The 67,373-nt window shown below is 37.6% G+C and overlaps 14 protein-coding genes across 18 annotated transcripts in view; 5 read left to right on the forward strand and 9 right to left on the reverse strand.

The window, feature by feature from the left end:
* Positions 1-506: 506 nt before the first annotated feature.
* On the reverse strand, positions 507-2,643 carry LOC126784729 (small nuclear ribonucleoprotein SmD1b). Its single transcript, XM_050510221.1, has 4 exons — positions 2,507-2,643; positions 2,332-2,408; positions 981-1,172; positions 507-848 (listed from the first exon to the last, which is right to left on the reverse strand). The coding sequence occupies exons 1-4, from the start codon at positions 2,518-2,520 to the stop codon at positions 784-786; spliced, it is 348 nt and encodes a 115-aa protein (XP_050366178.1). The 5' UTR covers positions 2,521-2,643; the 3' UTR covers positions 507-783.
* Positions 2,644-5,244: 2,601 nt separating this feature from the next.
* Positions 5,245-10,538, forward strand: LOC126784719 (uncharacterized). Of its 3 annotated transcripts, none has more exons than XR_007670976.1 (18): positions 5,245-5,395; positions 5,473-5,575; positions 5,667-5,815; positions 5,901-5,984; positions 6,070-6,132; positions 6,215-6,346; positions 6,441-6,590; positions 7,102-7,221; positions 7,317-7,366; positions 7,477-7,639; positions 7,742-7,879; positions 8,484-8,606; positions 8,710-8,808; positions 8,989-9,078; positions 9,177-9,261; positions 9,584-9,714; positions 9,809-10,106; positions 10,484-10,538. XR_007670976.1 is itself a non-coding variant. In XM_050510209.1 (18 exons), exons 1-18 carry the CDS (start codon positions 5,393-5,395, stop codon positions 10,247-10,249), a joined length of 1,968 nt encoding a protein of 655 aa, XP_050366166.1. In that variant the 5' UTR covers positions 5,245-5,392; the 3' UTR covers positions 10,250-10,473. The 3 variants fall into 3 exon arrangements, 2 of the variants coding, with proteins under 2 accessions (XP_050366166.1, XP_050366167.1); XM_050510209.1 differs by lacking the exon at positions 10,484-10,538 and having other exon boundaries at positions 9,809-9,948; positions 10,105-10,473; XM_050510210.1 differs by lacking the exon at positions 10,484-10,538 and having other exon boundaries at positions 9,809-9,944; positions 10,105-10,473.
* Positions 10,539-13,961: 3,423 nt separating this feature from the next.
* Positions 13,962-15,420, reverse strand: LOC126784720 (probable aspartic proteinase GIP2). Its single transcript, XM_050510211.1, has one exon. It carries the CDS (start codon positions 15,409-15,411, stop codon positions 14,098-14,100), a length of 1,314 nt encoding a protein of 437 aa, XP_050366168.1. The 5' UTR covers positions 15,412-15,420; the 3' UTR covers positions 13,962-14,097.
* A 1,746-nt stretch (positions 15,421-17,166) lies between these two features.
* Positions 17,167-18,173, reverse strand: LOC126784146 (uncharacterized). The gene is given in 5 exon segments (XM_050509630.1): positions 17,167-17,358; positions 17,489-17,511; positions 17,514-17,689; positions 17,795-18,045; positions 18,141-18,173. Coding segments are annotated over 5 exon segments (675 nt in total).
* Positions 18,174-18,921: 748 nt separating this feature from the next.
* On the reverse strand, positions 18,922-21,226 carry LOC126784725 (uncharacterized). The gene is made up of 6 exons (XM_050510217.1): positions 21,070-21,226; positions 20,743-20,955; positions 19,795-20,106; positions 19,449-19,610; positions 19,234-19,317; positions 18,922-19,141 (listed from the first exon to the last, which is right to left on the reverse strand). The coding sequence occupies exons 1-6, from the start codon at positions 21,097-21,099 to the stop codon at positions 19,034-19,036; spliced, it is 909 nt and encodes a 302-aa protein (XP_050366174.1). The 5' UTR covers positions 21,100-21,226; the 3' UTR covers positions 18,922-19,033.
* Positions 21,227-21,694: 468 nt separating this feature from the next.
* LOC126784724 (uncharacterized) lies at positions 21,695-23,865 on the reverse strand. The gene is made up of 6 exons (XM_050510215.1): positions 23,720-23,865; positions 23,421-23,636; positions 22,800-23,114; positions 22,506-22,670; positions 22,150-22,233; positions 21,695-22,067 (listed from the first exon to the last, which is right to left on the reverse strand). Exons 1-6 carry the CDS (start codon positions 23,747-23,749, stop codon positions 21,960-21,962), a joined length of 918 nt encoding a protein of 305 aa, XP_050366172.1. The 5' UTR covers positions 23,750-23,865; the 3' UTR covers positions 21,695-21,959.
* A 203-nt stretch (positions 23,866-24,068) lies between these two features.
* LOC126784726 (uncharacterized) lies at positions 24,069-27,247 on the reverse strand. The gene is made up of 7 exons (XM_050510218.1): positions 26,854-27,247; positions 26,539-26,609; positions 25,738-25,846; positions 25,448-25,530; positions 25,004-25,162; positions 24,743-24,850; positions 24,069-24,495 (listed from the first exon to the last, which is right to left on the reverse strand). Exons 1-7 carry the CDS (start codon positions 26,924-26,926, stop codon positions 24,343-24,345), a joined length of 756 nt encoding a protein of 251 aa, XP_050366175.1. The 5' UTR covers positions 26,927-27,247; the 3' UTR covers positions 24,069-24,342.
* Positions 27,248-27,964: 717 nt separating this feature from the next.
* Positions 27,965-31,737, forward strand: LOC126784628 (transcription factor UNE12-like). 3 transcript variants are annotated; one of them, XM_050510102.1, is made up of 7 exons: positions 27,965-28,084; positions 28,829-29,268; positions 30,289-30,432; positions 30,578-30,646; positions 31,068-31,133; positions 31,224-31,283; positions 31,387-31,737. In XM_050510102.1, exons 2-7 carry the CDS (start codon positions 28,831-28,833, stop codon positions 31,543-31,545), a joined length of 936 nt encoding a protein of 311 aa, XP_050366059.1. In that variant the 5' UTR covers positions 27,965-28,084; positions 28,829-28,830; the 3' UTR covers positions 31,546-31,737. The 3 variants fall into 3 exon arrangements, with proteins under 3 accessions (XP_050366059.1, XP_050366060.1, XP_050366061.1); XM_050510103.1 differs by having other exon boundaries at positions 30,581-30,646; XM_050510104.1 differs by having other exon boundaries at positions 31,384-31,510.
* Positions 31,738-32,087: 350 nt separating this feature from the next.
* Positions 32,088-35,648, reverse strand: LOC126784147 (uncharacterized). Its single transcript, XM_050509632.1, has 10 exons — positions 35,480-35,648; positions 35,095-35,233; positions 34,901-34,942; positions 34,609-34,663; positions 34,243-34,329; positions 34,002-34,088; positions 33,257-33,373; positions 32,896-32,988; positions 32,688-32,718; positions 32,088-32,478 (listed from the first exon to the last, which is right to left on the reverse strand). The coding sequence occupies exons 1-10, from the start codon at positions 35,646-35,648 to the stop codon at positions 32,315-32,317; spliced, it is 984 nt and encodes a 327-aa protein (XP_050365589.1). The 3' UTR covers positions 32,088-32,314.
* Positions 35,649-40,639: 4,991 nt separating this feature from the next.
* LOC126783490 (adenylate isopentenyltransferase 3, chloroplastic) lies at positions 40,640-42,198 on the forward strand. The gene is made up of 2 exons (XM_050508966.1): positions 40,640-40,837; positions 40,926-42,198. Exon 2 carries the CDS (start codon positions 40,932-40,934, stop codon positions 41,928-41,930), a length of 999 nt encoding a protein of 332 aa, XP_050364923.1. The 5' UTR covers positions 40,640-40,837; positions 40,926-40,931; the 3' UTR covers positions 41,931-42,198.
* A 14,594-nt stretch (positions 42,199-56,792) lies between these two features.
* LOC126784148 (uncharacterized) lies at positions 56,793-57,431 on the reverse strand. The gene is made up of 2 exons (XM_050509633.1): positions 57,210-57,431; positions 56,793-57,116 (listed from the first exon to the last, which is right to left on the reverse strand). The coding sequence occupies exons 1-2, from the start codon at positions 57,429-57,431 to the stop codon at positions 56,793-56,795; spliced, it is 546 nt and encodes a 181-aa protein (XP_050365590.1).
* A 494-nt stretch (positions 57,432-57,925) lies between these two features.
* On the reverse strand, positions 57,926-61,333 carry LOC126783056 (protein WHAT'S THIS FACTOR 1 homolog, chloroplastic). Its single transcript, XM_050508438.1, has 3 exons — positions 60,039-61,333; positions 58,814-59,329; positions 57,926-58,335 (listed from the first exon to the last, which is right to left on the reverse strand). Exon 1 carries the CDS (start codon positions 61,276-61,278, stop codon positions 60,106-60,108), a length of 1,173 nt encoding a protein of 390 aa, XP_050364395.1. The 5' UTR covers positions 61,279-61,333; the 3' UTR covers positions 57,926-58,335; positions 58,814-59,329; positions 60,039-60,105.
* Positions 61,334-63,287: 1,954 nt separating this feature from the next.
* On the forward strand, positions 63,288-66,807 carry LOC126785474 (DUF21 domain-containing protein At4g14240-like). Its single transcript, XM_050511173.1, has 13 exons — positions 63,288-63,581; positions 63,660-63,736; positions 63,821-63,904; positions 63,997-64,110; positions 64,403-64,486; positions 64,681-64,752; positions 65,043-65,110; positions 65,282-65,369; positions 65,488-65,561; positions 65,636-65,957; positions 66,186-66,232; positions 66,315-66,393; positions 66,486-66,807. The coding sequence occupies exons 1-13, from the start codon at positions 63,362-63,364 to the stop codon at positions 66,594-66,596; spliced, it is 1,440 nt and encodes a 479-aa protein (XP_050367130.1). The 5' UTR covers positions 63,288-63,361; the 3' UTR covers positions 66,597-66,807.
* Positions 66,808-67,177: 370 nt separating this feature from the next.
* LOC126782551 (uncharacterized) overlaps positions 67,178-67,373 on the forward strand; it is a 3,989-nt gene continuing 3,793 nt past the window's right edge. Inside the window, exon 1 of the mRNA XM_050507812.1 lies at positions 67,178-67,283. The gene's annotated coding sequence lies outside the window, so the exon portion shown is untranslated. The remainder of the gene's footprint in view (positions 67,284-67,373) is intronic.

Raw genomic sequence — 67,373 nt, forward strand, 5'->3', positions numbered from 1 at the left:
TGGCAGAACAACCACTGTTTTAAACTTGTTATGATCTTTTTGAAGTGATGAAAAAAAATTCAAACGGTTGAGAATGACCACATTACTCGCATTCTAATGTAGCCAATTTACGAGCAACAAGCTATCTATTCCATGCATCTAAATGGGCAAAAATAGCACAGCAACCAACAAAACAGAAAACAAACGCAGTCTGAGGTCTAAGCTCAAATTGCACTAAAATGCAAAACTAAAAGAGAATACGCAACAAATCCATATGTGAGGGTGCCACGATAATAAGGCTGAGAAACGTAGAAAAGAAGCTGATGCGAAATTAAGCAGCGTCTCCCTATGGTAATCGAATGACACATTGACAAGGCAAAGCTGAGTAGCACCAATGCTGCACATGGTCATGGCCATTTATGCACACAACTGATGAAAATCAAGAAAAGCATCAACTGGCTCCAAAAGAAAAAAGAAAAAAGAAAAAAGAAAAAAGAAAAAAGAAAAAGAAGAAGAAAAGGAATGCAGATGTTGAACTGGCTTAAGAAGAAAGTAGATATGAGAAGTCAAAACCATATCAATCACCCACTTCATAATAGCATTTAAGAATTTAACTCGGAATAGACTCAAATAACAATGCAATGCCGCTCATTTCACGTCTCCAAGATCATAGATAAGTGCTTCCTACATAGGTTTTTACATAACCAGGAAAAGTGACGCTCATTTCATAAGTTCGTTCTACAGAGGTGTTTACAAACCAGGCAGGCCAAGTTCTTGTCACAAAAATTAACTAGTGCAGCGTATTTAACGACCACCACGGCCACGACCGCGTCCACGTCCACGGCCCCGGCCCCTTCCCACAGGCCTCCCTGAAATGTTGAAAAGGCAAAAAAAAATTAGAGGATTCATGACATTTAATCACAATATCAAAGATTGTAAATCGGTATAAATCAATGTGCTCAAAAGTAAAGGTGTCCAAGCCAAATAAAAGCTTATAGTACCAGCAGTTGGCTTCTTGGGCTTGACCCTAGGCGTCTCTTCAACCAGCAGAGTCTCAAGATTCAAGCTGTCAGGAAGGATGTAGTATCGAATATTGTTACCCCTCACACTGAGATGATCCAGAGTCACTGGATTCTTTCCCCTGAGTGTAAGTTTCACAGTCTTCAAATGTGTATTCATACTGATATCTACACCTGAACCAAGAAGTAAATTACAAGTCAGAACAGCTAATTTTGCCCCTTGTATTCAAATGTGTATTCATACAGCTACTGCGCATCAAATTAAGATTATAATGCATTTCGGCAGAATAAATCAATTCTTATAGAGCGATAAGAAGCTTGCTATGAACAGTTCAACATAAAATAATAATTTAGATTACAGATGTGAAACAGACTCATCTAACACATATTTTAAATGAGTGAACAAATTATTTCCTCACAACATTTCGCAATACCATTAACCAATTCAACTTAAAATAAGGACCCCAGAATTTAACTGAACTTAGTCACTTATGCTTAGGTAAGGAATTATCAAGTGACAAATGGAAGTGATGGCCGTGCTCGTGTTCTGAAATGGCATATATGGTTTGGAGGCAGATCAAAAGTTCAAAACTATATGCATATTAAAACCCCAGTGTAAGGACATTGACTAGTTATGACTCTGAGACTCTCCGACCTCCAGAATGAATAAATGGAAGCCATTTCGTAGCAGTAGCACAATACTTCAGAATCATTATGCTCATGCACTTTTGTTCTGATGTGGTGTCCTTGGCTTGAGGCCTGAGGGAACCAACACCCCACCTTGACATCCCACTGTTAGCAATTTCCACAAATTCCAGAAATTTTAAAACAGAGTAAGAAAGGGGAAATAACTGGAAGCACATAACTTAAAAACTCTTGAAATGTCATCCATGGTTTGGAGCCAGAGCAACTAGTCAAGGACAATCGCAAGATCTTACTTGGACTCCACAACTTCAAACAACAACAAAAACCAGAGGCAATTTTAGTAGCAACAGTCCCCTGGTACTGCTTCTACATGTTCAAACTCCACAAATTGCTAAACCCAGTAGTCGCCAACACCTAATTATCTAACTCCATAAAAAACAAAGCTCAGTTGATTTCACCGAATCAAGCAGTGAAGACGCAAAGAGAAACTAGCATCTTCTCAATTCTACGACACACCGCAGTAAACCTAGTCTGCTTATCAACTATTAGAATCTAAGTTTAAAGGCGTTTTAAGCTACCAAAACCTATCAATCGATTCAATTTCACATCGCCCAAATCCTAGGGTTTAATTAAACCCTAAAACATCGAAAATCGAAGAAAAGAGTAATAGAGGATGGCGAGGGAAAACCTGTGATGGTGCCATTGACAACGGTGCCGTTCTTGAGCTCGATCGACACAGTTTCGTTGTTCAACTTCATCAAGAACCTGACGATTAAGGCGTTTTAGTACAAAAGCCAACTTATCGATTCCAGCTAAGAACTGTGAAATTTTTACAGAGAGAGAGATAGAGAGAGAGGAGTGACCTGACGAGCTTCATGGTTGCGAGGAAGAAATTGGAGAGCTAGGGCTGGGAGGTTTTTCCAAAAACGAGGCGGGAGAGTGCGGATCTGTCTGTGCCGCCCTGATTTTAACTAGGGCGAGGCTAAGCATACGACATCAAATTTATACAGATGCCCTCGTATATATAATTATATATATATATATATATGGGAGTACTTTTACGACACCAAAATAGTTGTCGGTTTATCAATTGGACTAAGGCCCTTTAGCGGACCATAACTGACCATAATCCGGTGTGTAAATCTTGGGTCGAGCCACTCAACGGAAGATGAGCTTTATAGTTTATAGGAAGCAATTTGGCCACACCGAATATGACCCGACTGTGGCTCAATAGGGGCGGATACACGTTGCCGGTCTCTATGGGCAGCCTATAAGAGATTTTGGTTATTATAGAAACCGGTTACCTATCCTTATTATAGATGTCATTAGATCAGTTGGCAAACTGCTTTGCTATCTTTTGTTTCCCTATAGTCAAAGGTTCGAATGTTATCAAATCACTTTTTCAACATTTTTTCTATTTTATTATACTTTCTGCTTCTGATGCAATCGATCTTGAGACCTTGTGGTCTATGCAATTAAAGCAAAGCCAATAGACCACTAAGTGACCAACATTTTCTCTATTTTATTCTTCTACATCCTTCTCATTTTCTTTGGTTAAATTAAATCTAATTTTAATTTCATTCCTTTTTTTTCTAACTTTATTTTTCCTGAAATAATGAATATTCTACTTTTCTATTATAATTCTAGCATAACATGCGCATAAAATTAATCTTTAACATGTTTATTCATATTTCTACATTTCTATCAATATCTTTAGAAAACATTTCTCTAATAAGACTGAGCTTCGGTTCTAAACCTTTAACAAGAACAAAAAAACATCTTTCAATTAGCCTAGATGAAATTTTAATTCTAGATCCGCCACTGGTCATATACTCATGTAGTGTCGTTGTGTAGAGAGATATTTATATGTACTCAATTTCTGAAAAGTCAAAATTTTAAGAATAATACATGAAGTATTGCCACTGAGAATTAAGATTACTAACTTTCAATACTATCAAAATGGTACGCGAACTCACAATTCCTACTTAACTTAGATACATTGTCGTTAACTCTTGTTTACAGAGTGTGCCATATGAAGGGTAGAAACATATTTTCCGCACTCTTAACTCATCATTTCATCTCCTCCACCATCTACCGTCGTTGCTCGGATCGAGTTAAAGCCTCAAGCCCCCGACCATCTCCTCCGACACACGACCCAAGATCTCTTTGAAATTTTGGCCTCATCCATAGTTTCTACACCAACCACGTTTGTTCGATTCTTCTCTATCTTCATCACAAGGTCACTGTCTCTCTAACACTGACTCATTGACTCCCGTCGCCTCAGCCTCTCTAGTTTTCCTTCATGTCCTCATGGAGATCGAGTAGAATCTTGCTATATGTCTTCGATTTGGTTTGATGATCTTACTTTGTAATCTTTGATCTATCTCTTCACTTTATATTGTTGTGTTTTTTTGGTTTGTAGATTAGGGATGTGGAGTAGGATAGGAAGAGATACAAATATCGAGTAAAATTGGAAGTAGATAAGGATGTTGTCCATAATGATATACGAATTGGAATTGGATTATTGGGTAAGCTACTGATTGGTAGGAATGACTCGTATGGAGGTGCTTTGGAAGCTCTATGAATCACTTCAATATTGTACGTGGATAATAGACTTGTAGTGGTAGTAGTACATGTCTGTAATTCCTCCCCTCTTAATATTCTTCCATGCTTCTCAAGTCCATCGATGACATTTTCTTAGGATTGGATTACAACAACAGTTACCAAAATATGTGGAGCCTCCTTATCAGATGCTATTAAATTCCCAAGGATTGGAGTCTGTTTATACTCTCGCCAAGAATTGAATCGGTGATATTCCTTGATCTTCCAAACTAACCAAAACATAGAGACGATCTCATACCTTTTTTTATGCATTCATTAGTGAGGAAACGAGCTTGCCCTTTGACTTGATATATGCTATTTTGACTTGATGTATCTGGTTGACCGATATAATTGATTTATCGTATCGTTTTATAAAAATCAAAGATATATCGGGGATACATCTGTGATATAATTGACTGATCATGTTCTAATTGCATATAATAGAGTTTTTGAGCATATTATTATACAATATGGTTGTAGGTTGATGGACATATATAATATGAAATATATGTTGGTTTATTTTGTAATTGCGAACTTTAGATTGTTGTTAATAGTTGTGGTAAATGAAGAATACTTATTAATTTTATAATAAAATTATATGAATTTATTAACTTGGTTTAAAAAAATAGAAGTTGAAATTGGAGGAAAATGAAAAATGAAATCGAAAAAAATGAAGTGACAAAAATACCTTTAAAAATTAGTGGGAGATGTGCCACAAACGATGTTAATTGATAGAATAAACCAAAATTAAGTCGATTATAAACTTATGATACTAATGCGATAGTTTTCAAATATAAGATACTCAAAATTAGAATGACTGATAATTGAGATATCATTTCCTAAAAAACAACTATTTCAGCCGAACATGATGGTGTTAGGTACAAGATTTTGAAAAGCGTCAAACCGGAGGATCTTCCATAAACCAAAAGAGAAAATGGACGAACAATAATTACGAGTGTGGGTCTAGGTGAAAAAAAGAAAACACAGAGAATAAGAGATGGTTTATAAACGAAGCAAGTCTCTCTGAAACAGTTAATTTTGTTAAAACAATTAAAACTCTCTTCCTCCTGATCCATCATCCTAAACCCTAACCTCTTCTTCTCCCATGACTCTCCTCCTTTCTCCAAATTGAACACACCTCCAACTCCATGGTACTATTCACCTCTCTGAGATTTCGCAAGTTCAACTATTTCAATTCGCTAATTGTGCTGCGTTCACACTATTGTAGGATAGAGAAGACAGACGGCCTGGGTTCAAGAGGAAATTCCAGTATCAGGATCCAGGCAGGAACCACCAACAGCAGCCGTACGATCGATACGCGCTTCCTGAAGGTAGAGATTACGATTGCTACTACGAAAGATGAAAGATTCGTATCGGTTTTATGTAGCTAATGATTTGTTTATGGTTGGGGATTTGTTATAGGGTGGGTTGGATGTCCTGCTTTCGGAGACGAAATTTGTGGTATAATTCCCTCTAAAGTACCTCTGGGTGAGGCTTTTAGTGACCACATTCAAGGTGAAACCTACACCCCAAAGCAAGTCATTCATCAACAAAGACTTCTAGGAAGAGAGGTAAACTCCTTTCGATTCCGTATTCCACTGTATTCTTACTACTACCTTATCCTGTGTTAGCTGACCGATACATTTTTTTTTATAGCTTGGTTTAGTGATTGACCTAACAAACACTACGCGTTACTACCCTCTTTCGGATTGGGGAAGAGAACACATTCGTCATGTTAAAGTGAGTGTTTCGAGTGATCTGTTGTCAGTTGTTGTTGTTCTAGTTTTATCTGTTTATTTATGTTGGTTGATCTGTTTCGCACCAGATAAAATGCCAAGGAAGGGATTCAGTACCTGATAGTGATTCTGTAAATAGATTTATCGATGAGGTAAGCTGCTTCGGTGCTACTGTCTTCTTTATATCTATATGTCGGTGATTGACTCATTTGACTGATAACTTCTTTTTGATAGGTATCGAAATTTTTCTCCCATAGAACAGATCCAATGAAGTATATTCTCGTCCACTGTACACATGGGCATAACCGCACAGGTTTCATGATTGTGCATTACCTTATACATACCAAATCAATTACCGTCACTGAGGTAGATATTAAGTCATGCAGCTATTGTTTTAGTTACGATTACTCTGTCCCCGCGAATTTAGATTTTCTTCCATATTCAAATGTCCATTCTGCAGGCAATAAGTCAATTTGCCAGAGCTCGTCATCCTGGGATATATAAACAGGACTATATAGACGCGCTATACCTGTCTTATCATGAAACAAAACCTGATTCTTTTGTTTGCCCTCAAACTCCAGAGTGGAAAAGAAGTTTGGATCAGGACAATGTAGGTGTTTGATAATCATACTATATTATCTTGTTTGAAGTGTGTGTGCACGTCCCACCCCCTCCCCCTCTTCTGTTGGAACCTTTTCTCTCATTTTAGTTTACTCACTAGAATGGTTAAGGTGATGTCTGACAATATGCTTATTCACTAGATCATATGTACTTTAGGTATCGGTGTCTTAAATTGATGACTTGTTCGGAAGCAGTACATGATCGAATAATATATGAACTTTAGGCCTGCAACAGTTGGGATTTGTATGCTTGGCTTTGCATGCTTTAACTGTATTCTAGAACCACAAGAGTACTTTTGTGTCAGTGCCATGCCTGTTTATTCATGGTCCTTCTGAGTGCAGTTTAGAATAAATGCCAGATTGGAGGTATCAGAATGATTTGATTAAAGTCCCTCTATTGAATTCAAACCCTAGGGATAAGTTATACATGTGGCTCTGCCTATAGTTACTGAATTTGGATTGTTTTATTGTTGTTCCATACTTGACTTTTCCCCCCTTTAGGAGAACCATGTGAAAAATGGAGCAATGACGATTGATGATGTTTTGGGAGATACAATACCTTTTGACCAGCAAAAGATGTTGCAGGAAGCATGTTATCATGCACTCGACTTGGTTATAACGGTAGGCTATCAAGTGTGAATACCTGGACTTTGGCTCTTAAGCCTTTATACAAGATGCTGTTGTCAATATATAAATTTATTTCTGGCCCTCTTCAGGGTAGAGGGAAGTTGCCGTTTCCCGGGTCCCATCCTGTTTCTCTCAACAGGTTTGGTCTAATATCCGTCTTTCCAGTGATTTTGACCCAACTGCAATGTTATTTGTATCAAGTATTGGGTTTAGATGACGTTTACCTTCCATGACATACTTTGTCTTTAGAGAGAACCAACAATTACTAAGGCAGCGCTATTACTACGCCACATGGAAAGCTGATGGAACTCGCTATATGATGCTAATTACTTGGGATGGGTGTTACTTAATTGATAGAAGGTTTCATTTCCGAAGGGTCCAGATGCGCTTTCCTTGCAGATATTCAAATAAGGTCTGTTTTCATTTTCACATCTGCCACATAGAATGTGCTTTGCTCGATGTGAGTTGTTTCTGTAAATGACTCTAATCTCTTTGTATAATTATTCTTCCGAAGGTTTTACCTGAGAAGACTCATCATTTTACATTACTCGATGGAGAGATGATAATTGACACGGACCCAAATACTCAAAAACAAGAGAGAAGATATCTCATTTATGATGTCATGTCAATTAACCAAGCCTCAGTTGTAAAGGTTAGTTATATGATAAGTAATTGGAATCTGTTACACTGGCTCCCCCTTTTACTTTTGATTTGGGTAGTTCATTCTTAACTTCATGGTTGTGATCTCTATTTGCTGTTTGCAAGCAATATCTTTTATTCTTTTGTTTTCTCTGGCTGTTCAGAAAAAAAAAGGTAGTTTGCTTATGTACTGTTTTTATTCATAAGCATGGGCATATTTTTATGCCATTGTTTGTTCACTGGAAATTTTTCATCAGAAAGCACCTATTATTGGAACATTACTTCGCCTGTAAAATTTGAGAGATCGATGAGTCGATGACAAAATAAATTTAGAAGTGATTAGAATTCACTAGGTCCTTGGTTTCTCATTGCCTTTCTTGATACTATATCTTCCAAACAGTTGATTTGAGGTTTACTCATTTTCATACGGGCATTTTAAAGGGTAGAAAAACATTTAGAGGGAGCAACTTTTACCCTTTAATTGTCAGTCATGTGTAAATGTCCTCATGAATAGGTTTATGTTAAGGTGTATGCTTTTGATGCCAACTTTTTTGTTATGACTAGTAATTCCTGCTTTTATCAACTAACTAACAAGGTGATGTGTAAAAATCCTCCAGCTGCCATTCCATGAACGGTTTAAGATGCTGGAAAGAGAAGTGATCGAGCCTCGAAATATGGAACGTGATGCCCTTTCCAGGAGTGCCGAGCCATATTACCGATATGACTTGGAACCGTTCAGTGTACATATGCTCTTAAATCCTCTTTAAAATCCACTTATCAATTAATCTGAAATAGCATAATCCGTCAAGATTGGTAGTTTACATTGTTATAGATATTCACCAGGTGAGGAGGAAGGGATTTTGGATACTGTCTACTGTTACCAAGCTTTTGAGGAAATTCATTCCTGGGCTTTCACATGCATCAGACGGTCTGATATTCCAGGTTATTTGAAATCTTTCGAAAGCTGATTCATTTTGTGGATGATAGAGTAATGGAAAACCAATAATTTGGTAAAACCTGTAACATCTAAAGGTTACTGAGTTTCATACTTTAACAATTCATGAGTGATATCATTATATCCTATACACTCCCGAGCTATAGTTGATAATTTGTCTTTTTCAGGGCTGGGATGATCCATATGTACCCAGAACGCATGAAGGTCTTTTAAAGTGGAAATTTCCTGAAATGAATTCAGTTGATTTCCTCTTTGAGGTTGCATTCTGACTCTGAATTTAAGATCATGTTTATTACATGATTTATTTTATAAACTTATTGTAAGGGCATAATTAAAAAATAGTTTGTGTTGACAGTTGGCAGTTGATGGTCATCCGCTACTTTTCCTGAATGAGCGTGGAAAGAAGAAGCTGATGTCTGGCTTTAGGGTTGTTTTTAAAGGTTGACCTAAAATGCCCTCTACTTGGTTGATATTCACCTCATATCGTTTTAAGTTGATAAATTTGATGAAGTCTTGCCAAGCAGCCTTTTAATTTTATCCCCAATTGTCTGTTGTGTTGCGCTGGGATTCAAGATCTTGCATTTCACTGTGACAGGAACATAATTTCTTGAGATAAAGAGTCAAATTAATAATTTCTTTCTTTGGGACTTTGGGTCTTTTTGAGTTTTTCCCTGTATCAGTACTATTTCCTTAACCATATCCGTTGATCTTCGTAAACTGGGCTTGGAATCTAACACCTTGGTATTCATATTCCAATTGCAGATGATTTGGATCCTGCTTTTTGTTCGGGGAAAATCATAGAGTGCTCCTGGGACGCAGAGGAACACGTGTGGGTTTGTATGCGGCTTAGGCCAGACAAATCGACGCCAAATGAGTTCATGACGTATACAAAGGTATCTAGCCTGTCCTGTCCTTCTGTAATCTTGCTGCACCTTTGAAACACATGTCTGGACTGATGAAAATGCCATGGTCTCCCGAAATTGATAGGTAATGAAAAGCATCAAGGATAATATAACGGAGGAAGTTGTGCTGAAAGAGATTGATGAGATTGTCCGTCTACCTATGTATGCTGATCGAATACAGACTGATATTAGGGCACACGAGCATACTTCTTCCTCTCGGCGTAGGTAGCCAACAATTGCAGTCACTAGAAACAGGACATCAAATTCATCACAATACACACAATTGAGCTTAATTGTATTTTAGTTTTTTTTTCTTCACATTTTTTATTGGTCAAAATAGCTGAAAGAATAATTCTTGATTTGTAATGTCATCATAAGCAGAGGTCTGGTTGGCGCTGCTTCCTCTCCTCAGCTTTGGTTTTGGAGCTGCTGTGCTGCTTGTTGTTGTGTTAACCATCGGGTTTTTTCTTTTATCTCTGATATTGTACTAAGAGGTGACAGCCTAAGTTGGTTGATTGAGTTTTAGTTTTTGCCTTTTTCTTTGTTAGTTTTTGTATGCAGTGTAACGGTGGGGCAAAATATATTTTTAGTATGGCCGTGTCCGGCTCTCCTCATCGTCTATGTTGTATACTTGTGGGTTTGGGAGGATAGAAGCTTATTTACAGTTCGTGATTGACTTCTTGTAATTGATAGCTATCTTGTACCTAAGTCTGTTTTAATAAATTTGGTTTTTGTCTTCTAAAAAAAAATATAAGCCGAGGTTTTGTATCTGTAGTCTTTTTGTTCTGGATCTGTGTTGTACTCTAGCAATGAGTTGATCATTTAATTAATTGATTTATAGCTTATTAAATGATAGCTCGTTCTCGAGAAGTTTGATAATTCAAATTTCGAAATACAGGAATGTTTTTGGCTATATCACTGGCGCTGTCGATGAAACCAGTATGCACAAGTTCTTTGTTTTAATTCAAGGTGGTTATTAAGCCGGTATTTCCAATTTCCGAAAAGATCAAGGTCATACTGGGTTGTGGGTGCTGACCAATTGCCGGAGTTTCGATCAAACAATTGTGAACTTCACATCTTCTACTAAAAGCTTCAACAATAGTTTGATGATTATCTTTTAGTACGTTTAAGCCAGCTTGTCACTTCCTTAATCAACTAGTAAACCAAATCACTTATCCATGATTGAGTTGGAAATCCTATGCTGATAGGGAGACACCCCTTCTATGTATATGCCATGCCTATTCCCTTCCTTTCTATTTATTTCACGCCAATTTTGTTCTGGTGAGTTGTGACCTGTAACTTGTGAATGTCGAGAAGCTACCATCACCATGGAGAAGAAACAAAACACGGCCAAATTCGAAAAAAACTCAGATCCCAAAAATCTCTGGAAAAAGAGTGGTACGTCCGCTCTGAAGAAGAAAGCCAGCGAACGCGAGATTCTCAGCGGTGCGCAGGTCTGCTGGATTCTTGAGGGGCCAGCTGGGAATGTTGAGGTCTGGCCGGAAATCTTATAAGCCGATGCCATATCCATTATCACCAATTACAAACAATCCAAAAAGAAAACCAAGCCTTATAAGGAGATCAGACGATCCAAGAGTATGGGGCAGCTTGAGAAAAACAAGGGTTTAGCCATGAGTGATCATGTTGACAGTGATCAAACTAAGCCTTGCAGCCGATCCAAGAGTATGGGGAAGCTTGAAGTAAAAAAGGGTTCAGCAATGGGTCATGTTGACAGTGAGGGACTGTTAAATATGGCGGTGAACTTCAAGAAAAACTTGGGGTTTGATTTTGATCAAGTGCTGAATATCCTCATGGAGGATGATGATGACCTTGAAGATCAACACAAGTGTCTCGATATGCGTGATGATATCGATCAGTTCGTATGATTTCACTATGGAAATGTTGAACCAAACAAGGGTTTTGATATGGTTGGTGACAAGTTGGATATCCATGATATGGCTCAATGTCTGAATTCTAAAATAAACAATGATTTTGATCAGAATAGTTTTGATTTTGGCAATGTGGGATTAGATAACTTGTCCGGGGAATCATTGAAGCATACGTCAGATTTCTTGGGTTCAAACATAAAGAGAATCAGAATATATAGATCAGGGAAATGCTTCAGTCGAGGGTGTGAACATGATCAACAAATCGCATACCATGGGCTGAATAATAGCTCTGATTCTCTGCAGTTTGAGGATAATAATGTTCTTATCGATCGATTTTAATCAAATCTTGAATGATTTTCTTGGTGATACCACTGATGATCTTGACATGGGGTTTCCAGAATGATCTTGACATGCGACAGCACCAGGTTCTCATCAGAATGGTAATATTTGTGGAATGTGGCCGTGGGAAACATCATGGCCCTCGCCACACTACACGATTGGGGTTGGATGGAGCTAACAACTTGTCCAATTACTCGACGAATTTTGAGAATGAGAACAAAAATATCAGTCCCTTTTTGTCAAGCTTGGACGAGCAGCCAAAGTTGATGGGTTCCAACAAAATGTTTAGGAGATATTGGAAGAAATTAAAGAACTTTCAGTTATTATTATTTTTTTATGGGAGGGCTAGTGTGGTCACCTTCAAGTTTTTATTAATGAAACTGTCGAATGCAAGGTGAGACGTGAAGTTTAAACCCCTGATTACAAAGGCCTAACATAATATCAAATATCTGTACAAACAAGTACTTAACAAAACATTAACTAACAAAGAATATTACTCTAATGACAGCTCTATTTTATAAAGTATAGTGTATACCATGTCGATTTTATTAACAAGTGCATACCATGTCAATTTTAATTAACAATTTTATTAACTGTATTATTAGTTAATTTCCACTATTTCTCGGCAATTAGATCTTTCTAATGATGGGCTTACGTACAATATAAACAATTTTTTTCTAGATCTTCTTGATATACTGTTCTTTGGTACGGTGGTGTCAGACTAGCAGAAACCAAACTTAATTAATATGAATTTACTCATGCTAATCAATCGATTTAATGCGACTTACCCGATCATGCAAAATTTGTGTGACTTGCTAATTAGAATTAACCTGAGATGTGACTTAATAATTACGTACTCATGTAAGTACGTCTGGTGTACGTAGATTATTCCCTTAATGAACATAAACTTTGTTATCCTTAAATCAGAACGTACAAACAATCGGACATAGACGCTCAATTTGGATTCCTAGTTCATTGCATGCAATAAACTTTATAAACTGGTCAAAACTCAATACATTAGATATGTAAAGAGTGAATCTATACATGAATTAGGAATGTAAATATGTAATTCCTGTTGCTAATAGAAATAGCTAGGAAAACGTTATGCTCAATAAAGGTTATAGCTATGTAGAATCATTTGGTCCCTTGAATCCCTTCGTGAATATTCTATCATGAAAATTAAAAAGTTAACAACAACTGAGAACAAATTGCTCCTCTAATGTACAAGGATAGCTCAGAAGATCGGAGAACCAACCAAGTGCGTCAACTCATCAAAGTTATGTCATCTCCAGGTACAATCTACATGCATATATATTCTGTAAACTTACAGATTACTCATTTTAACTTTAATGACTTACTCATGGAAGTTGGTTTAGAAACTCATCTAGACCAAGTCCCAAACCCTTAGTTTCTTTGTGACTTGTCTCAAACCTGTAAACCTGCTTGGTTTTGTACTTTGAATAGATACACCGCATGCCTTTCTAGTCCTATCTCGAAGAAGCTTCAATTGGGTAGCTATCTTTGACTGAAAAGTAGGCATTCTAAATTTCCTTAAACTTCAAAAGTTCAAAATGCATGCATGACTGCTGCCTTCCATCTCGGATTTGCAGATCATATTACAGTGTATCGATTAGATTAAAGATCACAACTTAAGAAATTCTCTTCGAGAGATAATCGATCGATGGTACGATGAATTTGAATGGGGCATATTTCCAACGTACTTTTCCGGTTTTCCCCCATCTCGTCTTGCCCGAACCTATGCATGGTCCATAACTCCATATCATTTTCATTTTTTCTTTTCATGGAGCTGTTATATATATCCAAGTTAGATTAACCTACGTACATTAATGGGCCTCAACCAGCATCGATCAATAATATCACAGGAGCATGGCTAACAGCTTAAAACTAACGTCAGAAGTCGCTTGCCGGCAGAAAACCAAAAATTCGATCACCATCACAATCATAAAACAATTCGTTCCATAACCAAATAGTTGGATGTATAACCAAAGTCATTACAAAAAAAGAAACGTATATGGTCCAACTAGATCACTGTTGGCCGATTATTAACTATACACGTATCGTGTATGCTTTTATATTATTCAACGAATATGTATATATGTATAGAGATCGATCAAGAAAACATTATCTAGGCAACACTGGTGAAGTTGAAGTTGGAACATGTAGTTTGCCTACCCAACAGAGTCGAACTGAAGCCAACCTTCGACGCCGCCAAATCAAACTGTACAAGATTGTTTTCCAACTGGTACCCGCCGATCACAATCGAAGTTCTCGGATTTTCACCGCCGTTAACAAACCCCAGGCACAAAACGTCCTCACTCACGGACACCATCGAGTTCGCCCCGAATATCCTCCAGTACGTGCTCTTGTTCTGCAACACTAGGTCGATCTCCGGCACCGACGGCCCCAGACGCGTGCTAAACACGTTTTCCGTGCTGAAACACACCTCGAAGGGAGCCACGGCGGTCACTCTAGAGATGTTCCTAGCCGCAGACTCGGTTATGAAGGCTTCAGTTACGGCTTTGAATATGGAAGTTTCTAGAACAGTGTGGGGGTTCACAGTGCTGATCTTGGTCCCACCCACGCCGGAGGTGGTGTTGATGGAGAGTAAGGTGGTGTTAATAGCGACTGCTTTGTAGTTGACCTGGATCGACTTCACGCCGATGAAGTATTCAGACGAGGCATCACCCTGGGAGAAAGCGGAGGCAGTGCTGACGGGGTTGATGTAGAGAGGAGTGTATGTGAGGGACTGGGATACGTCGATTCCGGGGAGGAGAGTGTAGGGGCCATCGCCGAAGAAAGCGACGCCGTTTGCGGAGGTGGAGGAGGATAAGCAGAGGGCGAACTTTCTTTTGAAGCTGAATGCTGAAGCAAATTGCGAAGAGAGTGCTATCTTAGTCCTTCCCAGACCAGCCATGCCCGAAACACCGGAGGCGAGGCCGCTTAAGAGGAACGTCGGCGCACAGGCGAATAGGAAGTTGGAAACGGTGACGTTTTGGCCGGGGTTGGACCCTGTCGTCGACTGGATAGACACTACGTCGTGGGCAACTTCACCGCCGGTGGCGGTGTGCGTGACGCTGTTGTCAGGATTGACGCCGCACGTGTTGTTATTGCAGCCAGGTTTCGGGGATGAGAAGCAGTCCCCGCAGCTGCTGGCTCCGGCGAGTGAGCATTGTGCGGAGCGGCAACGCGCCGGACGGTAAGTGGAGGACACGTAATTTTGCTCGCAGTCTACCCAGAGGTACTGGCCGCCGAGGTCGAGAACTAGGCTGATGGGGACGAGAGGGGTTCGTTGAGCAATACGAGTGGTGTATTGGAGGGTAGAAGCGTCTTTGGTGACCGGAACGACGAGGGCCTTGGGTCTGAAAGATTGTTGGGCAAATGTTGTGGAGGTGAAGAGTAGGGTGGAGAAGAGGAAGCAAAATTGAACAAGGGAAGCCATGATTGACAGAACTGATGTGATCGAGTTGTGAGAAATGGATGTGGAGGTCGTGTCTAACTGTCTATTTATAGTTAGTTGTCGGTGGATGCGATTACAGGGCACCGCAAATCAAAGGCTAATGTCAAGAGTCAAATGTAGCTGCTGGTAGCCTGCTACTGTTTTGGATTTCAATCTGGATGGTTTGAAGTCAATATAATATTAGAAAAATCTGTTGTGCGAGGAATATCTAAATTCCACGAAATTTATAAATAATAACATTTTAAAATCTATTAACCGCAAATTCTACTGTTTAGAGAATTGCAAAACTGGAAGGAGATAGAGGAAATAAAATAAAGTACATAGGACAAATCCAATCCAGGCCTTTTATTTGTAATGCGCGGCTGTAATTCACTCCTGAGGCAATATGAGGGAGAAATATAAGGAGAGGATCCCTTGTTTAATCACAATCCATTTACTTTAGAGTTAATATTGACCCATATTTAGTGTTACACATCTAGTTTAATCACAATCACAATCCAGTTTAAATCACAATCTAAGATCGCGGCTTTGGTAAGAGTTTGGTGTATTGTTTCAGTAGTACTATAAAACAAGATATTATGATTTAAAATTGAAATAGAAGGTTGGTAGTTTTGTCTAATTCCATTGTTCAAGAAGTACGTGCGTGCATGAATTAGAGTAGTCTTTACAGTGTTAAAAGGAATACTGCAACCTCATTCTTCCTCTATCTGCTACCGGCCATGGCCAAAAGTATATGTAGAGATAGTCAAGTTAGGTGATTAAGTTTATCTTGAATGTTTCATACATAATGACTTATCAAGTTATTGAAAATCGATGGTTGCCGCTGGCAAAGGTTTATCCATGTAAAAAGGAACATAGATGCTCGGCTTCGTCCTAGAAGCTACTGCTTAGAGATGCATTATAGGCTCACATGATGTGCAATTAAGCATAGCTAGCGCTTCATAGTGATGCCTTTTTTCTAGCCAAATAAAATGGAAAAGAACCATATTATTGCAAACTGCTTAGTTTCTAGAAAAAGAAAATGAACGAGCTTAGTTTCTAGAAAAAGAAAAGGAACGAGAGATCTCGTCAAATGTCTTTGTACATCATGCTATCTATTATTGAGAACATACTACGTAAAGATAATGATCGATTAAAAGAGATTGATTTGAAAAGAAAAGAAAAGAAAAAAAAAAAATATATATATATATATATATATATATATATATAAAGCTTCTAGAGAATTGATTCAATTCAATTGAACTGGCTCTAAGGCTTCTTTTATTATTATTTTTTGGTAAACAGCTCTAAGGCTTCAAATGACACTAATTGAGAATTTTGAAGTTGATCTAATTTCGGCCAAACAATTAAGTTCTCTAAGACATTTTTTTTTTTAGTTAGCAGTAGTTTATTAATGTATTTGAGCTGGGAACCGATGAACCGCTTTCGAATTACAAACTGGTCAAACGCAATGTTGCAACTCAATGCATACTTAGAGCCAATTAACGATTGAGAGATTATAAGGCCGGATGGTTTTCGATATCGTGATTGTGAGCATTTCAAACAACGATTGAGAAATTACTAATGGCGGATTGCTTCATGCACAAGTTTAAAACGAAAGGATCATTTTTTATCTGCTTCAAGTTTGAAGCTTGCTAGCACTTTCACTTGAAATTTAAGAGCCTTTCCGGCCAACCCAACTCATTTCTTCTCAATGTTGTTTATTTGTACCTTAACGATAGGATTTCGGTCACAAGGTTAAACTAAAACAGCTCCTTCCATGACAGTAACAGCTTTGCCTTGCAGCAGGACCCTCTGATTCTGCTCATCTAGGTGAATGTTTAGTATCCCCCCTCTGGGGGACGCCTGATATGCGACGAAATCATTCTTCCCCATCTTTTTGCACCAGAATGTTGCTAATGCACAATGTGCACTACCACAAACATGATCCTGAAATGCATAGCATACCACAGTTCTGATTTATTTGATTTTAACTCCATAATCGGTTTGATTTCAGTTTAGCCCTCAGTATTGATTCATCGCGATGAACATCATATATGGATGATAAAATGTACTCTACCTCATTGATCCGAAAATTTGGCTGAAGAATCTGCTGTAAAAATCTGACTCTGGAGGAGCAATTCCTGTTACAATCACTCCCATCGAGCCCGGAAATTTTTCAATGGCATCAAAATTTATTTGTAAATCCGCAATAGCGGTTCCTGATGATGGAAGCACAACCTGGACACGTATATTTTCATGTTTGCCACTACTACTAGTTCTAGTACAAGTACATAAAATACATAGTAAAGCTAGCCACTTGTTCCAGCAAATAAAATCCTTTGAGATTGAAGCTAGAAGCGTTAGTAAAAGTAATGGTTTTCACAGAAGTGCAATGTAAATGAAAACAGTAGGTGAAAATTGAATATTTAGAACCTCATTGATAAGCGAAAACCATCTGAGATGAAAACTGCAGCTAGCTGCATTAGTAATGTCAATGATATGAGTCAAGTAACAAGTGACCGGGAGATTGAACTCGGAGGCCAGAGCTTGCAACCATTGGTCATCTCTATCTTCCTCTAACAAGCAAACTGCAGCAGGGTTCCCCTTGAAGGCTGACTCGGCGAATGCGTCCACCTGCATATATATGGATGCATTAGGAACTATATAACTTACACATATAACTTACACACACTGATACTGATATTGATGCCAAAGTAAAAGAGTTGTACCACAAAGTATTTCACCGGTTTCGTCTTCACCATGGAAATGAAATGATTATGCAGAAAAATAAACACATACAAGAGGAATATCCTGCAAATTAACCAACTTCAGTATTTATAGCCATGTGAGGAAACATAATCATTTATTCTTCATTAAATCTTCCAGCAAAGACCATGAGCCACTGAACCATGCTTCCAGCGTTGTCTAAGTTTTGGTAAGGCAAATTGTGTTCCATGTCACCATGTGCCAATTCATTTTGTTCCTCTTACGTAATATGATCCTATAATTAGAAATGAAATTTTCTCTATGCACAAGGAACCAGAAAGATTGGTAAATTGGGCGGCCGAAAAATAAAGTGATTGACTATGCTGAGAGATTTGCTCCAGAAAAACTGCTTTTCTAATCGTTCTGTTTTCTGTGCACATTATACTGATCCTCGTTTATATAGGATGATTTCCACGTTACTAACATGTATAAATCTTATTAGAGATAAAATTTTAGACATCGTCTAACACTGTAAGCAGAGCAATACTTTCAGACCGATATTATGTTTGTAAAAATGAAATATTTTAAGTATTTCAAAATCCCAGCAAACTGTAGCTCTGTCTGAAATGTTGGCAGGGTAACACTAGATGGGATTAGTTATACTTAGTTTCCATGCATTTCGTCAGATACCTAAGTAAAATGTGAAAATATGAGATAAAGAGCTAGCTAGCCTTGATCAATTAGCTTGCAACAATAACAATCGGACAGCACCATTATCTTTGAAGATGCCATTATGCCAATAAGATGAACTTATGGTGTGATTATAGTTTCAATTTCCAAACATAGGGGAAACTTCACAACAATTTAATTTATTTCTTTCAAATGTTTTTCAGTTTAGTGGAAATTCACTACAATGTCAAACTAGAACAGTTCCTTCCATCACAGTAACCGCCTTCCCTCGGAGTAAGACCCTTTGATTTTTCTCACCCAGATGAATGTTTAGTGTTTCCCCTCTAGGTGATGCCTGAAATCAAGTACACGATTGCATGAATATATCATCATTATTTATGAAGGGACCAAATTGATAATGTTTTATGGTTACTGCAGAAAAACAACCTGATACGCAACAAGATCACACTTTCCCAGTTTTTTGCACCAGTATGGTGCTAAGCCACAATGTGCACTACCACAAACAGGATCCTGTGGAACACAAAACCATATTTCCTTTTAGTTTAGATGATACTATTCAAAGTGGAACAAACATTTGGTTGTGAAAGTTTCAAGCCTTTCTTTAATTGTTTTTTTTAATAAAAACCTGCTAGCATCCTTACCTCGTTGATCCCGAATTTCGGGCAGAAGTATCTACTGATAAAATCAAAATCAGACTCTGGAGGAGCAACTCCTGTTACAATCACTCCACCACCAGGGCATTTTTCAATTGCATCAATCTGTGGCATCAAATCTGCAACAGTCTTTCCAGATGGAACCACCACCTGGAAAATGTAACAAATCTCATTAGTACATAACTACATGCTATATTTTGCAGTATTGAGAAGCACAAGTATTGGAATTTGGAAAACATACTCAATGAATGATGCATATCAATAGCTAGCAACCTAATCATTATGCCATTGGAAAACATCAATTCATATCAAGATAAGGGAATGGAGGATTTACAAGCAGATTATCTGCCACTGTCCTCATTATTTCAACCACAGGAGCACCACCCAAGGCGTTGGAAATATACGAAACCTCAGCAGAATTGAATTCAGAAGATGGGTCAGCAGGAAAATTCAGCTCAACAAAACAAGAATCTTGTGCGTCACCAATTTTCGCATGTGAACCATTGGCTGCCTCAACATGCTCAGTAACCTTTTTAGCTGTTAGTATTCCTGACAAGGTAGAAAACTCAATAATGTTGGAATCAACCAAACCCGACATAAAGAGGGTATAAGCAGCTGCCAATGTTGCATGACCACAAAGCTTAACCTGCAAAAGGATACCAATCCAAGATTTTATACAAAGGTTAGCAAGGATTATATATATACATATATATGGCTCTTCAGGTGCGGACGTCCGCACTGTGCAGACGTCTTAATTCCAGCGACGGCAGGCCGTAACTGCACGGAGGACCAGTACAGTTGGACTACCCACCTCCCAGCAATCCCGTATGTGCCGGCCGAGTTCCATCGGTGACCCACGGCGGCCGGAATATACAAAAATCAAGTTTTAGGTAGATTCCGGCGATTTCGGCCGCTGTGGGTCGCTGATGGAGCTCCGACTGGCACAGACGGGACCGCCGAGAGGTGGGGAGTGCGGCTGTCGTGGTCCGCCCCGCCGTTGCAGTCTGTCATCGCCGTAATCAGCGAATCCGTACCTTACGTAAAGTACGGACGTCCGCATCTGAAAATTCTCATATATATATAAGTATCAGTTAATTATCACATCAGATACATCATTGGGAACTAAAACTCTAAAAGTATAAAGGAAATATTTCACAAAGTTAAGATCAAGTTCTATCATCCAATGACAAAAATGATACAATATAAAAAAAAAATCCAAGACTACTGCTATTCATTATCATTTTTACTATACTTATGAAGGGAAGTAGTAAATAGAAGTGACCTCAGCAACAGGAGTGAACCATCTGAGACTGAACCTAGGTGTGGATGTCAAAGGAGGCAAGTGATCCAAGCCAGTGAGGCGAAACAAGTAGCATGTCTCGGACAGATTGAACTCGGCAGCCAGAGCTTGCATCCATAGATCAGCTCTGTCTTCCTCTAGCAAGCAAACTGCTGCTGGGTTCCCCTTGAAAGCTGAGTCAGTGAAAGCATCCACCTGTTTAAGGACAGTTCAATACTCATCAAATCTTTCATATAGTAACTGGCTATTTATCATTCACATACACAGTAACAGACACAGGACTCCACGAGGCAAAGAGAAATAGAGTACCACATAGTATTTCACAGGTTTCTTTGCCATGGAATATGGTTATGCAGAAACCCACTATTTGCTGGTGTGTAAGAGTCAATCGAGGCCTACCGGTGGCTGTTGCAAATTTCCGGATCGAGTTTCCTTTTTTATTTGATTGACCAGTATATCAGAGGCTACCTACCTAGACGGCTTAGTACAAACGATACTGGTTTGTTGAGACTTTGTTTCAAGTATTAACCAATTGCAAATCCACCACATCAACCCCTGACTAATTGTCTTATTTTATGGTGGGTTCCAAGTTCCTACTTTTGAGTTTTGACAGTGTCTTTTACTCAGGTTATGCATAGCTATTTGGCCCTCAATGAACCGCATAACAATTGCGGAAGCTTGTACATGGTTCTTATCTTCTTCTTAATAACAGTGTGGTACACTGGTACTCATGAAGACATGAGCTGATGCCAACATGAGAGAAAGCTAACTAAGCTGGAAACTATATTTAGCAAACATGGAAAAAATTATCAGGAGACATAAATTAGCTGACATAAATTAATTTCAGAGATTACTAATTCAAACTTAAGGGGTTTCCTTACCAATAAAGTAATGTTTTTCCAACTGTTAAAATGTGACTTCCACAACAATGGAGTTCGATCACCAGAACAAAACTAAAACTGTTTCATCATTCGTACTGTCAGTTCACATATTTTTACATAGAAAAGAGTGGTACTTCTTAGGCATGGCTCGTACCGGTATCGAGCTTTTGGGTCAGCACCGCTACTGTGATATTCATCGGTTAGGAAATATTGATAACCCTACCGATAAAAGCGTTACTTTGAAGTGTATTCCCAGCACACAAGCAATTCATTGCAAAATTTTCAAATGTTTGTAAACTTAAACAACAAGAAAATGTACTAAACTAACACAGTTCCTTCCATCACAGTCACAGCTTTCCCTCGCAGCAGTACCCTTTGATTCTGCTCATCCAGATGAATGTTTATTGTTCCTCCTCTAGGTGACGCCTGGTTGTAAGCAATATATAAGCATACTGAAGTGAGCAATTACAGCTATGAGGAAAGTGTGCAAGAAAAATAGAGGCAGTACCGCATATGCAACAAGATCATTCTTTCCCAGCTTGTTGCACCAGTATGATGCTAAGGCACAATGTGCGCTCCCACAAACAGGATCCTAAGAGACAACAAAACAACAGTGTCAACATTTATTTCAGTTTCAGTTCTGAAGCAATTTTCATTTCAATCCTTGAGAACAATGTAAATGAAAACTGATGAATACCAAGCTCAAAAAGGCACAGGTCAAGGGACAGACAAGATTGTTTATATGAACAGTTCCACAGTACAATTTACTTATTCCAGACTCGAAGGATATGCAAGCACCGAGCACACAACAGACATATAGTTCTGAATATCAGGCAATACATAGCATATATGCAAGCTTCATACCTCATCGATACCGTGTGTAGGACAGAAGAATCTACTGTAGAAATCATATCCAGACTCAGGAGGAGCAATCGCTGTAACAATCACTCCACGTGATCCTGGACACTTCTTGATTTCATCGTACTGTGGCTGTAAATCTACCACAGCTTTTGCTGATGGAAGGAGAACCTGTAAAATGTACAAAGTTTCGTTTAAGAGTACACTGTAGATTCCATAAAGCCAAAAGCTAAATAACATGAACAATTTCTCCCCCTACGAAGCACTTGAGAAAGTGTTGGAAAAGATTGCACGACTTACAAGCAAATCATCTGTGACAGTCGTCCTCCTTATATCAATGACTGAAGCACCATCCAAGGCATTGGATATTAACGAAGCATCAGCAGAATTGAACTCATTTGATGGATCAGCTGGAAAATTCAATTCAATAAAGTAGGAGTTTTGTGCTTCGCCATTCAGAATAGTCGAACCACTGGCTACCTTAACAGCATCTGGAACCTTTTTAGCTGTTAAAATTCCAGATAATGTGGAAAACTCAATAATGTTGGAATTTACCAAACCAGACTTAAATAGGGTAGAAGCAGCTGCTAATGTAGCATGACCACAAAGATCAACCTGCAAAGCAGAATATTTTTTGAAGCTTAAGATTACTGAACTAAATTTGCTCCCAGAGCATTGCCTAGCAAAACATATGCTAAAAAATTACACTAAATTCAAGATAACACCACCAATTGCATACTCTAAAATCCTTATAGTAACAAAACCCTAATGAACATTCGGAATTTAGTACATTTTAACCTTGTTATTATAGTCTTTTTTCAAACAAACTACTAGATCTCAACCTTTAAACCTTACTACTATGTAGAAATGTAGAAAAAGAAAATTAAGAACAAATGAAACTAAACAGAAATGATCACAGACCTCAGAGACAGGTGTGAACCATCTGAGACGGAACCTAGCTGGAGTAGATGCGAAGGTAGGGTCAGAAACCGAGTCAGTGAGCCGAGTCAAGTAACAGGTTTCAGAGAGATTGAACTCGGCAGCCAGAGCTTGCAGCCATTGGTCGTCTCTGTCTTCCTCCAACAGGCAAACCGCTGCCGGGTTGCCCTTGAAAGCTGAGTCAGTGAAGGCATCCACCTGTGGAATCATTCATACTCGTACAGTTTAAAACTTGATGCACACAAACTGAAACAGAGGAGGGAAAAAAGAGAGAAGATTACCACAGAGAATTTGACAGGTTTCTTCGCCATAGTGGAAATGATAATGCTGTGTTTTGCTTGTGGGTGTAACTTGAGAGACAAATAGAGTCAACAACTACTGGCGGCTGCTCCATGTTTCTATATCGGGACAATTCTTAATTTCTTAATGATCTTTGTGCTTTACTCAATTTGCTATTTTATTCCCTGACCAGAACTGGAAGTTTAACAAAGCTGCAAGGGCAATCTGTGTGATTCCATCAGTGACATTGAAATAGGGTGTGGTATTCTTTCTCATTCCAAATAAGTAAACGCGCACGTAATGGCTATATTATATGAAAGACTTGAGATAAGCTCAGGGGAGACGAAGGACTTCGAAAAGAATGTAAACTTCATGCATTCATTGTGTGACCTACGAACACAGTCAACATCTTTTGTTGACTGAGAAATTAGGACAATGCCTTTACAGAGTACAAATCTACAGATGAACAATCACTTTGACACGAGATAGTCAAGAGTCGGAGCTAAGTAACTTAATAATTTACATGGTGATAATACACAAAGCAGCAGCTGCAGCAGCATTAGACGCCCAGCTTTTATTGTAGGTTATAATATAGATGAAAGTTCCTCCCCCAATGGAACTGGTATCACCAAACTCCTTGTTTGGTCATCTTCAAGAAATGGGAAAGAGTGATATTTGGAACTTCAGATGAGCACCTTTTTTTCTTTGTTATTTTGGTCATCTTAGCTGCCTTTCCTTTCTCTGATTCAGTAACCGTCACCGATACCAAGTTGTAGAACTGTAAAGACCACCAGCTTGGTATTAAGAATCTTCCAAGAAGGCTTTGATAAAAGCAAACAACCAATTTGGCAAAACATGCAGCACCTCTACTATGAAGGTATATTATTCTGAACCAATGCAGGCTTTGATATAACCAAGACGAAAATTTGGCAAAACATGCAGCACCTCTACCTCCAAAGTAAACTATTTCGTAAGGTGGAATATTCCATCCTTTGATAGAATCCATACATATTCGAAATTATTACCTCACAAACACCATGCAGCAGCAATCGACGAAAAGGGTCTTGAACTCGTAGGATAAGAGAGTCTGCATCTTCTTCTCCAGTCTCTGTTAAATAACCACGTATACGCTCCTGAAAATCAAATATAAAATTTCTACTCAAATGATAAGAAAAGATTCCAGTTGAATTAAAATATGATTAAGAGAAAAATGAACTGGGTATGTTAGATGGAAAAAAGTGTGTAAAGCAAACCAGCAGAGAGATCATCAACACCAAAACGGTTACCTCATATCCCTCAATAAGTTCTGAACCCACGCTACGGCGAAGTGCCTCTCTTGTTCGAGAATCCACCCTATGCCATGCATTCAGTACAGTCATTTTGTCATCATCAACATTGCCCTTCTTGGTTTCACAAGAGCTCTCTAAGGAATCAATAAAATTAGCCTGTCAAGATGGGTTAATGGTTAGAGGTCAGGGCATGTTGCCAGCTAATATACAATATCAACTATGAAACATATGCAGTGATGTAGATTCTGAAAGTATAATTAAGAGTTTTAGCAAAGCCCATTATCTGCTAGCTCAATATTTTAAATTCTTCTCTAATAGACAAAGTTGAGCCTTCATTTTGCTGCTCAAATACTTGAATATAACCTTGCTAAGTACAGAATATCGAAATCACTGGAATGCAGGAACTTAAAAGGAAAAAAAAACCATGTTTGGGAGAAGGACCTGTTTGTCCATGTCTATATTCCTAAATGCATCCCACTCTGGCACATTAGCCATGCAAAATGCTGAGAGTGGCACATCATCACCTGTAGATTCAACCAAAGCCAATGTCAGAAAAAGAAATTCTTAAACTCAATGACCATATATTGAACGCTGCAGAGTAATTATATGCAAGTGCAATAACCACAGAAACTTCCGACAACATAATCAAATACTCATGTGTTACAAACACATATATGGAAGAAAAGTAACTCTACATAGATAACTATATTAAAACATAGTTTTTTCAGTACCAAAAGGTGGTGGAGCAAACAAGCCTCTAATTTCTTCTGCATTCAGACGAGGAACAAGTTCCATCAAGAGGCGATCATTTAACCATCTTCGAGACCGGCGGTTGCTAACCTGCAAAAGCTTTAAATTGTCACAACACAAGTCGACTAAGTGAATAACTTTTCATTTGACCTTGAAAGCTAAACACTGATTGACATATGTTCATAGATTCTGTATTTGATCAAAAGACAGCTATTCATTGTACAACTTTACATGCAAAACAAACAGTTGATGGTATAAAAACCAATTACTATATAAAAGACTGCAGCCTCCGAATCAATCATGATGTGCAGAAAACTTGTCAAGAAACTGTAAATAGGGAATGCTCAGATAACTTTATTGAACTTCCTTTTTGGCTCATTAGAGCTAAATTTATGGTTCCAACATAACATGGTAAACCCAATTTCCATGGATGCAGAATCACTTGAAACTCAAAACATGTTCACTCAAAAGAGCATGTATAGGATTCGTTTACCATATAAGATGAGGGTTTTCTTACAAATGAACTCACCAAAGAGTACAAGTCATCTATGTAACCAAAGCAATAATTGATTTATTCAGTATGCTTAAGATGGAAAATGTATACACTTTGTTAGGAGTTTGAGTTGTGACCATACTAAATGCAAACAATGCCATTTCAATCAAATTAATTATCCAAACTGACTTGGAACAAGCAATATCACGATCAGAGAACTCTGTTATAGAAACATATTTCACCACACAAGAACCAGAAATCAACTAGTTAAAGTGAATGTAGATAGTACCGTTCCAGCCAAGCTCTCCAGAATCTCAATCTTCTTTTCAACCGACATTCCACGAGATTTGACACTGTCACCTGTCCAACGACACCATCTTTAACTCCAAAATTTCCAACAGACTCATCATATTAATCCACAAAACGAATTCTCAGCTAAAAAAAGCAAAGTAGAACATGACAGAATATATCCCAAATGAGCATGAAAAACACTTAAACTAATACAAACCAATTGGGTACCCAAAATTCTCATTCCACGCATAAACAAATGCCAAAGTTTGCAGCTTTACTAGAAACCCATTTGAACAAGACATAAAAATGGTACCTTTTCTGAGCTCATGGATAGGAGAGGAGAGAAAGAGGGCTTCTTCCCTGTTGAGAACATCAGCGGTCGCCATGATTGATTGGTTGAACAAACAAACGGATCTATAAACCTGAAGCTTTGTTTGAATCTTGTTGTTGTTGTTGTTGTTGTCGTGGGCTGTGTTGGGTGTTTGAGAAGAGAGCAAGGTAAGACTTGTTCTATGTCAAAGAGTTTAGAGGAAGAGAGAGAGACTCGGAGACTGTTGGTTCCGGAATATGCCTTCTGTGTTACTTGTGAAATTGTGAAAGGTGGGCACGTGGCAAGAGGGGGGAACGTGTGAGCTGCGTTTCGCGTATGAGTGTTCGGCTTGCTGGCCCTGGTTGTGGTGCTGGTTGGTTTGCCTCGTTTTGCTGCTTTTAGATTTTCTGGGTTCATTCATTTCATTGGTTCTCCTTTGTATTTGTTTTAATTTGGGCTTTCTTGGTTTGTTTGAGAAGTGTTTTCTTTTTTAGAGTTTCAGGCCTGCTTTCTTAAAAAGAAATAGAAACTATTTGGGTAAGAATGGGTGTAAAGAAAAATGTTAGGCTTCAAATGTGTCGGATTTTGTTAAAATTCTCTGAGTTAGATTTCTGATTTGAATCCGGACCGAGATTCTCTCATCTTATGAAAAATATCTCTTAAAGATGGGTCATATCTAAATTGCTCTTACCTTGAGCATTAACGTTATGTAAGTATGATCAAATGACTGTATTTTACTATTTTTTGTCTGTGAACTTTTTTAAGTTCAAAATTGGCTACGTGTGATGATATGATGAGTTGAGAAGGGAACAAATGTACCTTAAAACAAGTCATTCGTTTTGAATTTCAAAGTTTGATACTCATCAAAACGAACGCACACAAAATCGAGAAGCATAGTCCTTGACTCCTTTCTCGTGTGTTTCATATCACGAAAAACTTTAATCTTAAAAAAAAACCACTAAAAATCAATAAACACGGACCAAAATTGCAAATTTCAAAACAGAGGCACAAGGGGTTTTTACTAGCTGACACAGTCTGAAAAAACTTCAGCACAGTACGTACTACGTAACCACTAATAGCATAGACAGAACAGAGTCAACAGACAGAGCTAGGAAGCAAACCCAATTTATGTTCATCACCTCCATTTCCTCCTTCTTCTTCATCTCTCCGCCGTAAAACCCTAACTTCAAACTTCCCCTCTTCACTTCGAAGCCGAATCCTTGTCTCCAAAAAGGTAATTTTTTTTTCACTAACAAAAACCCATTTCTTATAGTTGTCAGTTGTCACCATCTGTATATGTTCTTGTTCTACTACTTTCATTCTGTCATAAATCTACCATCTTTTCCTTGTATGTTAGTTTTCCTTTGGATTTGAACACAAACTATGCATGTCATAACTGTTATACATTAGGCACATCATCAGTTCTTTTTCTGTGACACCCTTTTGGGTTGTTGAATTCTTTTTCTTTTTTGGCATGAAAAGAATTAGGGATGAAGATGAATTTTGTAAATGATTCAGAGTTTGCAGCTTTACATCCTTCTCTAGTTTCTGATCTTATTGCCCTGTGAAATTTAGGGGGATTTATTCTGGGTTAGCATTGAAATGGGTTTTAAACCCAGGCTCAGGGAGCATATACCCACTTGTGTATCTTATTGAAATAATGAACAAAATTGATACATAAAACTATATATTTCAAATTCATGCACTATCTCATTGTTCTAATGTCAGTAGCAAGCCAAAATTTCTCTTTGTATTGGACATGACTTGTGTGCACGACTGCACTAGTCTAGCAGCTCTAGCTCCAGAGATGGAAACTATGTTGCTGTTTTCCTTTTTTCTGAAATGAACTGTGTTACTGCTTCGTTTTGTGTATAAATTATACGCTTATGGATAGAATGGACAGCTCTGTGATTTTCTTGGATTTTGGCTGTCAAAGATGACCTTATAATAGTTATGCCTTCTCTTTATTCGTATTTAGTTATGGCAGAAGTTGTTTCTTCTCTGGTTCAGATGGAAGGAGAGAGTAGCCACAATGACCCCTTGCAATTGATGTCTTTGAACTTTGGTGGGAGTGTTGCGAATAATGTCTCTAACACGCCACATGATGATGATAAGCAAAAGATGATCATGGAAGCTGGAAGTAGTGTGAACCAAACTGATGTTTTCGCATTACCTTGGATGGCTCACTCCTCAATGCCGGCGCAAATTTTTGTCGACTTTCTAGCAGAAAGTTCAGCATATCTGCCAAAATCTCCTTATGAAGACATGCTAGAGAAGATTTCTTTATCTGATAGTGGTGTACATGCTGCTGCTGGTGGGGTGTCTGATTTCCAAAGAGATTTGTTATACGGCAGTAGTCTTGGAAAATCTTCTGGTTCTAAATCAATTGATTTTTCTTTGGACATGGATCCTTCGAAGGTAACAGTTTTCATAAATGTGATGGCTTACTTGTCCTCTTTGTCATATTAGAGTTAAATGAGGTGTACGTATGTGCAAGGACTTAGCTACACATGGGCTACGGTCCCCAAATTCTCTAAAAATTTGACTTTATAGCTTAATTTTAGTGTAAATTATTCAGTTTTAAAAATTAACCCAACCCAAATTTAAATACTTGGCCCATATATTTTTGAAATTAGTTCATTTATATTTTTATCAAATAAACTATTTTTTTATTAAGTAATTCGGACATTCCGGCTCATAATTCGGCTTGCTTTTTATAGAGAATTAGGTCAACTTTTCCTCTTCTTTTTTCTTTATCCGTTGCCTCTCCCGCTTTATTTTCTCTCCAGACCGGATATGAGTCCATACTCTTGAGTATTAAGCCATGTATACTCATGATTGTAATTCAATTCCCCATGCTAATTGATTGATTTGAATTCAATAAGATATCATGATTCTCATCGCACTATAGTTAAATTGGGATTATATATGACCGTATATAGTTATCTTAATATATGGTTTAATTTAAAAAGAAAATATATGTAGTGAACATTCATTGAAATTTTTTTTCTAGCCCACCCCAAATCATAATCCTAGATCCGCCCTTGCGTATGTGTGTGTGGATAATCTGAAAGTTCTTTATTATCCTAGAATGCATGTCTGCATTTAGATGTTCTCCATTATTAATATTTATACAGGCCATTCTTAATGGCAAAAAACAATGAAAATAATGTTGAAATATAGTCACAGTACTATAGTATTTCTGCAACATATATTGTTTTTCATTGGTGATTGTATATTCAGTAGAAATTCTTCCTGCTGAGATCCTTGAACAGAAATCAAAGTTAGTAGGAAATATAATGTCACATAAATGAATAATCTGTGAATTCACAACATCAGATTCATGCTCATTTTCATTTATTTAAGGATTTTTTTTAAAATTTCACATTCAGCTGCGATTGGCTCAGTTTTCTTTACTCCTCTTCAATGTACTTGCAGCATACTTCATGGACAGACACTTTCTCTGGGGTTAGTTTTGATAATACTTCTCAAGTTGATCAGAAGTTAACATTGGCTGCACCTGATATTCCTTCTCGGCCACGTCAAAGTGCTAAAAGGCAGATATCTCTTGTAAATGAACGTGTAAGCCAAATACTCTCACCCGATAGTTGAACTAATATGTCAGTTTTCCTTTCAAATAGCAGACATCATCTTACTAGTTTGTTTTTCTAAGATCTATGTGTCAATTTTTGTAAATGTGATCTGTTACTCATTTCCTTTCAAATAGCAGGCTCGCAAGATCCGAATTGCTGAAAGAGTAACTGCACTAGAAGAACTGCTTCCACAATCCGTAGAGGTAATACGTGCATCTGTCAAACCATGCATGCAGATGCAGATGCAAATTGAAACGGTTTCTAATGAATTGTCAGTGGTTCGTTTACTTTGTTATATTCTTATTGATGCCTTCAATTGAATAATATTAAGATAGTAACTAAGTTACTAACATTGGCTGAGTCTGCATATAAACATAATTAGAGATCGGCATGCAAAGCATTCACTGGCATATTAATCAAGCCTATTGATAGGATCAAATGTTGGCTATATATGCAGAATCACAGAGTAGAGTACAGAATCTACACATAAAATTATGTTTCTCCAGAAAACGAAGTACAAGATTCAAACTCATAATATAAGTTATACATAGCTGCCTCATTAGAATGCCATTTTCACAATATAATTTCCTTCAGATATGTTACTGATTCTGTTTTATTTTGTAGGATGGTCAAGAATTTGTACTGGATGATGTCATTGACCATATCAAGTTTTTGCAGCTTCAAATAAAGGTGGGATCATTGACCACAGTTTTATGTGTGCACTATCTGCTACCTACAAGATGGAGTATGGTTCTCTAAACATTCTTCATTATTTTGCAGGATCTAAGTAAAAGCAGATTGGGAGGAGAAGCAATTACTGAACCTATGATTTTCCGCGAGGTACAATTCATCGCCTATGCTAGCTGAATCATAAGTGATGCAAGGAATTCACATTGAAATGTTCAATTTTTTTCACTAATCTCTGATCATTCATGTTTAGTAGGGATATGGTCACTACTTCTTACACCAGCAGATGCTGAGTGAACCTCTTGAAGAGATGATCGGAAAGTTGCTCGAGACAAATCCAGTGGCTGCAGACCAGCTGCTAAAGGACAAGGGGCTTTCGGTAATGCCTCTGTCATTCACTAAGAATTTATTCTGAGCCACATAGATGCCTGGTGAACTCATTTGCATATATCAGTTCTGGGTTTTGTAATCTTTTACTTATGTTCATGGTTTCCTCCAGACACTCATCTTCTGACCTATTAGGAAATCATTTACTTGGGTTGTTATGCAGTCTCTATAGTCTTTGACAGTCAGATACTTTTGATTATTAGTGCAAGCCAGTGGTTAGTCGTTACTATCCTTTGTGGTGCTGGAGGCCTTTTGAAGGCTTGAACCAATTTATTCATTTATGTAAGTTTGCCACTAAGTCAACAACGGAACCAGATGAGCAAGGTAAAGAAAAACCATAAAGTTTATAATTAAACAAGATTTTGGGTCATTCTGAGCAAAACAGTTGAACTAAATGGGTGGGGGGTTAACAGTGACCTAATTGAGTCTTTGGGGAATCTTGTTCTTGCTCCTAGTGAACCAACTGGACACTAACAAAGCAAAGTGTTGGATCCACTTTGGAATATCAAGATCGTGATAGCCTGAATTGGAAAGCACATAATTGAATGTAAAAATGATCATTCAGGCATTCAATAAAATGCCAAGAACTAATTGGTACAATTGGGATGGCAAACAAAGTGGGTGTGGCTACTGTACATAAATCCTGTGATAAATCTTTATCTCTTTTTTTTTGATACGAAATCTTTATCTCCTTTACTCCTTTATATAGTTGTCTCCTATGATTAAAAAAAAAAACTAAAATCTAGACCAAAAAAATATACACTGAATCTGAAATTTCTTGGGACCTTTCAGTGAGCCTACGAGTCTATCTGTATGATGAGAGTTTTTGGAAGATCTGGGGATGGACCTGCTACAATGGGCAGCGTTGAAGACGAGAATATTCCTTCTACTTCAGCATTGTCAGCCAGTGCTTTCTCCAACGCAGCCTTTGCAACTTTGCTAATGCAAATCAGGAGAATCACTGTGAAAGAAAGAAGGAATTGCATAGTCTATGAATGCTCAAAAACGTAAAACACAAACTCAGTTAAAAGTAAAGGAAGGTACTTGAATAAAAAAGACCTTGCTTTTCAAGGAATGAAATATCATGTAATAAGCAGTTCAATTCGCAACTACCAGGTTACACGGGTCAAGACAAGTAAGACTAACCAGTAAATTTAAGGTAATACTCACCCGAAATTCCAAAACCAAGTACTATAAACACCTGCAACCAGAAGCAGATACTAAGATTAATTTAATAGAAAGAAACATGGTGAAATTAGATCGGAAACCAGGAGTATGCTCCTAAACAATTCTAATGCCTCGGTGAAAAGAGGGAAAATTGACATATACAATTAGTACACGGCCATACGGAGATATCAGATATCTAATATATACTTACCCAACGAGTTGTTGAAACTTCATTCCATCCATGTGTAACATCTGATAGATCCTTAAGAGTTGTACCGACGTATACCAATGCAAATGTGATGGGCTGTAATAAACGCAAAGCACTTTTCATAACTAGATTATTCAGTCATTCAAGAGATGGCCATAATAATTTGATTCATAGCAGAAATAAATACCACCTCTCCCAAGGAAAACACATTGAGGTAACCTCCTATGTTAAATCAATTTATTTTTATATCAATAATTTACTGTTATGTGCCTGTTTAAAGGTTCAAACATTCACATAAGAGACCTGCAGCAATATAAAGTCAACAACAAAACATAGCACTTAGTAATTAAAATTGAGTGAATACCATCATTCCCAACCAAGTTGCCAACATAAAGTCCCCTATCTGAACATGAGTCACAGAGACTAGGTAGTTCAGCATGTTAAATGGAAGCAAAGGAGCAAGCCGCAGCAGCAGAACTATCTGTTATACAAGCAAAAAGAAGGGAAACGACCCTCAGGAATTGCACTGCAAAACTGGGAAATCCGCATAAACAAGAGCATATAGTCAGCTTCATTTTTGAGATACACACACACACAGACATGATTATGTGTATATATTTTTATCAAACACTAGCACCAAACACTAGCCCTTTATATATATATAATCTTTGTTATATATTTACATTCTTTTTATTTTTTCTGAAGAAAGATAACATCATCTTGAGCTATCATCAAAGTTACACCATCTTGATAAATTTCCTACATGTTACTTTATATAAATTCATGCATAAAATGCCACTAGAGACCATGTCAAGAACGTACCAATTGTGGCCATTTTTTATTAATCAGCATTACTGTGTGCAGTAGACTATGTACCCAGACATTAGCTCTCTCAGATGTAATGTTCTGTCATGTATTCCACTCAATTGTATACTTGATAATTGGTTTCCCTTTGGATTTGTAGCACTACTGTGCTAGAGTTTGGACTATACTTCTATAATATCACTTTACTTGACAGGAACAGACACAAAGTGTCTAGAAGACTAGAACTATGTCAACAGTATCATATATTTGGGAATATACAATATCCAAAAAGCTAACAACTTTACCTTGAAACCAGATCTCTGAATTGCAACAGCAACAGCTTGAAACTTAGGATAAAGCTTAAGTTTGGAAATGACATAAGATCTTCCAATCTACAAAACGATGACTAATTATGATAAGTATGAACATAACAAACAAGTAAAAGCCAGTAAGCATTAATGCATGTGTCAAAGCTTCTATTTGGCGTATACGAAATGAAAGATACACATCTGCAGATGCACACAATTCAAGAACCAAAGAACTTACTGTTCTCCCAAGCAAGAATGCTTCCGTTGCACCGATAGAATCCGCAATGAACCCCATGGGCAAACCGAAAAGATAACCACCACCAAGCTGTGCATCAAAACAGATATATAAGTCCCACAAAAGACAGCCTCATCAATCAACAACATAGCGGCACTAAGAAAAAAATATATCCAAGATAAGGCATGTCTATATCTGCACTAAAACAATAAGTTGACACTAGACACCATTTCCTTGCAAGTCAAAGTTGGGCATTTCCCACAGAATCACAAGTTGGAAGCCAGCTCGAGGCAAGACTTCCAACGCAAAGCATAAAACAATATTAAATGACAAAATTTAGAAACAGGGCTACTCCTGTTGAAGCATTACAGTGAGTACAGAAGCCGCAACTGCCAGGACCGTAAGAGGAATGTACGCAGCCGCCCTGCATTTTTCCAAAGACGGATAATCATGAGCTAGCTAGATGATCCATATCTGTTATTGTTCAGTATGAAAAAGCGAATGCCGCAAATCAATCCGACGAATTTACTAACTGAACTTGCTACATATATATACAGCAATCAGTACAGCATAATAACACAAATGCAATTCTTTCCTATGAATCAAATGACACATGAAACTGATTAGAATATGTAATCCAGATTAAGCAGAGATTACTTACAGAACAAGTGGACCCCGAGGTCCAAGATCCTGCTTAATCCATCTGCATAGAACCAAGACCGCACATGAATTAAACAAATCTACTTCAATTACCACTTAATCTTCTTCTTGCTTAAATTAAATCCAAAGCCGCATTTCAAAAATAAGAACGGAAATCAGAGATTGAGAGAGAGAGAGAGAGAGAGAGAGAGGTGCCTTTTCGATTGGGAGGGAGACGAAGGCGGTGGCGAGGAGGGAGAGGAGGAAGAGGAGGAGGGCGAATCGGAGGACGGAGGCGGTGGTGAGACTGGCTCTGAGGGAGGTGAGAGAGGAGAGGAGTCTGCGGCGCCAGGACCTCAGATGACGGTCGTCGTCGCCGTCTAAAGAGGGGGCCCATTAGGCCTAAACGACGAGCGGGCTCTCAAGTTTGCCTAGCTCTATGGCGGCCGCCGTCACCCGCCGTTTGTTTTCACACACCCCCTTTTTATTACCCCATTTTTAAGTGGGGGGGTCGCCACCAAATATTAACTTTTTCTTTTCTTAAGAACTATTTATTTACGCCCGAACAACACTATGATCGAATTTTATCATAGACTCGTACCAGCATGGCCGCGTATCAAAATTCTAAGTATGATATAATGTTTGAGCTGATAGAGGAGGATGTTGTCAGATTGATTTTTGGGGATATGAAAGTTTTGAGATGCTGTTGGGAAAAAAAAGACCGACAAGGTATTGCTCATTGCAAATATGTGTAGCTCATTATAAACCATAGCGCCTTGGCAAACAAATGTCACTCATTGCAACAAGACTTCAGGGGGAGGCAAGCTAGACTGGGGTTGGCCCTATGTGACCTCTCATCAGAGTGATACTTCTTGGAGATCGATCTGGAAGATTTGGTTGAGCATCACAAAGTTTGAATACAATAGTATGGTGGTTCTTCCTTGCATCTTTCCATGAGTTTAATCTGCTGGTTTCTTTCTCTGGTCTTCTCTCTGAGTTCGTTGGAGTATAGTCTCGTGGTGACCAAACCAAACGGCATTACATTATCTGTGTCCCTCAGGCCCAAGATCAATTACAGTATATATTCCAAACTCCAAATCCATGAGTTCAAGCCAATCATCGAGCTTGTATCATTATGGTTCTGTACACTGAAGCAGAAAAATGACTTCTCAATTTTATTTGGGACATGATCGAAAATAATTCCAATGCTCCTGAACAGAGAGAAGTATCTGGTACTAAAATTGCATGAATGGCTGAAAATGTATATAGTCAAAGATTGACAGAGATTGTAACCAGCAATATATGGTCCTACAAATAAGGATCCTTTATCATTTTCTTGATGCCACACTTTTCTAATCTTGAGGTCCTGGATCATGTGGTCCTAGACCATAATCCTATGCAACAAAATCTAGTTGCAAGAACTCGAAATTCTTTGCTATCTTTATTTCTCTCGGCAAATAAAATAACTTAATAGTAGGTCTCGTACAATGAACTAACCGGTTATTATATTAAAGTCTTGGCAAAATTTTAAGAAGAGTACATAAACTTTTAACCACTGAGAATTATAGTCACTTAATTTTCAAAACTAACATATCAGTGCATGATTTAATGATTATGACACAACTAAGTATAGGTCGTTAACTTAAGTAGAACGGACACGAACACGAGTATCCGAATTGGACACGATTCGATACATAGACACAACATATATAAATTTTTTGGGACACAGACACATGGTGGACACGTTAATTAAATATTATTTTAATATATATATTTATTTTAAAAATTATTTTAAAATTTTGAAAGTATTTAGAATTTTAGATGTATATATATGTCAAAGTGGGTACTAAAATGATGAAAACATAACTTGTTAGAATGGCTAAGGACTTGATAAGTACCTTGGATAACCAAGGTTCGAATCCCACCACAAGCATTCTTATTTTTATCACGAGTTTCTCTCATTATATATATTAAAGTGTGCATAAATATAACAAAAATTGAATCTGTTAGAATGGTTGGTGCGTGTCCGCGTGTCCGATTCAGATACTCGCGTGTCCAAAGTCAGTTCGTGTGACCGAGCGTGTCCGACACGGACACGCAATACGGTGTCATGAGCACGTGTCTGTGCTACCTAGTCGTTAACCCTTTAGTAACAGGGCATGCCATTATCAAATTTATGAAGAGTATAAATGTACTCTCATCATCCCCAACTCATGCTTCTTTCACCTTCTCAATTTCTTCTCTCTCTCTCTCTCTCTCTCCATATTTTTCTCTGTATATCTGCCATGACTCACAGTTTTATCTAGACAATGAGACAAACATATAGTTGAAAGTGAATACCTCATCAATAAAGAAATTAACATCACCCCTTCGAAAAACAACGAAAAACTCAAAGAAGAAAAAAGCCAACACTTCGTCGAAATGAAGTCGGTGGTAGCATCCATCCCGACTCGACCAGATCTAGGTTCGATTTTTGAAATATATAACGAGAGCATCGAGCATGCGATTCACAACGATTCTCTCACATTCACGATCCAAATACTTCTCACCCTCGTCGTTGATCACCAAAAGTGTTTTCCCGTTTGTGAGACAATAAGAGAGAGTGTGTGGTGAGGTGGTCGGAAACTCGATCTAGGAAGGACATAGCAAGTGATTCCATCGGCATCTCTTGGGTTGATTGAGGGCTTGAGCCTAAGGCTTCTTTTCCTTCTTGGGTTTGCATTTGGGTATGTTCATCGATTATCTTTTTTGTGGGTGTGTTAAAGATATGCTCTTATTGAAAATGGGTAGATAATTTAATTGACATTTTTATTTTGAGCTTTGCGCTTGATTATAGAGAGTTTTAGAGATGATAGTTTTTTTTCCTCATTTAACTGAAGTGACAAAATTATCTCTGAATATATGATAAAAAATATATAAACTAACGGGTTAGACAACAGATGCGCCGAAACTGTATTAAATTCAATAGCTCATATAATGATTTGATAATTTTGAAAGCTAAACAACTATAATTCTTAGTGGATAAAAGTTCTATGTACTCTTCTTACAATTTTTCCCAAAGTCTTGCTTGACGTTTATACACTAATTACATATGACATAGAATAAAGTTCAAGTACGAAATGAGAGCATCACTATTACGAGACTCAATTATGATAATTGAAATTGTGTGAGGCTTGATTTTTGCATAAAGGATGACTCACATCACTGATTCAAGACTTGATTTGACTCATAAAAAAAAAGAGACTTGATTTGACGCATAAAAAAAAAGAGACTTGATTTGACAGGAGTTGGGGTGAGCGCTTCATATGGACTGGTTTGGGCATGTTGATTTGATGCAACAGTAATTCAGAATCATATACTCTAATTATCTAATTACACTCACAAATTTAACCATCTAAACAGACAATATAATCTAAGTTAGTATCTTATTTACTCTTTTTTTCTTCTTGTACGAATTGCCTATTTTTGTTTGGATACTTTTTATTAACATTTAAGCACAACTTCTCAAGAGCTGGCGTCCCTTATCTTTGCACCCGATGATGATTTGAAAGAAATTAACTAGCTAGGAAGACTCTTGTGCCTTACCTAGCTATGATGATCACCTCATGAGCATCCAAATCATGATCACATATTCACATTACATCTTTTCTTCTTTCTGTTTTTGGAATTTGAATTATGTAATCATGCTCGTGGTGGTAGGAGCCACCTATAACTCATCAAATGATTTGAAGTTACGAGATCAATTTCCTCATGTAGTTTGAAATTTTCTCCCATCATTCAATTAAGTTGATGGGATGTTGGTGCAATGCCTAAAGTAGTAAGTAGTGATCCGAGTTCAATTAAAATATGGCTTTGAGTTTGTCTATTAATACTTTTCTTTGGTTTAATTTGTTCCAGTTCATTTCGTTTATCCATATCTCCCTAAAGTCCCCGCGTGATCTGAATTAGTGCCTTGGATGTGAAAATTAACATGACATCTCATATGTTCATAGCCCCATGTATTGTATCTTGTATGATTAATTAATTGCTATTATTTCAAGCATGAAAGGTTAGACTACATATTAAATTACACCACAAATGGACATGCAGAATAATCACGTTATTTTCTAAATTTCTCAAAGAAATAAGTCGTAAACTACAACAAACATGAGCAAGTGAGTGAAGAATAGAATATGTCGGTCAATCTATAATCTCTTATGTCTGCGCGCAGTGTACGTATGATTAATGTTTATCCAATCTACATGATAGCTATAACCTCATGACTTGGTCATGCATGGTTATGTTACAAAAGATAGTGATCAGGTCACTGAACACAGTTACAGTACTCTTACAGATGGACTAATTACAGAGAGCTGGCTTGTAAACGTGTGTTAGTTATATTGTATTATATATAAATGTTTACATGAAAACTACTTCAAGATAATCTATAAATCGGACAAACGTAAATTCAGTGGAGTCCAAAGTAATATTTATACAGAATAAAGGTCATTATTCTAGCGCAATATCCAATTGGGAAAGTGACCACTGATAGTATTGATTTGACCATCACTAAAACGACACTCTCAAATTTGGAATTTCATTTTTATTTTGTTTACAGTGTCAAATGAAACTCTTCCTTTTCTTAATCAAATTCATGAATGTATTAATTTGATGTTTCTGTATATTGTATTTTTGATTCTGATTCAAAACATTGGTTTTGTCAAATCCAATCACACGAGGGAGATCGAAGTATCAGGTCTTGTTTATAAAAAAATGAAACAATTTACAGTTAGAGTCCAATTAGCGTAACAATCAGTTGTCGTTTCAAGAATCCTAATGATGCTGCAATTTTGACATTATAGAAGAACAATTGTATATCAGCTTTTGTGTTTATGATGAAAGTGGTGGTACAGACCTTACACTTTACGGTACTACTACTACTCAACGAAAATGAAACCATCGATATTGACTAGTAATTACTATATAAATACTTCGAATAAAACCCTAACATATATCGTGCGTGGAAGTAATTACATGATACATTCCTTAATTAATTTTCTATTTCTAATTAATAAGTAGGTTTAGATCAAGTTATGTTTTCTCCGATGTAAACATAGTTACTATCACATTTCAAAGTTATTAATTGTATGATATATACATGTATATATAGCCTGTTATAGTTTCCCTTTTGTCGTTATAAGAACAAAAATATGTATATTGTAACAATATGGTTAGAAAGAATAAAAACTATATATGTGTGTGTCGATCTGTAAACACACAACGTCAATTAGCGTAGTTTATTTTTCTTTTCAAACACACGAGTTTTTTCCCGAAGTTATTAGTTTTTTTTAAGGTAAGAGCTAGTGCGGCTGGCCTCCAATTTTCATTAATGAAACGGCTAAATACAATGAGAGAAACATAAAACATAAACCCCAAAGTTATTAGTCTTGTGTAACTTTGATATACGTTAATTAAGAAGTTGTTTTCTTGCTACAGTTGACTTCTATATATACGTGAAATTTCTCTTTGTTGTTTTCTGAAAATAAAGATGATAAATAAAATATTAGGCAAATTCAAAGATATACATCTTTTTAAAAAGAAAAGAGAATATTAATGCAAGACCACTATTTTTTTGTTGTTAAATTTGCTTTGTGTTTTTCTCTAATCCACTCAAAGTTGACTAAAACTACTTCAAAGTTCATCACTAGTTGCCACTTCACCTGTATATATATAAACCCTACACCTCAATCACCTTCGCCACACGAACTATCAAGGTGGGAAATAGAGATAGCTTGCTAACGTTTTCGGCAACAATTTTGTTTGGCCTCATTACAGATCGACTTCATTTCTAGTTGACAGCATTTCAAGAAAAGGCAAATATACAAGTGTACGTGCGGTGCTTCCTTCTCCTAACTGGCTACTTGCTTGATACCCTAACCAGCTAACTTCTTCAGCTTGCCGCGTCTCACAAACTAACAAGGTACAACACATTTCAGATCACTCTTCATTTCTTTCCATTTGTTTTTATTTTGTTCATGTTTCTTTTCTTACTTTGTAACCATTTGCAGATCATCATGACCATGGACATGATGCGAATGTGCACACAAACACAGACGTTACAAAACGTACCACTGTCCATTCGCGGCGGGCACAGCCGGAACATTCTCGATGTATTTCATGTCCGCCGCCAAAAGGACAAGGTTGTGATCATAATGGGCGCCACTGGGACGGGCAAGTCGAAGCTCTCCATCGACCTAGCTACACGCTTCCCGGGAGAAGTCATTAACTCCGACAAAATACAATTCTACGAGGGCCTTGACATAGCCACCAACAAAATAACACCACAAGAACAACGCGGCGTCCCCCACCATATGCTTGGAGTTTTAGACCCCAATGTCGATTTCTCGGCGGACGACTTCTGTGACGTCACCTGCCGCACCGTCGAGTCAATCTTGAACCGCAATCGACTTCCGATCATCGTCGGAGGCTCAAACTCGTACATAGAGGCCTTGGTTGACGGCTACGATAAGATGTTCCGGTCCAGATACGATTTCGTTTTTTTGTGGGTGGATGTATCCTTACCTGTTTTGCATTCTTTTGTTTCCGACCGGGTCGATCAGATGGTGGAGAATGGAATGGTGGAGGAAGCGAGAGCGTTCTTTGATCCCAATGCCGATTATACAAAAGGGATCAGAAGGGCCATCGGTGTGCCGGAGTTTGATGACTATTTCCAGTATGGTCCGTTCTTGGATGAGGAAACTAGAGCCGGATTACTCGAACAAGCGATAAACGCAGTAAAAGACAACACTTGCAAGTTAGCATGTAGGCAGTTGGAGAAGATTCGAAGACTCAGGAATAAAGGGTGGAGTCTGCATCAACTTGATGCCACTGAGGTATTCCGAAATAATGGCAAGGAGTCCCATGAGGCCTGGGACAGGCTGGTTTCGGGGCCAAGCGCCATGATTGTTCGCCAGTTTCTTTACAATGTCAAGGCCGACGTTCCTACAAATCTCCCTGCCATTAGAGTTCCGGCTGCAATGGAAACTGCAGCTCTCGCGGCGGCAACTTACTAGAATTTCGAGTTCTCGACCTCAAATCTTTTAATACAATACTACGAGTTCGTTATTCATAACATCACTTTCACAACATGATATGATCGAGTCCTATGATCGATTTATCAGCTAGCGAAATGATGTACTCATACTTAATTCGACAAAAATTAGCTAGCTCGAGTCGCAATAAATTTTGCAGCAGTAGTACATTTGGTTAATCTATTGGAGTATTGAGATATATTGTCAATGTCATTGGAGTTTTTAGTAAGCATTGTCAATGACTGTAGTTTAATTATTACTTTTGCGTTTGCTTTTTGAGTAATTATTTTGTGTAACCGTCATACCACGTGACACTGTCATGTAATGTACACAGTCAATTATATTACGTTATGGTATAATTAACATGTACACGGTGAAAATGATAAAAGTTTATTTACATATAAAAACCAATCAGAAATAATTACAGTAAAAAATGGATCAATAACATTAAGGGAGTATGCCACGTAGGATATGTGACGGATATATATAATAATTTCTTTGTATAAGTTGCACTCTACATGAGAAATTATTATATATACCCGCCACATATTCTACGTAGCATACTTCCTTAATGTTATTGGTCCATTTTTTATGATTGTTTCTTATATGTAAATAAACTGAGAAATTATTATATATATCCGCCACATATCTCACGTGGCGTACCCCTTAATGTTATTAGTTCATATTTACTATGATTGTTTCTGATCGATTCTTATATATAATAACTTATATATATATATTTTTTATTTACACTGATCAATTAATTTTGAGAACATGCATGCTAGTGTGCCGAAGTACATGGTTGTTTAAAGAGTCTTCAGTTCTCGCATCTTGTACATGTATAGTGGTCGGTAGGGTTGTAAGTAGGCTCGAGCCGTTCTTGTTCGACTCGTGTTCGGCTTGAGCTTGTAAAGTTAAATGAGTTGAGTTTGAACTCAATATTTAGCCCGACCTTGAAAATGAGCCGAGCTTGAACATCAAGTATTCATCTCTTTTAACTTGTTTAGCTCGCGGTCTAGCTCGGACTTGTTAAAATCTTGGCTTGTTTATTAATTAAGCTTGACTTATTAACTTTTATAGTATATATAAAGTATAATTTTTATATAATATATAATATTAAAATATAATATTAGTTCGAAAGAGCTGAAAAGTTTTTTTCTAGCATAATTAGTTAAACACTTTAAGTTCTATAACGAGTTTGATTTGTTATTTTTAGTTTATTACAAATAAAAATGATTTTGTGTGATGCTATGACATTAGATTTTGAATTTTCCTTTTAATTTCTAAATTTTAAAATTTTAATATCGTATGATTTAAGCCGGCACAATTCAAATTTGATCTAATCTAATAAAATGTGCCGGCCCGAGTTCACCTCGAGTTTTTTTCAAGCCGAGCCGGGCTTGAACATGAAGTACAAAAATTAAATTTTGGCCCAACTCGAGCTCGATCGAATGAAAATGAGGCGACAACGTAGTATTCAGCTTGGCTCATTTACACCCATAGCTGATGGAACCCTATTGTGTGGCTTCATGCCGCTGTGCACAAACAACATTTAGCATGGGCGGAACTAGGTAGTAAGAGAGTGGGACTCAAGCCCCACCCAAATTCTTTGTGCAAATTGTGACATATAAGCTAACTATGAAAACATAATTATGTTAGGTTGTTTTAGCCCAAGCCCCACCAAATAAACCAAATCCTTGTAAGGTAAGATTTAGCTATTTGAGCTTGATTTGGATCTATTTCATTTATATTATATAGGCGTAATCATTCAGCTTTGTTACATTTAGAGAGTTATATAAATTTTATTTTGTATAAGCATGCATTCGAGAGTAAAGCTCACTACATGTCCTTTGTCTAGGTTACCTTACTTGTTAATCTATAAATTGCTATAACACCGTCTAATTTATTTTCCTATACTATGTATGTGGAAAACTCAAGTCCTACCCGGTCCAAATTCCTGGACCCGCCCTTGGCATTTAGGGCAAGTGTGCAGTGTGGATGGGGTTTCCAACTGAAGAGAGAATCCAAAAGAGGCGCACAACTCCCACAATTGATTCAGTGGCTTTGGAGTTTGGCATGGACTACTCGATCTACTTACTAAAGCCCTCTCTTCCTTCTCTTTCTCCTTTTCAAGGTTGCAGGAAGAATCCATGTTTCTCTTTCTTCTGTTGCATGCATGATCGATCTGTGTTTTGACCCGGCCATTATATATGGAAACACTCCAACGGACCAAAACGGAAACAAATTGCAGAACTTATTATCTCGGATACTGCTGTCATTTTCATGATGCATTATATTACAATATTATTCTGGATTTTACGGGATTCCTGCAGCTCTCATTGGTGATTGGTACGTATCGCTCTTTTCGTTCAACAAGCACCTCCAGCCTGGAAAAAACTCTTGTTCATGGACTAGCACACGGATCATACACACAAAGGATATTAAAAAATAATAATATAGAGGCAGATAAAAAATAGAGGCATCTATTTAATATGTCTCTAATTAATAAGTTTAAATGTTTTCTACCATCATGCACGTGTGTATATGCTAGAACATTCTTGTCCAGGCTTTGCAGATAAATTAGCAGATAAGAGCTTTCTTCTTCCAGTAATAATTATATCTTGAAGAACATCTATTAGGTTTTATATACTCCCATCAAAAGGGTTAAAGGGTCATATATATCCTCGTACGGACACCACGAGACTTGTAAAAACTACGAATTTGAGCAATATATGGTCAAAATATTAAAAATACTAGGTTATTTTATAAAAGCAGAGAATATTATGGCATGAATTCGAAAGGGAAAAAGAAAGAAATGCAGGGAATAAAGTTGTGGGGGTAAAGATGAGGATGAAGGGGGGAACGACTTTGATACCCTCTTGCATGTAAACAACCCAATTTGTTAGTCCATTATTCTTCTTGAAAATCATAAAGCGTAGATTTCAAAAAAAGCTCTCTTCGATCAATCAATCACCTTCTTGTAGATTGGAAGAACATTATAACATTATAATGTTGCGGGTGTGTTATCACTTATCAGCTACACCATTACCAGGTCCACTTTCCCATTTGGGTCTAAATTTACAGCTTTGTTAAGTATTCGAAACTTGGATAGTTCAATACGTACAGATTATTGATAATTGTCTCATATATGATGTTCATCTTTTACTTGATTCTAGAACGAAAGAAAAAAAGTGTTGTGTTGTGGCTCAATATGCTTTCTATTATATTATGAAATAGTTATTAATAGCTACAGAGAATAAGTAGTTATATGTGTAACTGTTAAGACAATTTACATAAGAAAGAAAAGAGCATATGTTATAGTTAGTGGCTATGTGTGGTGAGTGTGACTCTTCTAATAAGACTTTGATGGTGAATTTGTCTCTGCTGCTCCGTGGATGTAGGCTAAGCTAAACCACGTAAATCTCTTGTGTTCTTTACTTGTTATTTTTTATTCAGTTACTGCAGTGACACTGTTGTGGCAAATTTTTTCCGTTGTGTATTTTGTTATCTTCAATTACTTTGATACTCTTTGTTACAACAATTCGTATCAGAGCTTCGGTTCTTGATCCAGTTAACATAGATGGAAGATGATAAAGATCACGAAATCAATCCATTTGGTGGTGGTGGAAATCAAGTAGCAAGAACTACTGTTCAGAACGCAAAGTTTGAAGTTGAAAAGTTTGATGGGACAATTAGCTTTGGAATGTGGTAGTGTGAAGTTAAAAATGTGTTGACCCAACAAGATTTGAACATTGCTTTAGAGGATAGACCTTCAACTATGTCTGATATTAAGTGGGAAAAGTTGAATTGATTAGCTTGTTCAACCATACATTTGTGTCTTGCAAAGTCTCATAAATATCCAGTAATGCGGGAGACATCTGCTAATGTATTATGGCATAAACTTGAACATAAATACATGACGAAATGTATAGAAAATCGTCTGTATTTGAAGAAGTGGTTGTATAGATATCAGTACAAAGAAGGGTAAAAAAATGATTCAGCATATCGATTCCTTCAATAATTTAATTGCTGATTTGCTGAATTTAGATGAAGAAATTGAGGATGAGGATAAAACCTTAATTTTATTAAATTCATGCTTGATTCTTATGACCACTTGGCTACCACTCTGATTAATGGTAAAAACACAATAAAATTTGATGAAGTTTTTAATGCTTTGATGAATCATTTAGTTTGGCACCAAGACAGAGAAAGTAGTTTTTCTGATCGTCTTGTTATTAGAGGAACGTCTTTTGAAAGAAAAAATTCCAGCAATAAGAAAAAAACTCTCTTGTTCAAGAGGAAAATCTAAAGGTTGAAAAAGTCTTGCAAGGGTTGAATGTGCTTTTGTCATAACAAAGGACACTGGAAGAAGGATTGTCCTAAATTACAAAACAGGAGCAAATCTACCAATTCTAGTGTTGTTGTTGTTGTTGTTAGTGAAGGTGAATCTGAATCAGATTTTTTATTGGTTGTAACTTCAAAATCTTTCTCTAATGTGTGGTTGATGGATACTGCTGCTTCTCAACACATGTGTCCGAAAAAGGAGTGGTTCTCAAGTTTGAATATGAAAAGTCGTGGTGTAGTTTTGGTTGGTGATGATTACGGTTTAGAAAAGGAAGGTGTTGGTACTATTAAATTTAAGCATTACGATGGTCTAATTAAAGAACAGAAGAATGTTTAGTATGCTCTCAAGTTAAAGAAAAAGATTAAATACTTGTGACACCCTATATTTTAGGTGTAAAAACAGTTTTGTCCTTTTACTTTCAAATTTAATATGTATATCCTTTAACTCTTATTTTTTAACAGTTTTGTCCTTCTATTTTTAAATTTAATCTATATATCATTTAACTCTTATTTTTTTAACAGTTTTGTCCATTCCGTTATAGACTATGGTGTCTAGAGTTGAAGAAAGTGGTGAATAGTAAATATTTAACTTTTAATGAGATGAGTATGCTGGAAGAGAAAACATAGAATGTGGGTGTCAAAATTGAAGGAAGAGAATTGCAACATATAGAGTGATGATTTAAATTTTGATTCCCCACAATCAGTTCAAGCCAGAGTTGATTCTCATTCTCCACAACCAGTTCAAGCTAGAGTTGAAGAATATGTGACCAAGAATGTAAATGTACATAATAGTGATGAGTTTGTTGATTCACCAAATACCACCGAAGCGGAAGAGAAAATTGCAACATGTAGAGTGTGATGATTTAAATTTTGATTCCCCGCAGTCAATTAAGCTAGAGTTGATTCTCATTCTTCGCAGTCAGTTCAAGTCAGAGTTGAAGAATATGTGAACAAGAATGTAGATGTACATAATAATGATAGAGTTTTTTGATTCACCAAATACCACTGAAGTGGAAGAGAATATTGATCCACCATATACTATAGCATTAGGAAGAGCACCAAAAACAATTAGAAAATCTGTCAAGTATACAAGTTGTGTAGCTTTTGCTTTTCCTATTGTCAACTCAGAGTCTTCATTGAATTTTGGTGAAGCAACTGAAAATAGAGAGTGGAAAAATGCTATGAATGAAGAGATAGACTCGCTTTTGAAGAGCAAAACTTGGAATTTGGTTCCACTACCTGAAGGCTGAAGGCAAGAAAGCTATAGGCCGCAAATAGGTTTACACTAAGAAGGATATTTCCAATGAAGAAGGAAAGATGAGATACAAGGCAAGACTGGTTGTGATGTGATATGCTCAGAATGAATGTGTTGATTATAATGAAATATTTACACCAATTGTGAAGCAGTACTCAATTCGGGTTATGTTAGCTTTTGTTACATAATTCGATATTGAGTAAGTGCAATTAGATGTCAAAACAACTTTTCTTCATAGTGACTTGAATGAGGAGTTTTTATATGTTGCAACCTGATGGGTACAAAATAAAGGAAAAGAAAATTGTGTTTGTAAATTGGAGAAGTCGCTCTTCCAGTTTAAATAATCCCCACGACAATGATATTTGAAGTTTGATGGTTTTATGATAGGACCGCAGTACTTGAGAAGTGAATATGATCATTTTGTTTACTTCAAAAGATTACAATATGGAAGTTTTATCTATTTGTTGTTATATGTTGATGATATGTTGATTGCTTCAAGGAATATGATGGAAATTGAGTAGTTGAAAGCTCAGATGAAGAAGTACTTTGAGTTGAAGGACTTAGGTAAAGCCAAAAAGATTCCTGGAATGGAGATATGGAAAAGAGCTAGTGGAGTTGTGTATTTGACTCCGAAGCAATATTTAAAAAAGTTGTTGCAACGTTTTATAGTGGGTGCAACAACAAAATCAGTGAGTACTCCTCTTGCTAATCATTCTAAACTTAGTGCAAAAGCTTGTCCAAAAACAGAAGAAGATAAAAGATACATGGCCAATATTACATATGCTAATCTTGTTGGTGGTTTAATGTATCTCATGGTTTGTTCTCGTCCTAATATCGCACTATCACACAAGCTGGTGGAATGGTCAATCGTTACATGCACAATCCAGGAAAAGAACATTGGTTCGCTGCAAGATGGATACTGAGATATCTAATGGAACAAGAGATGTTGATTTATGTTTTGAGAAAAGGAATAATGGAATGAGAAAGTTTGTTACAGGGTATGTTGATTTTGATTTTTCTAGAGATTTGGATAAGAGTATGAAGAAGGTAACACAAGGAAATAGTTTGAATATGAATGATGTATTGAACTGCTAGTTTTTACAACTGAATTATGTTTGTAGCTACAATGGAAACAATTATATATAGACTAGCAAAGCAAACAACACTAAGAAAAGAAACTACACTAAGTAAGCACTAGCTAAGAAAAGATAGCACTAACAATAGCACTAAGAAAAGAAGATGTTGCACTAAGTAAACACTAAGAAAAGATAGCACTAACAATAACACTAACAATAGCACTAAGTAGACAACACTAACAATACTCCCCCTCAAGTTGGATCGAGAGAATCTTTCGAACCAAGCTTGAACAATAGACGATGGAACTGAGCAGTAGGCAACACTTTGGTGAACACATCGGCTAGTTGATCAGAAGAACGCACAAACGAAGTGGTCAGAATTTTGTTTTGGACTTGATTTCGAATGAATGACAATCCACTTCGATATGCTTGGTACGTTCGTGAAAGACAGGGTTCGCAGCTATGTGCATTGCTGCTTGATTGTCACAGTGTAAAGTGATAGGATTCTTGCACTTGACACCAAGATCTTGAAGAAGAGCCTTCAGCCATATCAATTCACATGCAGTAGAGGTCATTGCCCTATACTCAGCTTCTACACTTGATCTTGCTACCACTGACTGTTTTTTACTCTTCCATGTGACTAAGTTTCCACCTACAAATGTGCAAAAACCAGTCGTAGACTTTCGATCAAGGGTGTTGCCTGCCCAATCAGAGTCGGAAAAACCTTCCAAGACAAAATGACCATTATTTTTCATAAACACTCCCTTAGTCACTGTGCCGTTGAGATACCTTAGAATTAGTTTGACCAAATGCATGTGTGTAGATGTAGGAGCATGCATGAACTGACTCACCAAGCTAACAGCATATGAAATATCTGGTCGTGTAATTGTGAGGTATATGAGTTTACCAACCAATCTTTGATATTCTGAGATGTGAGGGAGAGGATCATCTGATGCTTCAATATCAAATTTGCTTGGAAGAGGGGTAGGAGTTGAACTGCTAGCCTTCATGTTAGCTTCTTCCAATAGCTCAACAATATATTTCCTCTGATTGAGAAACAAGCCAAAGGGTGATTGATCCATTTCAATTCCTAAAAAGTACCTCAGTGCACCAAGATCTTTAATGGCAAACTTGGTATGCAAGGTACCTTTAAGAGACTGAATTTCTTCATTACTGTCACCAGTGATAATTAAATCATCCACATAGACGAGAACAATGAGTATTCCAAAAGTACCAGTTCTGACAAACATAGATGAATCAGCCATGCTTCTTTTAAAATCACATTCAAGAAGCACAGAGTTGAGCTTAGAATACCAAGCTCTTGGGGATTGTTTAAGACCATATATAGCATTATGCAATTTGCACACAACCCCAGCTTCATTTGCTTGATGATGCCCTGGAGGCAAGCGCATATACACATCTTCTTCTAATTCTCCATGCAAAAATGCATTCTTAACATCCATTTGAAACAAGGACCAACCAGAATTGACAGCTACAGATAACAATACACGAATAAGATGGGAGTATTACCAAGAGTATGTAGAGAAGTGGGAGTTTCAAAACCAAATCTCACATTTGGTTTCCTAGCTCGACTAGGATACCTTCTTTCTGGTGGATCTGCCACATTGTTCTCGACGTCAGGCTCAGTGACTGCAACTGGATCAGGTTCAACATCTTCAGGTTGATTAACTACAACATCCTAGATGACCTCATCAATATCATGAACATCTGAAGAAGGTTGATTAATGCAGTGATCATCATTTGGAGCTACAGTGTGAGGGACATGAACTCACTAGGTATAACTGGCTGAGGAGCTGCAGATTCAAATAACTCCCCCTGAAGATCATTATCTTTAGCATGAAAGAATGATTGTGTTTTATCAAATCTCACATCTCTGGAGACAAACAACTTCCTTGATTGAGAATCATAACACTTGTATCCCTTCTGTGATGAGGAGTAGCCAAGAAAAACACACTTGATGGCTTTTGGATCTAGCTTGTCTTGATTCTTGGCATGAGTGTGAACATAACACACACAACCAAAGACTTTGAGATGATCAATGTTTATTTTTCTTCCTTTGAGAACCTCAAACGGTGATTAGAAGTTAATAACTCGACTAGGAAGTCGATTAATGAGATATGCAGCTGTGTGAATTGTTTGAGACCAGTATTTCTTAGGAACATGAGCATGAAACATAAGAGCTCTAGTCTTCTCCAACAAATCTCGATTTTTTTCTTTCTGAAAGACCATTTTGTTGAGGTGTACCTACACAACTTGTTTGATGGAGAATGCCTTGTGAACTTAAGTAATTTTGCATGACTTTGGATGTGTATTCAGTCCCATTGTCGGATCTTAATATGCAAATATTTGAAGAAAAATGAGTTTTGACAAGATTATGAAAGTCTTGGAAAGATTGAAACACTTCACTCTTTGATTTTAGGAGATACAAAAACGTAGTTCTTGTAAAATCATCGATAAAAGTTACATAAAATCGATAGCCATCAAAAGACTCTACCCTTGCAGGTCCCCAAACATCCGTGTGAACTAACTCAAAAGCTCGAGATGTTTTTGAACTAGAACTAGGAAAATGCAATATGGTAGATTTGGACTTATGACAAGTCTCACATTCATGAGTGATTTTATAAGAATTAGGAAACATAAATGACATGACATTTGATGAAGGGTGAGCTAATCTCATGTGCCACATATTTGGAAGAGGAATGAGGCTTGTATCTGCAGCAAGACTTTGATGAAAACTTGAAGAAGCTAAAATGTAGTAAAGGCCATTTAGGAAAAACCCTTCACCAATCTTCTGTTTTGAAATACGATCCTGAAACACAACACTATTAGTTGAGAAAAAAACATGACAATCAAGAGCATGAGTGATTTTTCCAACTGAGAGTAGTTTGAATGGGAATGAGGGAACAATCATGACATATGAGTACTTATGATTAGAGAAAAGCTTAAGTCTACCCTTTTCTAAGATTGAAACTTTCTTTCCATTTGCAACTGACACATGTGAGGGAGAATTGAAAGTGTGAAAATCTTCTAAATGGGATGCATCATTAGACATATGATCTGATGCGCCAGAATCCACAATCCAAAAGTCATTATTCTTGCACAAATCTAAGGCAGTGGAAATTGCACAAATGATACCTGGAATCTCCTCTTGCCCTGCAATATTTGAATCAGCAAGATAGCCTGCAAACTTGCCAAGCATGTCAGTAGCCCCCTCACTGTTACCGTTGCCTTGTCTTTGTTGAATAAAAGCTGCAAACTCATTGATGAGATTGATGAGATTTGCAGTGAAGTTGTTGAGATCTTGTGAGTTAGAAGAGCTGCAACTTGCTTGATTAGCCTTAGGAGTATAGACAGGTCTAAACTGTCCCCTCGAGCTTTCATGAAACTTGTTCTTCAACTCAAGATGAAGAATCCAGCAAGTTTCCTTCACATGACCTACTCCAGTCCTTCCAATCTTTTCACAGTGTGTGCATTTCAGATCTGGGCGTCTGCCTCGATATGGTCTGTTGTTGCTAGGAAAAGCTCTAGCATCAGCATCCCTCTCCTCTCTTTCAACAACAGCAACTTCAGCATTTGTCATCACCTTCCTTCTTGTCTCTTCTCTTTGAATGATGGTTCTCACATTGAGAAGAGTAGGCAGCTCTGGTGACATGAGAAGATGACTCTTGATATCCTCATATTCAGCTCCAAGGCTAGCAAGAAGCTCACATATTTTATCTTCCTCTTGTCTCTTCAAAAGTATAGCTCTCTCAGTGGTAAAGGGCATGTAGATCTCGAGCTCATTCCATTTTGCAGTTAATTTGCCAAGATGTTCAGTGAAGGTTAGATTACCTTGTCGAAGATCAGCCAGCTCCCTCTTGATTTGGAACACTCTAGCACTGTTGTTTAGATCTCCATACATGCCCTTGATTGCATTCCACATGTCAAGAGCACTTTCTGAGTATTGAAAGATTGATTGTAGCCTTGGTTCCATGGAGTTGATGATCCATGACCTGACCAGTTGATCTTGATAAAGCCAAGCATCATACTCAGCATCGAAAGTAATGGGCTTCTTTGCTTCCTCGTTAATGTAATTTGTCCTCTGCCTTCCTCCTATAGCCAAAGTCATGGCATTGGCCCATTGAATGTAATTGAACTCATTGAGCAAGGTGGAGGTGAGACGAGATGATGTGTTGGAGTCAATGACATCTTTAGAATCAGATGAAGAGTTTCCTGCAAGCTTATCCCCTCCGGCCATGATGAAATGATAATGAATATGAAATGAAAATCAGAAACAGAAGCAGGTCCTATGAGGATCACTGCTCTGATACCATGAAGAAGGTAACACAAGGAAATAGTTTGAATGGTGTATTGAACTGCTAGTTTTTACAACTGAATTATGTTTGTAGCTACAATGGAAACAACTATATATAGACTAGCAAAGCAAACAACACTAAGAAAAGAAACTACACTAAGTAAGCACTAGCTAAGAAAAGATAACACTAACAATAGCATTAAGAAAAGAAGATGCTGCACTAAGAAAAGATAGCACTAACAATAACACTAACAATAGCACTAAGTAGACATCACTAACAATAGAGTAAGTCTACATATTGTAGGCTATCTATTTACAATGGCACAAAGACCAGTTAGTTAGAGATCTACTTTGCTATCAGTTATTGCCTTATCCACTACAAAAGCAGAATATATGGCAACTATTGAAGTTGTAAAAGAAGCTTTGTGGCTGCGTGGACTCATAACATAATTAGGCATTAATCAAAATCAGATGGAGCTTTATTGTGATAGTTAGAGTGCTATGTGTTTGGAAAACATCAGATTTATCATTCTAGAACCAAGCACATAAAGGTTAAGTTTCATTTTGTGAGACATGTTCTAGAAAAGAATGAGGTTGTTTTGAAGAAGATTTCAACTGAGATAATTTAGCATATATGTTAACAAAAGTGGTTACTACAACTAAGTTAGAGCATTGTAAGAACTTGGCTAATATTGTTTCAATTTGATTAAGTGGGTTGAGCAGCAATGAGTTTGTAGTTGGGTATGTTTCTTTGTTGATATGTTGTGATGTGTGTATCACAATTTAAACTGATTGTTTTAGTTCATAATGTGAGTTGTTGGTAGAATACTCGTCAAGGTGGAGATTGTTGTGTTTTGGCTCAATATGTTTTCTATTATATTCTTAAGTAGTTTGTTAATAGCTGCATGGAATATATAATTATATGTGTAACTGCTCAGACATTTTACGTAAGAAAAAAGAGAGTAGATGCTACAATTAGTGACTGTGTGTGGTGAGAGTTTCATAGTGAGTGTGACTCTTGTAATCAGACTTTGATAGTGAATTTGTTTATGTTGCTCCGTGGATGTAAGCTAAGCCGAACCACGTAAATATCTTGTGTTTTCTACTTGTTATTTCTGATTCTGTTACTGTTAATGTTCTAAAACTCGGTCAACTCGGCCGAGTACTCGGTACTCGGCTGGTTACTGAGGCGATTTTGACCTACTTAGTGCCTCTACTCGGCGGGAAGAAAATCAGCCGAGTACTCGGTCCAACTCGGGTCCAAATCGGTTAGAAAAAAAAACAAACGATGTTGTTTGCCTTCAACCCTATTTCATCAAGAAATTAGGGAACTTGATGAGGATGATTTTATATCCGATGATGAAGAGGAAATAGATGACTTGAGTTTTGATTTTGAGTCGGATTCGGAGGGAGTACAAGATGAATATGGAGAAGAAGAATTTGAGGCATAGTTCCATATGCTTGGGATTGTTTGCAAGAATTTAATTTGGTTTGCTTTTATTACTTATGTTATTGTAATGGACTAATGGTTGTTTTTATTTTTTAGACATTATTATCTCTTAAATATTGTAATATTTTATGGACTATTTTTATTATTTTGGACATTATATATTAGATTATATGTTTTAAAAATAATTTAAAAATCCAGAAATTAGAATCCGAGTACTCCTCGAGTACTTGGCCAAGTACTCCTCTACTCGCTACTCACCGGCCGGCCGACCGACTACCGAGTAGCGAGTTTTAGAACCTTGGTTACTATAGTGCTACTATTGTGGAAAATTATTTATGCTACGTAATTTTGTCTTCTATTATTTTTTTTATTTCAAGTTCTAAGACATTTTTTATGTGAGTCCCGAAGACAAACTCAACAGAGGAAAATCTCTCAATGCTTCACGGTGGTACACCGTTACATACCGAAGCAGATGAGCCAGTCCAGAAATCGGACATCAGGGTATCCCCATGGTTGAAGGTAATTCCTCCGGCATATGACTATTCCTTGACCGGGCCCATGTGAAATGGTTACAACCCAGTAGTCCAGAAACCGGGTATCTTGGCCACAATAATGTCCTCAATGCCCCAACTCAGGCTCATTGTGGCCCAATCAGAAAACAAAGATGTATGTAATGTCTCTGCCAACGATCGAACCCTTGACCAATACCACATTTAAGCCATGTTCAAATTGTTAACGCGGTCAGAAACAACTACACCACCTCCCCATTGTCTTCTATTACTTTGATGCTCTTTGTTACAATAGAAGGAAGAGACATATCTATACTTGACAATATATGAAATTCACAATCAAAAGTTGTTACCTAGCTAAGATTGGTTTTGATAATTAAGAAGCTAAGGCTGAAACGTTAATGCATGCATGCAAATGATGCAATGCAACCAGCGGTAGACCTATTCAGGAGGCCACCTGGACTCCAGCCCAAACAAAATTCTTGTTATTTTATAGCTGCATGTGTCCCATTTTATGTTGCAGGTATCAGTTGAGTTGACTAAGCAATTTGTGTCCCATCTTAGGTGATCTAAGTTCGATCCAACCACACTCATTTTCATTCTTTCCTTTTATCTCACATTTTCTTCTTTATCTCTCTCTTTTTTTTTGTAGTAATATATCTTCTTATTTCTACTTTCTAAGTCCCTCTTATGAAAATAGTACGGCTGGGCAAAAAGCCCGAAGAAGAAAAAAACCCGGACCGGACCGACGGGCCTGTCCGGGCGGGCCGGGTTTTTTTCCGGGCTCATGTGTTGTCATGTGATAAACGGGCCTAGTTTTGTTATGTCCGGGTCGGTCCCGGGCCTTGAAATCCTTAAACAAAAAGAACCCGGAAACCCGGGACATCAGGTGTCATTATGTAATTGGTTTTCATAAGTGATCATAAACTTATAGAATAGGTACAGTGACATTGGAACATAACCAAAAATAGAGTTAGGCCCAGAAAACCGGGCGGGCTCGGCCTGGATGATACCGGTCCGGGTTTTACCCGGGCCCTGATTTTTTTTAGAACAAAGCCCGGCCCGTCATACTACAACCGGACCGGACCCGAGTCTTGAAAAAAATATCCCGGACTGAACCCGCGCCCAGCCCTAGAAAATAGGGTCTAATGACAAAAGTTGTATAATCATATAATAAATATTGAACCATCATGTTTTAACTCATCTCTCATGCACTGTGCATAAATGGTACAAAAAAAATTGGACATTGCTAAAAAAAACACATAAATTAACCTACCCTATTTTTTTAAGATCCTGAATCTGCCTATGAATGCAAGGCTATACTTAATTGTCTGATCATGGCTATTATATGATTTATGTTTACCTCGAGTCATGGCATGGGAAGTGTAAAGTGATAATTGAACCCTCAAAGTTTTGTTTTAAATTAATTGGAGGAGGTTTTCACTTTTACGTTCTCTTGAACTCTTGTTGTGAACGTACAAGATGATAGTTGAGCCAATTCATTTGATAATTCTGTGATGTTGCTTTCATTCATGGGAGTTAAAAAGTAAGAAGAATATGGAATTATGGATGTGAGATGAAGGCCAGTTATCTTAGTAACTCTGGTTACTGATTGATTCCATATGAAATGAAAAATATGGATTACTCTTTTGCAGAAAGGCCTCTGAAACATTATTGAGAAATTTATATCGATAGGTAAATGTGTTTCTAAATGCTGCTCCCCCTCACCATGCAACAAGTAAACATACAGATGCTCAAAATTATTAAATTTATGCAACTAACAACATTCACGTACTATCACATTTTGACAATTTAAACAACATAACATTAAACAGAATAAGAACACTATAAGTAAAGGAAATTCTCTAATAAATTATAAGAACCGGCAGGCTGCTTCATGGGTGTGAGCAAGAGTATGTAATGTTGCAGGAGGATCCAATAAATACAGAGTAAGTGTGTGCAGGCTTAAGGAGGAAGGTGGGCAAGCGCAGGAGCAATTCACAGACACACTGGTTATCAAGCTGGGTCAGCCATTTGCAGCAATTATCTTCTTGGGGTGACAGTGATTTTTCCCTATGGTGGTGCCTGTGCCTGTGCCTGTGGCTATGGCGACGGTGTTGTTTGTGACCATGCCCATGTCCTTGGTGGTGTTCTTGCCCATGGCCATTGCTGTTGCTGTTTCCCTTGCCATTGCCACTGCCGTGACCATGACTGTGACCCTGCTTTGATCGATCACCACCACCATCACCACCGCCATCACCACCACCGTCATCATCGTCGTCGTCGTCATTGTCGTCGTCGTCGTCATCATCATCATCGTCGTCGTCGTCGTCATCGTCGTCAGGAGGTGAAGGGGCGGGAGGGGGAGGTTGTGGAGTTGGCATAGGACCATATGGTAGCAGTGAACACGCATAGCTAGCTAGTGCAAATTGGGACGCACAGAGAGGGCGGGGAGGAGGATAATGCTGCGCCTCCATGTTGGGCAGCAGTAGCAGGGTTGCTGCAAACAAGGTAAGAATCTTCACACCCTCCATTAGCTTTTGCTTGTATTTTAGGCGTTTTAGGCCAAACCTTCTATTTATACACTAATTGCTTTCATGACCTTCCTTGGTTTTCTTTGGTGTAGTCAGCTTCTGCTTGTGGGTGATTAAGTAGTAGCATTAGCAAGAGGGTGGGTTTGGTTCTGAATAGTTTACTCTTTATTTTCATTCTCTTTGTGTGAGGAGTCTGTTAGGTGACGTACAAACTCTCTTTTAAATCGTTTGCACAACCCACTTACTACCAGAAAAACAAGAAGGCGAAGTTTTTTACTGAAACTGACCAACACCAAATTTCTGCATTTTGTTGAACAATTTAGCTGAAAATAATGAATTTACTAGGTATCAACTATCTTAATGCTTATTCATAGTAACATGGAGTTCATTAGAAAGATACATATTAAGAAAAGAACACAATAAAGGACATCTGTTTGCAGAATCATCAGAGTAAATGAAATGATTAAGTGAAGCACATTTTTGAATTGCGAAAATCTGCTAATCCTTATATTGATCACATTGGTTTCATGACACAGTCCCGGTCTCAGGAACTGCTGAACCACCTTGGTCCTTACAAAGTTCATACCAAACTAATGCAGAAGTGCATGGGAATGACGCTATAACATGTTTCAATTCAATTATAAGTATACATAGAATGGCCCTAAGGCCAGTCAATTCATCACAAAAATCTTCAGATAGTGCCTCTGTAACACAGAGACATGCTCTCCAGCAGTTACTTGTCAGTGCATGTACAATTATACACGTCTAAGACAGCAAATTGCACCTCGGCAAAGATTTTTCTACTTCTAACTCCAGATACACACCAAACAAAATCGCTCAATTAGATCATGCTGCCAATATCTCCTCATGCTTAAGGGGTGGGACAGGATTGACCACCTAGGTCCTGGGAAGCAAACGGACAGAAGCAAAGTTCAAAACGAGGATTTGAAATCAATTAACATGCTTCATAGATAACTATCACCATTATCTTTATGTTAGTCATGTAAACTGCAAGCATGCAGCAGCAATGGTCCTAATGGTTGTCTTAGCAATATATCAATGTTAAAGATTCCAGCAGAAAAATTTGCACAGATATAACAAAGGGCGGATAGCAAAAAAGAAAAGAAAAAGATGAAATTTATTCACCCTTCCATTGAAAAGATTAAGAGAGCAGTTAACCAAGAATCACTATCACTATATACTTCACAAGTTCAGATGAATGAGTTGGATTACTGAGCAACATTATACAAGACTACGAACAGAAACCTTCTTCAAGACAGAATACTATATCATATACAACTGGTCATCCAATACTTCAACTTATTTTTCAGCTAAAATTGAACAGACATTCTAAATAAAGATTACAAATTAAATTCTCATACCTGTCACTGTTCATTAGTTGCAAAGCTCAGCCTTCTTAGTTACCACCATTCTACACAATTTCTTCTTTTTTATCCCAGCCAACACCCCTATTATGCTTCTAACCACTTCCTTTGCAACTGCATCTTCTCCACTCTCTCCTGCTACCCTCCTATAGCTCAACAACGTTTCCTCCATCCCTAACAAAGGCTCCTGATCATCAACTGGCCATTCTTGTAAACTTCCTTTAGCACTAACATCTCAATCCCTCTGACACATAATATACTGCCATCCGAATACATTTGAGAGTGCAATAGAAAATCCCTACTCATCCCAAAATTCTACTGACACTGGCACAGGGATCCTTCCATAAAAACAACCAAAGTAACTTATGAAAGCTTGCTCCGCTCAGCACTTCCTAGAAGCTTGACCCAAAAGTGATATGTCTTCAAATGGTGAAAAATAATTCTAGTTCCATTGTTCCACCCAATCACTAATCCACTCCCTCATTTCCTTCTTGAACAAAACCCTGGTTGAAGCTGATAATTCATCAAAAAAGTTCTCAGATCAGGTGTCAACTGCCTAGTATGACACAGTAAGCTGTGGCAAGCATTCTCTTCAAAAGCTTCTGGTCCATCGAATTCCACCTTAATACATAGATTTCTCTACTCATAACACGAGGATCAATTCCTAACCAGATCATGTTTTGCTGAAATAGTGTAATGTTACAAATATATTCTTGTCCTGGTTAAGGGTGGGATGGAATGAACTGCATAAGTTTTAACACGGTGGACATGACATTTGCAAAGTTTGAAATGGAACTTGAAAAGTGATAAGAATGAATGTGTTCAATCATATTAACTATGACGATTATCTATAGTCATGCAATGTACAAGCATACTCACAAATGTTCACCCCGTAATCGCTCTTAATTATTGTACTGTCCAACCAAAATATGCACACATAATTGCAATAATGAGCCTCATACGGCAAATAAAACATACGAAGATCACAGTTCCACTTTCCATTGTAAAGGCTTAAAAATGTAATTATACCAAGAATGGCAAGAATCACTATAAATTTAAGATGAATAATTCAATACAAAGTACATTATACATGACTATGAAAAATAAACCTCCTCCTTTAGAGAATGCTACATTCATACAAAACCAAATGATTGAATAAATCAACTTGCAGCTGAACAAAAATGGAGTTCTAAATAAAACTTAAGGAGTAATTTCTCCTTACCTGCCAGCACTCATCTACTTGCAAAAACTTTTGTTGATCACCCTCATTCTTTGTACACGCGCTTTCCCTATTCATCATTCCTCACAGCCATCTCTTTAACTTCTTCCCTTTGCAACCTCAACTGTTCTGCACTCTCCCGCCATCCCTCCTCCAACAACTCAACAAACTCATCCTTAATCTGCAGCAGCGGATCCCGATCAACCAACTGGTCACCCTTGTAAGCTTCCCTCAGCACGGCCGTCTTGATCCCACCTTTCTGCGACACATAAAACAACCCTGAATGCCTTGTGAATACATTTGGAAACGCATTTGAAAACCTGTACTCGTCACAAAACTTCCCCAATATGGGAACCGGCATCCTCTTCATCAAAGACAACGACAACAACTCATGGAAAACCCCAACCGTCCTCTTCTCCATCTCCGGTGACGCCTGATCCAGCTTCAAAGCATCCTCATAGGGCGAAATGTATTCCATTTCCATCCAATCCCTCACCCACTCCCTCATTTCCTTCTTCAACACACACCCCTGTGGAAGCTTGTAATCAAAATTAGGCCTAACACGAATCCCCATCAAGCTTGCCTCTTCCTCAGCTCTCCTCTCAATCACCGATTTCGCAAACTCGGGGTTCCAATCAACCAATTCCAAGTATGATTTAGAGCCCCCAACTAGCCTAAAATACTGCGAATATTTCGGCACCAACCTTATCATAAAATCATTAGGAAAACCAAACTCCCTCTTCACATCAACCAATTTCTCAGCACTAACCACCTTATTTTTAGCCATCATCAACAATTTACACAACCTAGCCACAATCAAACCCTCATTCTCCGCATTGATCCTCTTCTCTTCTTCTAGAACCTTCCTAAGCCTATGACCAACCCTAATGAACTGAACATTCTCAGTCTTGGGTTTGATTCTATCGTAATAAACCTCAAACAAACCTGGGTTTCTGGCGATGAAGGTGGTTGCTTTGGTTCGGAGGCGGAGTCTTTCGCGGCGGTTTTCCAGGTACCGGAGCGGGATTTTCTGGCCCGGTTCGTTTAGGACCTCTTTCACGACGCGGGCGCAGAGCTTGTACTGCTTGTCGTTTTCTATGGCCTGGTCGAGGTCGGCGTCTTTGCGCCACGCGACTTTGAGGCTCGAGATTGGTTTGATCTGGAGGTGGGCACACAGGCGTGTGAGAGTGGCGGCGCGGCTGTGGAGATAGGTGGATATGGTGGTTCGAGCCTTGGAGAGCATTATGGCCGGAATTCGGAATCGGTGAGTGAGCCACTGGCGGAGTGAAGACGACGAATTTCAGTGAAAGGGTTCGGGTTTTAAGCTATATAGCACGGACACGGGCAGTCTTCGTATTAGAATACGCGAAGTAAAATAAAATAAAAAATAAATTTTAATATATATATTTATTAAAAATTAATTAATTTATAGAGTTTGAAAATATTACATTACTATATATATATATATATATATATATATATTAAAATGTGCATAAAAGTTAACAAACGTCATTTTGCAAGAGTGGTTAAAGAGTTACAAGGTGGAGAAAACATCCATGATTTGAATCTTATTGCCCACAATTTTGGATTTTCTCTGTTAAATTGAGTGTCCATTGTGTCTCATAAATGATACGTGTGTCCCCATCTGAGGTACGTGTGTTCATTGCGTTTTCGGGCGTATTTGTACGTGTCCAACGTATCATGTCCGCATCCGTGTCAGACACATGGTGGGAAAGGCCACGTGTCCATACTATCTAGGTTTTAAGTTATGGACTGAAAAAATGATGTCATTTAGAATAATAAAAGGTGTGAACGACAAAAATTTCAATTACTGCAAGATTACATTACCCAAGTGTAAAATGACTATTAAGTACATCAATTTTTTAAAAATACATAATCAATTAATTATATATATACAAAAAAAACTTAATTTGTTATAATATATTAATATTTTCCATCCGATCTAAAAATATTTATCTCTTATTCATTGAGAATTTTCATATTTTCTGTTTGATATTTATATGATATTCGTTATTCAAATCATAAATAATTACTGTTAATTTATTAACATCTTTATAATACCTGGTGAACATTACAAATAAAAATTCTATCACCAAAATCAATCTTTTTTCATTGCTCAAAGTTGAATCTATGATTTTTTCTACAACTCAAAGTTGTTAATCTATGAATTTTTTGGCATTTGTATTAAATAAACACTTATTTTTTAGAATAAATACAAAACAAATATATGAATCATATTGTGATTATATTTGGAAACTGTATCATTCATTTTATCTTGCTATAAATTAATTGAAAGATTGTCTCTAAAAATTATCTTTTTCAATTCGATATGTCATCTAAAGACAATTTTGAAAAAATAAGTGAGTGAAATCAGTAAATTAATGTTAAATTTAAAATGTGGGGTGAAATGAGTATAAGGGGTGAACATAGTAGATAGTGGGGTAACAATAGCCGCACCATATGTAATTTTATAGTTTTTTCAATGAGTAGGACATATTAATATTAAGTTATCAATTATCTATCAACAAATAGAGCAGTGTATATTGATCTGTTTTGTATATCTCTCTTTTATCTTTGAAATTAATTCTTTATGCTCCATGAAAATAAAATAGAATAGTACATATATTTCATATATGAAACACATCAATTCGTTGCTTAAATAAATCGTAAATGTATTGGCTAAGATTGTAATCCAGATTTTTTTTGTTTAGAAAAAGTGTTATCGGATTGTGTAACTTGTTAGTGCATAGTAGGGGTGGATTTGGTGCTAACGATTCGCTTTGGTGCGGTTCGGTTATGGCCGATTTCGGTTTTTACGGTGTCAAAAAGTCCGGTCCTAGTGCATACTACATCCAACAGTGGTCTATATGACCTTTTACCTGCTCAAATAGTCAATTTTCAACTAAATTAAAAAGTAAGGTTAGAAATCAAGACAAAAAATGAGTTAATTTACTGTATATTAATATATGTTATACACATGACATCCAACGGTTGACAATTAATATTATTTTCATGACCTCACTCACAAGACAATATCGACTTTCGGATGTATAACGTATATTGATACATAATAAAAAATTTCACAAAAAAAAGTTTTTTTTTTAAATTTCTCTTTTAAGTTAGCTATGTCAGCAAGTCTAGTCATTGTGGACTCCAGGACAAAAACCCGCTCTCATAACCGAAGGTCAAAAACAGAGTGCGTGGCTCTCTCTCTCTCATTTTCTCAACCGATTCTCACTCTCAGCTCTCTCTCTCTCTCTCTCTCTCAGAGTCGCCACCCGCGCTCTAATTCGAAACCGATTTCGATGGCGATGATGACGTGGAGCAGCGCCCGCGACATAGTGCTCGACTCGGATGATGTACCTTTCGGGACGGGCGAGTGGTACCTCTACGCCGGAATCTCTTGCCTGCTGGTCTTGTTCGCCGGAATCATGTCCGGACTTACGCTCGGACTGATGTCGCTCAATCTCGTCGACCTTGAGATTCTGCAGCGGAGCGGCTCACCCGATCAGAAAAAGCAAGCCGGTGCGTTTTTAATTTTTCATGCAGAGAGCTTGATTTGAACTTTGATCATTTGATAATGAAATTGTTGATCCTATACAGCTGCGATTCTACCTGTGGTGAAAAAGCAGCACCATCTTTTGGTCACTCTACTTCTCTGCAATGCTTGTGCTATGGAGGTTGCTAGTTTGCTCGATTGAGTTTCATCTGTTTATAAGTTTATGGACAACATTGCATTTTGATTTCTTTGATTTGTTTTTTAGGCTCTTCCTTTATACCTTGATGAAATATTTCACCCTGCCATTGCGGTTTTGCTGTCTGTAACATTTGTTTTGATTTTCGGAGAGGTATGTTGCCCTCTCGAACTTATAAGCTTATTGAGATGCAATTGGTGTGGTATTGGTTTCTTACTGACTTGTGAATTGATATTGTTGGTTAGATAATTCCGCAAGCTGTATGCTCAAGATATGGGCTATCTGTTGGTGCGAATTTCGTTTGGCTTGTTCGCATTTTGATGATCATCTGCTATCCGATTGCTTACCCAATTGGAAAGGTAGCGCTCATATCATTGCAGTGGATTTGATTTTACCACATTTTGGCCGGCTTAATTGATTTTGGTTAATGGAGATTTTAGCCTTCAACCAACACTCTAGATGACTTGCTTGTTACAAGTTACTAGGCAACAATTGTTTTTCATTCTATATATGGCCCGACTTTTTGTTTATGCACTCACAATTGTGTGTTTTTTCATCACTATGAACACAGTAAGGAGCATATTAGTTTTAGGCTCTAGATTTCAATCTGAATTATTATAATATATTTTTTTTTTTGATTCATGGTTCTAGTTTCTGGATCTTGTACTCGGACATGGAGATGAAATGTTCAGGCGAGCACAGTTGAAAGCACTTGTCTCTATTCATGGCCTTGAGGTAAGCCCTTAAAAGTTTGGATACTTGTATATCATTCCGGCACTTGCCCCGCCATTTTTCATGATTTCTATTTTCTTTGAATATTCTACAACTAGTTTTTTTTTGGGGGGAGGGGGGGGGGATGAAAGTGCTAGAACAGTTATCTGGTTTTCATGATCTCCAATTCGTTGACATGTTATTTCTGTCCATTTTAGGCTGGAAAGGGAGGTGAACTAACACATGATGAGACAACGATCATCAGTGGAGCGCTGGATTTAACTGAAAAGGTGTTTAATGCTTTCAAACAAGTGTTCTACACTGGAGTGATGATACTGACAGTATTTTGTCTTTCATATTCATACTGTGTTGTTCATGCCAGTGGTACTTAGTATTCATACTATTGACCTTTTTGGTTCCTTTTATGGTCAAGTATATTATTTCTTTATGATTTTGCTTTGAAACTATTACAGTGCTAGTTTTATAAGGTCTTCGGGTTTGCTTGCATGTCTTAGTGTTCTGCAAGTCATTTTAGACATTGAGATACAGATGTAATAATAAAGCATCTTTCAATCTGCAGACTGCCGAGGAGGCTATGACACCTATTGAATCAACATTTTCCTTGGATGTTAATTCAAAGTTAGACTGGTATGTCTTTTGTTAGCCCTGTTGGTTTTAATTTATGCAGTTTAAGGTCTTTCTCTTCAGCTATATAATGAAAGGACTTATTGATTAGGACTTACTGTATAGAGTGGCATAGACTCACAAATCTTCTTTTCTCAGGACCAAAAACAATAACATTCCTTTTTCTCTATGCAGGGAAGCAATGGGGAAAATTCTTGCACGTGGTCATAGTAGAGTGCCTGTCTATTCTGGAAATCCCAAAAAAATAATTGGCCTCTTGCTGGTGGGTTGAAATTTATATGATCTATCGTGTTTTTTTGCCTGGAAGTATGATCCTTGTTATAGGTAGTGGCTGGTTCTAGGTGATGATTCATTTGGTAATATTGCTGTGCCGAATTTAGGTGAAAAGTCTCCTCACAGTACGAGCAGAAACAGAGACTCCAGTTAGTGCAGTTTCCATTCGTAGAATGCCTAGGTTTGTTCTCCCTATTCTCTTTTACATCTGTTATGTTTAGTAAGTCATTAACTTTACATGCATTGATATACCAGGGTCCCAGCCGATATGCCTTTGTACGATATACTTAATGAGTTTCAGAAAGGAAGCAGTCACTTGGCTGCTGTAGTGAAGATCAAAGGAAAAACCAAAACTTCTCCGGTTACTACAGATAGAGAGAAATTTGAGGAGGTCAGAGTAACTAATGGATGTGTTACCATTGATGTCGATAAACGTCCCAAGTCTCTGACCAACATGCCAACTGTTCAAGAAAACAACGCTACAACAAATGGCATTTCAAATTTATCAGATGATATTGAAGATGGGGAGGTGATTGGAATCATAACCCTTGAGGATGTTTTTGAAGAACTTCTGCAAGTAAGCGCTGCTTCTAAGTTTTATGTTTGGATAACAAATGATATATTAATTCTTGAGTTGTCGGTTTTGTACCTGTAACACTACCACAAATGTTCCGCCAATTGAGCGCATCACAAAGTCCAGTCTTCACACTTAAATCTATTAAGCTTTACGTGGTTCAGTTGTTTTGCTTTTATCTGTTGCACATTGTTTCTGGGTTGACTTTTCTGGTTATCTTTTGCAACACAGGAGGAAATTGTTGACGAGACAGATGTATATATCGATGTACATAAGAGGTATGGTGGTATCAATAGCTTCTGTCTCAATTTCTCTTGTGGTCATGTTGCTTGTTTAATCTGGACTGTTTGATTTGTGTAGGATTCGTGTGGCTGCAGCTGCAGCTGCTTCATCCATGTCAAGAGCTCAGTCAAGTCAGAAGTTGATTCAAAAGCAGGCTGTAAGTAACTCACCAATCATTGTTGCGAAGTCATTAGACAAACTAAAGTTGTAGACCATTGTTCGCCTAATTATATTCTTGCTATCCTTCAGGGAGCTTCAAATAAGCAGGGACATACCCCAAAAAAGTCTGGGGAGGATGATGGATCAACAAGGTTTTCTGGGAGTCCACGGGAGCCTCTTCTTGGCGTTACAAGATCATAGTTGGGATAGAAGGCTGCCTCACTGCTTCCGTCCTTTGAATTCTCATGTCCTATAGGTTGTGGCCAGTGCCCCGTGGGGCATTTGTACCCTTTTTGTACATCAATCATACATAAAACTATAAGCTAGGGTTTTGTAGATGCTAGTGCTTGAAGGTAGTTGGATCTAATTTTGTTGATCTATTAAAATTCTGAAAGCTGATGTATTAGAAGAACTACCTCAGAGTCTTGGAAATGGGTTCTGGAATCCGTGAAATGTTTGTGCTTTTCAACTTTAATCCAAAATGTAGTAGAATAATTGGAGAATGAAGTCGACGAGGAAAAGGACGGCAATTTCCAAGTAAAACAGAGGAAATTTCCGAGTACCACGTCATCCAGCATTCATTTAACGGCAAAATTTCCTTGTACCACGTCGGCAAACGTCCATCCAACGGACATAAGTCTCGCTTAGTATTGACCCAACAACATCCACCGTAAAGTCGCAGACGATATTACCCTCCCGTAAGAAGAATATTATCGAGAATACCCCGTAACTTAGCTGCATGGGTTATCAACTGGGCCAAGGAAAAGTTTGTTATCTGGAAAATCCAACCCTACAAATAGCCAATGCAACCCGAAAAGCCCTTTTCTTCTTCTCCATTCTCCCCCTCGTTTTCACACTCAGCCTCTCTCTTCCTCTCGACCCTGAAAGGTTTGTCTCCATCTCGATTGCGATCGAAAGTTTCGATTCAATTTCTTTGGTTTTCTTCCATTCCTTTTTTCGTGTTCGGAATCAGTTTGC

The sequence above is a fragment of the Argentina anserina genome, chromosome 2, assembly GCF_933775445.1.
Source record: "Argentina anserina chromosome 2, drPotAnse1.1, whole genome shotgun sequence".
Taxonomy (NCBI): domain Eukaryota; kingdom Viridiplantae; phylum Streptophyta; class Magnoliopsida; order Rosales; family Rosaceae; genus Argentina; species Argentina anserina.

Bases quoted from the DNA above. Each gene is read 5' to 3' on its own strand.
- LOC126784148 (XM_050509633.1), bottom strand. From the start codon at position 57,431: ATGGAGGGTGTGAAGATTCTTACCTTGTTTGCAGCAACCCTGCTACTG. The intron at 57,117-57,209 runs GATGATGACGAC...CGATCAAAGCAG, and splicing joins ACGACGACGACGACGATGAT to GGTCACAGTCATGGTCACGG.
- LOC126784720 (XM_050510211.1), bottom strand. From the start codon at position 15,411: ATGGCTTCCCTTGTTCAATTTTGCTTCCTCTTCTCCACCCTACTCTTC.
- LOC126784724 (XM_050510215.1), bottom strand. From the start codon at position 23,749: ATGGCGAAGAAACCTGTCAAATTCTCTGTG. The intron at 22,234-22,505 runs GTATGAAGCTTG...GTTGTCTCTTAG, and splicing joins CTACACACGGTATCGATGAG to GATCCTGTTTGTGGGAGCGC. The intron at 22,068-22,149 runs GTACTGCCTCTA...GCTTACAACCAG, and splicing joins ATGATCTTGTTGCATATGCG to GCGTCACCTAGAGGAGGAAC.
- LOC126783490 (XM_050508966.1), top strand. From the start codon at position 40,932: ATGACCATGGACATGATGCGAATGTGCACACAAACACAGACGTTACAA.
- LOC126784726 (XM_050510218.1), bottom strand. From the start codon at position 26,926: ATGGCGACCGCTGATGTTCTCAACAGGGAAGAAGCCCTCTTTCTCTCC. The intron at 26,610-26,853 runs GTACCATTTTTA...GTCGTTGGACAG, and splicing joins TATCCATGAGCTCAGAAAAG to GTGACAGTGTCAAATCTCGT. The intron at 25,847-26,538 runs GTACTATCTACA...AAGCTTTTGCAG, and splicing joins TGGAGAGCTTGGCTGGAACG to GTTAGCAACCGCCGGTCTCG.
- LOC126783056 (XM_050508438.1), bottom strand. From the start codon at position 61,278: ATGCTCTCCAAGGCTCGAACCACCATATCCACCTATCTCCACAGCCGC.
- LOC126784719 (XM_050510209.1), top strand. The intron at 7,640-7,741 runs GTCTGTTTTCAT...ATTCTTCCGAAG, and splicing joins CTTGCAGATATTCAAATAAG to GTTTTACCTGAGAAGACTCA. The intron at 8,607-8,709 runs GTACATATGCTC...GATATTCACCAG, and splicing joins ATGACTTGGAACCGTTCAGT to GTGAGGAGGAAGGGATTTTG.
- LOC126784729 (XM_050510221.1), bottom strand. The intron at 1,173-2,331 runs GTTTTCCCTCGC...TTCTTGGTTCAG, and splicing joins TGTCAATGGCACCATCACAG to GTGTAGATATCAGTATGAAT. The intron at 849-980 runs GTACTATAAGCT...TCAACATTTCAG, and splicing joins GCCCAAGAAGCCAACTGCTG to GGAGGCCTGTGGGAAGGGGC.
- LOC126785474 (XM_050511173.1), top strand. From the start codon at position 63,362: ATGGCGATGATGACGTGGAGCAGCGCCCGCGACATAGTGCTCGACTCG. The intron at 64,753-65,042 runs GTGTTTAATGCT...TTCAATCTGCAG, and splicing joins CGCTGGATTTAACTGAAAAG to ACTGCCGAGGAGGCTATGAC. The intron at 65,562-65,635 runs GTTTGTTCTCCC...TTGATATACCAG, and splicing joins TCCATTCGTAGAATGCCTAG to GGTCCCAGCCGATATGCCTT.
- LOC126784628 (XM_050510102.1), top strand. From the start codon at position 28,831: ATGGCAGAAGTTGTTTCTTCTCTGGTTCAGATGGAAGGAGAGAGTAGC. The intron at 30,433-30,577 runs GTAAGCCAAATA...CCTTTCAAATAG, and splicing joins TATCTCTTGTAAATGAACGT to CAGGCTCGCAAGATCCGAAT. The intron at 30,647-31,067 runs GTAATACGTGCA...TTTATTTTGTAG, and splicing joins TGCTTCCACAATCCGTAGAG to GATGGTCAAGAATTTGTACT.
- LOC126784147 (XM_050509632.1), bottom strand. From the start codon at position 35,648: ATGGTTTATAATGAGCTACACATATTTGCAATGAGCAATACCTTGTCG. The intron at 35,234-35,479 runs GTACGAGTCTAT...CCGTCATCTGAG, and splicing joins TTTGATACGCGGCCATGCTG to GTCCTGGCGCCGCAGACTCC. The intron at 32,989-33,256 runs GTATTCACTCAA...CGTTTATTACAG, and splicing joins CAACTTGGTTGGGAATGATG to CCCATCACATTTGCATTGGT.
- LOC126784725 (XM_050510217.1), bottom strand. From the start codon at position 21,099: ATGGCAAAGAAACCTGTGAAATACTATGTG. The intron at 20,956-21,069 runs GTACTCTATTTC...GTCCTTAAACAG, and splicing joins AACCTGTGAAATACTATGTG to GTGGATGCTTTCACTGACTC. The intron at 19,142-19,233 runs GTTGTTTTTCTG...ACTTGATTTCAG, and splicing joins GTGATCTTGTTGCGTATCAG to GCATCACCTAGAGGGGAAAC.